The following is a 71183-nucleotide window of genomic DNA, read 5'->3' as shown; positions in this document are numbered from 1 at the left end:
CCTTTTCAAGTGGTCAATTAACAATATTTTGATAGGCTTTAAACTTTTTTAAATCAGCAGATAAATCCTTGAAAAACTCCCTTGAATTAATATGATATTTATCCATAAAAAGTAGCTTTTTAATCATCAAGACACTTTTGTTATACTCTAGTCAATCAAATCTGTTGAATTATTGTTCATATTAATAATGAATCGAAATTAATAAGGAGTTGGTCAATGATGCTCAAACATATACTTGTTTTGAGTGCCTATTTATTTTCTATCGATATTTATGAATCGAAATATGGTTAGGGCCCTTATATGTCTTGAACTTATACTGAATGCGGTTAATATAAATTTTGTAACATTTTTTGATTTTTTTGATAGTCGGCAATTAAAAGGAAATATTTTCTCAATTTTTGTTATAGCTATTGCAGCCGCTGAAGCAGCTATTGGATCATAAAACTTCCATGCTAATCAAACCACCTCAAGGAAGTTGATTGGGAGACTTATTATACAAGTCGACCCATGTTTCTAGTTTTGTCAAATATTTCACATTCAAGTGGACCAAATTCAACTTAACTGAAACTTGTACAAGAACCAACACAAACCTAAGTAGAGAAACAGTTTTGTTATAATAGGATATGGAACAAGCAACAACAACCTTCCCAACAACCTCTCCCTTGGCATTTTTGAAAAAACCCTGCAACAAATAGTTAGCTCACAATCCAAGTAAGTTACATAGCAAGGGAATTAGAATGTCTCCCCTAAGAGGTACCACCATACTTGATTTACACACTCCCCCTGTCAATATGCTTGTTCATCATACAATCAATATCATGCACCAAGGTTATACATATATAATGTAAAATCATCTCTCCTTTTGACAAAGCAAAATGTAGCAATCATAACCAAAAACAAAACATTTTATTTATTGTTACCATTTCTCCCATTTTTAGACAAGATGTCAAAAGTGCAACCATAAGTGAAATCAAAGTAAACAAAATCACCAAATTAACATCATAACTCCCCCTTACTCTATTCACCCCTTACATGTTGTTTAGTGGGGATGAGATCGAATGTTACCTTATCAACAAGAGGAGTTCTAGCTCGTGGAACAACAATAATCTTTTCCACAAAACCTAAACGTCATTTCTCCAATCATCGATATATCTTTAAGATGGTTATCAAGAGTTAAACGAGCATCAATCAAATGTTGATCTTCATTACTTAAATGTGCTCAATCCTTCCTTACCCAAATGTACTTATGTTGCATTCTCGTTGTTTTATTTGCTGGTCGAACATGTTTAGCAACCCAGCTAAACTTCTTCCAATCTTGCATCTTCTTAAAACAGTGGGGTCTAATGTGCCTTCCTTTCCTACAATAATGACGTACAAATTTTCCTTTCTCTTTGTTAGATATATGTTATTGTCTAGGTGTTCTTCCATTAATTATTGCAACATTAGATTAAGTGTTCCTTGTACTTCTCCTTATTTGATCATTCATCAACTTATCAAAATGAAATCCAAGATGCTCGATCTTTCCAAAATAGTAACAAACATATTTTCCATTCTTCTTTTTACCTTTCATTCTTCTTTTTACCTTTCTCGTAGGAAAAAGTAGCAATAATCTCATTAGATTTAACAAAATTTGTAGATGTAGGTTTCTTACCAAGTACAATATAATTAGGTTCAGATCTCCCAACAATTAAGATATCTTCACTTAACCTTCCATATTTTTTTAAGAATAGACTTGACATCATTTAGCTCTTTCTTAGTTGCTTCCAAAGTTACATTAGTTTTAACAATCATCTCATCTTTTCTCTTAATAGTCCCAACAAGCATCTTATTAACCTTTGTAAGATCAATAATCACATTATCTTTCTCTTTAACCCCAATTGTGAACCTTTCTTTTTCTCTTTTGAAAATGATAACTTCTTCCCTCAAGGACTGTTAATTGAACACAGCATTTTCATGTTTTTCAACATATGACTAAACACACATTCATTAATGTCAGTGTTTGAATTTGATACATTAATCATCGAAGATGGGCAAGGGATAGAACGACTTTTTTTCTTGGACTTCATTATTGCAAACCGTAACCTAGGATCTCTTTTGAACAACTCTCAAAGTCCGCTCTAATACCAATTGAAAAAATAATTAATGTGACTATATGATAAATCAACTTGGTTTAACATTTGTTGTAACGGTAATTAAAACAAAAATAGGCGACGTAAAAATAAGAGCAGAAAAAGATCGATACAACCATTTTTTGTTAATGCAATTAGACACAACAGTTTTACATCTGCGAAGCCTTACCCAGGGAATGATTTTATTCAACACTCATCTGGATCACCTATTAGCTTAAGCCCAATCTACCCTTACATAAAGAAGTAACTGCGAGACCAATACCGACCCTAATTGTCACAAATCACTCCCCCAAATACCTCACAATACAATCAATAAACTCTCCATAGAATACCTAAAAGAGTGACAAAATAACCAAAAGAAAATACAACAAAACAATCAACAAAGACGCCCCAAAACTGTTCTTGATGTGCGGCACAAAACAACCTATTTATAGGTCTCTTCAAGTGGTCAATCAATCGTGCTTTGATAGGCTTTAACCTTCTTTAAATCAACAAATAAATCCTTGAAAAACTACATTGAATAAATCTGATATTTATCTCTAAAAAAATAGATCTTTAATCGTCAAGATATAATAAGATTTCCATACTAATCAAATCAACTCATGCTTCTAGTTTTGTCAAACATGTCACAGTCAAGTGGACCAAATTCAGCTTAACCAAAACGTGTACAAGGCCCAACACGATGGCCCAAGCAAAGAAACAGTTTTGTTATAATAGGACATGGAACAAACAGCAACTTTCCCAACAAAAAGTTAAAAATTTCCAAAGCTTCACATTTAAGAAAATTTATGAAATAATAATAGAAAAGCAACATATTGTAACCCTCCCCCCCCCCCCACAATTTTAGAGTAGAAAAAGAGTAGGGAGGTCAAGGCTTTCTTGTTTTTTGAATTGAGCAACAATTAATTTTTGCAATCAATCCACTTCTATATCGATTTGCAAATTAATTAGGACTGAACCCCCAAAAAAACCACCACCATTTTCAAAAACACCAAGCAATAGCAATTAGCATGCATGGTGCATACTTGGACTAATTAATCGATTATCATACAAAATAACCTCATAATTTATGCCCATTACAGCTTCAGAACAAATATCAATTTTAATACAAGCTTTTTTTCCAGTGTTATTTTAAAACTAAAACTAAAAAGCATCAGCATTTTTCTTCTAGTGATAGAAGAAGACTCGAGACGAATAATTAAAGCACTTCACATATCAAAACAAAAGTTAAGCTAATCTCTACAATAACCCCAAAACAAGAAAGTGCAAATAAAGTGATAAGAAAAAGTCAATTAAGACAAAATCAACAATTAAGTGGAGGTTCCACTAAGAACTAATTCATTACCAGTTACCACTTTGTGAGTTGTGACCGAAGAAGACTGCTGGTGCCCCAGCCAAAGATATGGCTACTTTTCTATTATTTTACATGATTTTTTCTTACCATTTTACTTAATTTTTTTATTGATCAAGACAAAGAAGTTGGTGGAAATTTGAGCATATTATCTACATTGCCTTGGTCACACTATTAAGTACGAGCTAAACCATATTTTCTTTTTAATCAATGTAATCATTACTCAAGGAAAATTTAAAGGGAAAAAAGCTTGATAAATAAAATCATATTTCAAAGTTCTAGAAATTTTATTACCTTCTCCTTTTTTGCAATAAAAGAGAATTGAATTGAAAAAGAGCTCCAGCAATGGAGGTGAAGAGGAAGCGGTTAGCTAGATAGCAATGGCTCTTGCAAATACTTTTAAAGTTTTGCGGCTATACTCCACTAATCCGCTAAAACATCAACAGCTTCCCTGCTGATAAAAATTTCAGAATCTGAAAAATTTAAGAGATAAAGGAGAAGAACCTTAATACGACATTTCATGCATGCTTCCGTCGCCCAATTTCTCCATCTCTTCTTGTGAGAGTAAAGTCTTCTTGTCACTGCTACCAGTCTTGTCATATGGTTGAGCCATTTTTTTTAGGAACTGCACTCCCAAGGAAAAAGAAGGCAAAACTTAGGAAACCGATCACAATGATCAGATATGAGAGCCATAGCTCATTAACTTCTAATATGGTAATTCTGATATTTAAATATCAAAAATATTAATACTTTGTATCATCATATATAAACAAAGAAAAACTGATACAAAAATCAACCTTCTCCAGGGTCTATGATCTATACATGATTTCAATCCAAGCACACAAGTCCGTAACAGACAAAATATGCTTTTTAGTATAAAAAGAACAGTCAGAAGGGTCTCAACTTATAATCTTACCACCTCAATGATTCATATAAAAGTAATTTTCTAAGGGAATTCAAATGACTTCAAAAGTCAAAACAACTCCATTTCATTACTATATCCTTGATTTATATATACAACTAACCATTGGAGAAAACCTTGATTATACTTTTGTTTATATATACAACTAATAATGTTATGGTCTAGAAGGCATTTATCTTTTTTATCCCAAGTGTTCAAAAAATTTTCAAGGATAAATGGAAGGACACACCTCTCTTGCTATATGCAGAGCCATGTCAGTGCTCAAATTCAGGTTTGCATCTTGTAAATGAGACAGTATCCAACTTGGCAATTTTGAGCGCTTGTCATGTCGGCTATATCTGCATTAATTAAAAAATCAACTAATAAATCAGAAGTCCAATTGAGCATGAAAATAGGAAAATTTTCAGGACGTGGAATTATTAACAAATAAAAGATAATAAAAGATGAGTAAGATACAGAAAAATCACCATGAACAGTCTAGAAGGCTCAAAATGTCATCTTACAGAACTCTAGCAAAGCTTTCTTATTGACTCCTTACTATACTAGCTAAAAATATGAAAGATGCCAAAAAGAAATAGATTCAATAAAGAAATACCAAACTTTCAGGCCCCATTTTCATAGCCCTTAACAAGCAATTAACAGAATAACAGCTTCCAAAAATTTCAAACATAGGATGTTTATTTCCAGCCATAAAATTAAGACAAACAATAAGAGCCATAAGTTCAAATACTTTGTGCAGGTAACTGAAAAAGGCAATTCTTCTAGCCCAAGGACACAACTTCTAATTTCAATATACAGGAAAAAGAGCAGGGAGATATATAAACCTCTTATCAGCAAATATCATCATCCCATAATCAGCCTTTGAACGGATAACTCGGCCCACACATTGAGCAGCTTGCCTCTGCTTAATAAAGTCCCATGGTCAAGAAAACAGGTGTCACATTTCATGATTACATGTTAAGGAATGCAAGTCTTTTTTTTTTTTGGTGACGAAGATGGATTTAGAATCATACCAAGGCGTCAAAAGTAAGAAAATCTCCTTCCTTTATCTGGAATGTGTCTCGTAAGTACTCCAACCTTGCCAGCAATATCCTGAAAGAAAACCGAAGTTTATTGACATGCAAACATGGAAAGTCTAACTTATGCTACTTCATTAATAGAAAACTATTGTAACTATAGATTGCCTATGCCTACAAAGTGCAATAAGCAAAATGGAAACTGGAAAGGTAATTAAATGATTTGATTTCACTCACTTGCTCAACGTATACTGGAAAGGTAATTAAACGATTCGATTTCACTCACTTGCTCAACGTATACTGGAAAGGAACACCAATCATGATTACTAGTCTGCCATAATGTTGATCAAAATCTATACCTTCAGCAACCTTTCCTCTGCAACATACATGAGAATTCCAAGTAATTTCATTAAGATGTGAAAAGTTACGTCCCCTCTCTTTATACTAGATACACTGCTAGTATGAAGAAATCATGATGAAGACAACCGGTTTTGGCTAAATGGAACCAAAGACAGAAACAAACTTAGAATGGCCTTAACAATCTAGTGACACTAAGCCCATGACCCTGTCTAACTACCAACGTATATGGCACACTCTACTAACAAAGATTAAAATTACACATTTCATTATCAATGGTACCTGGCAACAGAAAAAAATACTGCACCTCTTCCACAGTCACAAGCCCTGCGATAATTGTCCAGAGCCAATGTCGTTTCTACAACATCTTGCGTCTCAATGAAGACAAGCTTATGTTGCATTATTTCCTACAAGAGATGGATTAATAACATTTCATCTGGAAAACGATATATATCTACTTTCAGTACAAATATAAGGTTATTCACAAGAACCAGTCCTATATATAGGAGGCAAGGGAAAAAAATGAAAGAAAATAAAGAAGGGTAGAAGCCAGAAGGGAGTGAAAATTGCCCAAATTCCTTGCACATAAAAGAGAGAAAATATCCTCACCTTCAGAATCCCACTGTCATTCCAAGTGTTAATAATTCCATCCATGTATGAATAACTGACGAAAAAACAGACAATTCCATCAGGGACAACGGAGACCATCTCCAACAATAGCTTCCCATAATTCCTCACGACACCAGGATCACTTCTCATATCAAATTTGGTACTAACAGGAAGTTGATCGCTGCAAGAACAAGCTAAATGGTAATTGACACAATGACTATATTTATGAGGCTTCAATATCTTACAAGTTACAATTTTGTAAGTTTAAGGTAAAGATTAAAATATGCCTACCTTCCTCGTGTGAGAACCATTGGACATATGCAATCTCTAGTCAAGGACATTGTAAAGCTACGACTAACAACTGGATGAAAGTTAAGAAGGCGAGGGTACAGATCAATTGGGCTGAGTGTGCCAGATGTAATAACAACTGATTGGAATCGATCAAAAACAGGCTTTATGGCAAGTGAAGCGTCATGACAGCTAAGCTGGAATGCCAAATCATGAAGTTTAGTAATATTAGATGACTAAATAATATCAGATATTAATAATATTCTAAGTGAAAAAATGTGTAGAATACATTGGAATGCAAGCACTAGGAAAACCATTAAATTAGATTGCAGTGTGAAACAGAGGCATACAATGATGTCAACATGGAAAACGAATCATCTATATGACCACATCTGACAAATAGATGTTATGAAATTAAAGATCCTATACACAAAAACTAATAACAATGAAAATTTATCTTCTTCATTTTCTTCCCCTACAAAACAACACAGAGATGAAGCTTCCAAACGCAGGGTCTCAATAAAAAGGGGATTTTGGAAATTATCACAGGGACATGTTAATGGTAGGAAAAAACCCTTATGTTATTTCCATGGATATGGAAGTTTGCCAACATACTCAAATCACTAATTTAGAAAAGAAGAAGAATAACTAAGACCAACCTGCAAGACAGGATCTGGAATATGTGGCATCCTTTCATCAAAGGGTTCAATAATAGTTGAAAACCCACGACCATAAGTGCCTACAAGAGTTGCAAAGTCACATATTGTTTGGATGTGTAAGAACTCATCTGTGTCAGTTATTTCTAGGGTCAACATGAGTGAATGCAAACGATCATAACAAAATTTCAATGTTTTCTGGTCAATTCCAGCATGACTACTGATAGAGGCAACAAAACCAACAGGGCTTTCTTTCTCAACATTTTCAGTGTCCAGTCTACCACTTAGATACTGAACCAATCTACGTAGAACATGCAAGAAGTGCTCAGCTCGACGGATATTTCCAGGTACAGCTTCCTTTAGAATATCATCCGGTAAGGCAGGATTTGAAAGCCAGTTGTCTGTGACTGCATGGGAAAATAGTAAAATTGATGGTGTGCGACTATCATCAAAGCAAAGAAAAAGTGATGAAGACATTTAGAGAAAAAGAACTTTCCACATACTAGGTAGGTTTCCTCCCAGCACCAAACCCTCCACAAGTCGGTTGTATTCAGCACGAAGTATGCTTGTATCAGTGGCCTTGAACCTTCCTACCATGATCCAATTCAGAAATTGACAACGGTATAATCCCCGAGAACTAATCTAAAAGCTGCGCCAAAATATTTATGGAGAACTACTTGAGGCATAAAGAATCCTACTAAAAGAATACATACCTATCAATCTCTTGACTTATCCTACTAAGATTCCTTGTCGCTCCTTCAAGTGTCTGTCTCCTAACACTAACACTAAGTGCTTCAATACACACATTGTCAATATTATGAGCCTCATCAAAGACCACAACGGACTCTTTCTGCATTTCCTTTGATATGATTCCAGCCACCTTTGGATCAAGCAAATATTGATAACTATAAACAACCACATTTGCAAACTGTACCATATGTCTAGCCAAAAAGTACGGACACCACCCTTTCTCCTTCCCAAAGGCCCTCAACTCCTAAAAGAACAGTGCCAAAAACAGAGATTACAAAAATGTTACATCAGTTGTAACATAATCAGTCCAATATAAAGATAAAATCATTCCTTTTGTCGTTAAAATTTGTGTTCCTTTTACTTTTTAACTTCAAACTAATATTGTAACAAAAACACTTTATTCTTTGCTTTTTAAATTGTTGCGCATTTTGCTTTCTACTTCCGGACGTAAACAACCAAAACGCTACCTAAATAAACTTCAAAACTCGGTTCACAATTGGAAACCGAAACTCAAATTATACACTGGTTATATTAAAATACCTGAAGGGTATAAACTCCGGGTGGCAACACGGCGGCAGAAGCAGCCTTCTCATAACTCTCAAAAAACTCACACGTAGTCACATCGGTATTCTCCTCCGCCAAAGCTCGAACCCAACTCGCTGTCAACTTCCTACACCCAGCATCCACCGAATCACGGTTCTCCGCGGCTACAACCGTTGGGTTGACGCACAAGTTCTTCCTGGAGGAAAGCCCCATAGCAAGAATCCTAGCTTGGGGTCCTAAATGTTTAATCTGGTAATTATGCAAAATCTTTAATTCGGCCAGTGTTTTTTCCATCTCGTGGACAGTGCGCGTACAGTAAATGAGCTTCATGGGGCTTTGAGGTTTGGAGAGAGAGTAGCTGGTGATGAGAGATAGTAACGCGATGGTTTTGCCGGTTCCGGTAGGCATTTCGAGAAGGCAATGTCCTTTGGCATCTAAGGTTCGTTTCAGTTCGATCATGTAAGAGTACTGTTCCGGGTAAATGTGATCATAAGGGAAGTAGACGGTGACGTCTTCGATTTGGAACTTCATGGTTTTCTTTCAAGTATTTTTTATGGATTTATTCGGATTCAAACAAGGTAGATAGTTTAAGGTTCAGAGGGTTGCAGAAAGAACGAAGACTGAGAGTTCATTCACTTCGACCTTCGGCTCCATTGGTCGTTCATCTGTTCTGGTTTGAGTTGAGTTGCTTTACTTCTCAAATAACAGAAAATTACAGTGGACCAATAGCTAGCCCGAGACTTATGCTTCACTTCAGCACTGGGCCCCTGGCCTTTTAACTGCCGAGCCATTAAAACCCCCCCCCCAACCAAAAAAAAAAGTATTTGACTTTGCCCTTTTCCCAACCTAAATTTAAAAGGGTTAATATACGGCCTAAACTTGATAATTGTTTCCATATTTGGGGTTGAATCTTTTTCTTTAAGTTAAGCCCTAAACTTGGAAATTATTCTGACATTGGTATCTATACTTTTTTATTGTTCAAGTTAGTCCCTAAACTTGATAATTATTTCCATATCAAATCAAGGCCTAAACTTTTTTTGTCCAAATTAATCCTTGATATTTCATTAAAAAAGGTTGGACCAAAAAAAATTTTCAAACGTCAATATAGAAACAATTATCAAATTCAAAGACTAACTTGAACAAGAAAAACTATTTAAACCCCAATGTGAAAAGAGTTACCTAATTCAAACCTCAATTTGGTAACAAATGTCAAGTTTAAGAACAAATTTAGATAAAAAAAATGTTCAAGCCCAATGTGAAAAATATTGCCAAATTCATCCCCAAACAGTGTACAAACCCATTTAAAAACCTTTAAAATTTGAGAGTAGATGTTGATTAGGTTTCATTGTCATTGTCTCTCAACATCCTCGTTTCACAAATGTTTCAAATCTTGGTTTTCTATGCTTTAACCTTTGTAACCAAAAGAAATATTTTGGTTATGTATTCGTCAAATAAATTGCCTTTGCATAATTGTATTCAAGTAATGCTTAAACTTTACAGATTCTAGGGAGCTACAAAACGGAGGAGTCAATAAGACAGTATAACATACAAAGTTGAAGTTCAGATTGCAGGTTATAAAGCTGAAGTTGAGTGCAGTAATCGGCCATTTACAACCACAGCCATCAAACTTGCAGCTTTGTCAATCAATTAGTACGAACTCTTACATCTATGCATATAGAAAGTATAACAAGCCTCTTAATGAGACAGGAAGACAGCATTTCATCATGGGTCAATGAACCTCTCATTCTTCTTCTGGTGTCTTGAATGCTATGCCTTTTATTGCATGCCGACACTGAAACCTGTAAAGAATGAAATAGGTTATAAGCAACGTTGGGACAACCTCAATTCATACACTTCTGTGAAATCCTCTAAGATAATTTGATTTAAATATTGAACCATATGTAAAGACTCGCTTTCAAGTTAAGCAACCTTCAACAAGGTAACCAGCTGCTAGGTTTTCTTGTAAATGAGTGCAAGAGAACATCAATACAAATATTGATAGTCACTTAACATCTACCAAAGTGGTGGGGCACCTTAGTTTGCCAATATCATATGTGTGAATCACCTTCTGCATGCTTGAACTAGAAAAGTATAACCTAAACATACAGCTTTAGAGTTGAGAAAGACTATGTTCTCAATGTCAATATGGGGATTTCACAGTCAGCTTGAAACCATTCTTACAATGACATTCATGGCCGTGTACTACAGTCTATTATTACAAAATCAGTCTCTTAGTTTAAACCAGAAGTTCAAAAGATAATTTTGAAGATTGAACCATCTTGACTTTACCTATATTAAACCTTTTCCCTGCTTAAATTTTTTCCAAAAAGGTTTATTACATAGAAGGGGATCTTAATTTTCCATTTGAACCAAAATAGTTGGATCTGAATTCTGAACTACAGCAGTTGACAACAATTATGATACAAAGTAAATAAGTTAGATGCAAAGAAGCCCTGTACCAGATTAGATCATTTGAAGAATCTATCCCTGTTGATCTGCCAGGCAGTGAATTGTGATCCTCATCAATTTTCAAACCTTGGGTTCTGCATCTAAACCGTAACCTGAAAGGCACAATCTGGGAAAGGAAAGATGCATCAACTTACTGCTTACAAACTAAAAGTGGAAATAGCAATGCATATAGCTAACACTAGTGCATAAACAATTTGTTAAATTGTAGTTTATTTTATGATTTCATGGGAGATCTGAGCCCCCGCTTTACCTTTTTACTGTATCTGAAGTCACGTTTTGGAAGAAAATGCAAGGGCAGATTGAGTGAGGTGGGAGCTTTAACCATCAGAAACAACTTTGTAGGGCCTAGAAAACAATGAACAGACAGCCATCAATTTAACTTGCACAGATTCACTTGCATTGACAACAGAAATACTTCAAGGAACTACCTGGATAGGAACTGGAACCTGCATCTTTCGAAATCAATGCCCTAATAGCCTGTTAAACAGAATAACTATTTACATGGCGCAAAAAGTGCGGTTCATAATTGAAGTAGAAACAGCAGCAATAGGTACCTTCCTTGAAAGCCATTCTGCTGTTTTGCCTTTGATGAAATTAGCTTCAGCGGACGGAGCAGGATTTGCATGCGAAAAACACAACTGATAAACATGCTGAGGCCGAATTGGACTTGTACCAAGGACCAAAATAACCTCATGAATGTTAGGGATTTGACTTATTAACAATTGCAACGCACTTTGAAGACTTGAAATTGTACTCATAAACTTTTCCATCTTTCTGATCCCTTGCTTAACCTCTCTCATTCTGCCAATGTGCTTTCGTCGCAAAGATGCCTTTAACTCAGTTTTTGCAAGATCCACCTCCTAAAACTCACAATTCTTAGGGTGCAAAAAAATTATAAAAATGATAAATTTAAGGGTTTTTTTTTTTTAAAGTGCAAATAAATGAACCAACAAAGCTAACATACCAATTCTTTGTATTCAGTATGCATTAAGTCGAATTCAAGAGTGATATCCTGCAAAATGCTGGATATGAAGTATAATTTACTATGTAATTAGTATTATCCTATACAACATTGTTGATTAAAATAAATGTATTTAAAAGGAACGGTTAAAACTTTAGAATTTCTATGATATAAAATAACAAACTGATTAAATATAAGCAAAAGGATGATGGATTCGAAAGGGATCCATTCGTTAAAATTCATAATAAAAAACAGAGAAATTAATTATTCATTTTTTTCTTATGAGGAGTAAAGAAAGCAAGGAACATACGAAGGGATTTGCTGATGCATGTAGAGAATGAAACCGATGGTGTCCTTGACGACATGGAAGATGAGGGAGCCGTCCAAGCACTCGGCCGTCGTCTCGATCTCCGTGAACTGTATCTCCGGCTCTGAGCTTCCTTCTCCTTCCGTCGATTCCATTTTCTTCCCCCACTTTGGATCCTTTGAAAACTTTCTGATTTTATTTCTTTCCTTTTTTTTTTTTTAAATTTGAATACAAGATTAGAGGCGGGATACAGAATCTCCGCGGTCGGAATAGAAGTATAGAACAGGTGAAAACACGTGACCCAGCTCACGTGCTCTGGAAACATTAAAAATTATTCAACGCTTCATATAATCTTTGTTTATGGTCCAATTTGTTACTTCACTTGAACATTTTTTATTAATTTAGTATTTAAATTTTTGTTCGATTCGATATTCAAGTTTAACTGTTTTTTTAATATGAAATCTATTTTTTTTATTTGGTACCTAAAATCTATTTAACAAACTCTTTATGCACATGTGCTAGGTATATGCATTGCTATTTCCAAAACGCTTAGGTAAAATGTTTTATTAAGTCATTATTTAAAGGGTAAATTACATCAACAGTCACTCAATTTTGGGTAGCTAACAAAACAGTCACCTAGATTTCATTTCAGTTACTCAACTTTTGAAAAATAACAAAACAGTCACTAACGTTATAAAAAATTGACAAAATAATTACTGATTAACAGTTTTCGTTAGTGTCTTAATGAGAATACTCATGTGGCCAGTTAACTTGTTGGTTGGATGTCCACAGTGAAAACCCAGCTAATTTAAGAAGAAATTAAAAAAAAAACCTAAAGAAACCCCTTAACAAAGAAGAAGAAGGGACTAAAAAAACAAAGTCTTCTTTGCCTAATTTGGCGGGGTCTGATTCTTTGCCATTGAAACACTATGTCTTTGCTCTTCTTCTTCTTCTTGGCTCTCTTCCTCTGTATCCTTTTGCCATTGTTGGCAGGGTCTTGTGTTTTTTCTAGATTGAGATGTGGTTTATTGTTCGAATCCCACGTCACTAGGAGGCAGCTACAGAAGTGCATTGGGGCACCTTTTCTTCAAGACCAAGGACATGGTTCAGGCTGTTGAAGCTCTTGACTCCGTACGAAACAAAGTCTCCTTTTCTGTTTTTGGGTTTCTTGATGGAGAGGTCTCCTTGAAAGGTAAGGCCACTCCCACCCTATGTTAACCTCACTAGTCATCACTTGATATAATGTCAGCATGTTTATCTTTAACTGGCAGTACCATGTTTCCATATTGTAATTGTATGACTAATAACCAAAATTGACTTATGGGTTGGTTCATGCATTAGCATCTAGAATCCCATTTATTCATCTTTTCTGTGAAACTCAATTAATGTGATGTGAGATTGTGGATGTCATCTCCACTGATACATGTTCCTTCATGCATTGTGCAGGAAAGCTGAAGATCTTGGATCATCAATGGGTTCAAGTCATTTTTGAGCCACCTGAACTCTTTATACTAAACTCTTTCATGCATAATTTGTTGTCCATTGTATCTATTTCAGTACAACCATTGGTATACTTTATGGAAAGAAGGCTCATGCTTCTTTCCTCTGAATTCTCAGTATCGAATCTCAAATATAAGGTACAATGTATCAAGTGGCGAACGTTACCCTGTACCAGACAAATCAGCTCCAGTTTACATCACTGTCGAAGATGGTGGAAATCAAGAAAGTCTAGCTGGAAGGTTAGTTTGATGGCATGTTGCAACACAGACAACAATGATATTTAGCTACTTGTTTACAGTTAATCTATTACAAACTACATACCTTGCTAAATTAAGCAAATGGTTTTTTTATTCTACAGATTTTTAGATCCCCAACCAGAGTATTCTGCATTCCGAGAAGCTAGTTATGGTCATTCGACACTGGAGATCCAAAATAGGACACATGCATTCTACCATTAGAACCGCAATGATGATGGGAAAAAAGTGGCAACTGACTCGTTTGTATTACACAATCAGTACTGGTGAGTACAATCAACCTTAATCTGCATAAGGTTGTATGTTAGCTGAGGAAGCATCAAAGTCTGCAGTGAAACAACTAATGACCATTTCTAATAATTTTGCTGAAATTACCCCATTGCATGAAGCATTTTTAGAGTGTTTGCATGATATTATTAGCAAAATTTTTAGAAGAAAATATGCAGTGAATGGTATATGTTGTAGGAGAATTGATTCACTTGAAGATATGGCTGTGTTTTGTTTCAAGTCGAGCAATCTGAGATGAAGAAAACTAAAGAAGCGTTATTTGAGTAGCGTGCTTAAGCGTATTGCTTCTTATTGAGAAGATGAACTTTTGACTAAAGCATTTCATCTCTGGTACAGATTTGGTTGATTAAATTTTAGTAAGAAGATGAAAATGCCAAAATTAATCAAATCGACTAAGCAAAGATGCAAATTCCTTAGCTTGAAGCTTCCCTTTGGTGTATTTTTTTTTCGAAATCATGCTCTTTTTTAGCTAAACCACAAGACCCTGCCAACAATGGCAGAAGGTTACAGAGGAAGAGAGCCAAGAAGAGAAGAATAAGAGCAAAGCCATGTGTTTCAATGGCAAAGAATCTGACCCTGCCAAATTAGGCAAAGAAGACTTTTTTTTTACAGTCTCTTATTATTATTATTATTATTATTCTCTGTTAGGGGTTTTTTCAGGGGTTTTTTTAATTTCTTCTTAAATTGGGTAGGTTTCCACTATATACATCTAACGTGGCAAGTTAACTGGCCACATCAACACTTAACTTGCCATATCAGCGGTCCCGCTAAGACACTAAAGAAAACTGTTAATCAGTGACTAATTTGTTACTTTTTTATAATGTTTATGACTATTTTGTTATTTTTCAAAAGTTGAGTGATTGTTTTGTTAGCTACCCAAAATTGAGTGACTGTTGGTGTAATTTACTCTTATTTAAACATGTTTTAAATACAAATGATTAATATAGTATTTAAATATTAAAATGTTTTAATCGAGTTTTAAACTGTTATTATCATGTTAATAAGATTCTTTCACTGGACCAATGTAAATTTAGACGTTTAAGATTAGTTCAAATTTGACATGAAATATATTTAAATATATAAATTAAAATTTAAGCACATGTGTAGCTATGTATAAACAACTTGTTTGACATGTAAAAAAATAGATAGTATTATTAAAATTTAGAATGATTTTTTAAAGCATTAGATTTATGTTGTCCATACAACAAGTGCAAAATCTTTTTTGGTGGTTGCTCACTCCATCCCTTAACTATATGGTCGGGAGTTCAATCATCACTTATAGGAGTGGAGTACAATTCATGGCCAGTCGTTTATCTCTTCAAAAAGCACTTGCGACGAGAGGATTAGCCATTGTTGCTAATGATGGATACTCTGGTTATGACAAAAAATAAAATAAAATTTAATCAACATATTTTAAAAATGTTCCACTTCAAATCTAAGCTAACATTTAATACTCAATTTGACAGCTAAAGCTAACAGAATGACTTAATTAATACAAATTTTTTGATAACTCTGTTAGAATTTAAAAATTTTAAAGTTTGCAAACTAATTTAGAATTTAAGTTGTAATTTGAGGATGTGTAGCGGAATTAGCCTAGTTTATACTCTTTATCATGGGTCAATTTAGCCTTAGTTCAATTGGCATGGGTATTATTATCAATGTAGGAGGACGTGAGTACTAGCGCACTGAAACGTATTATCCTCCTATTTATGGGTTGGGGAGGGGCAATAGGTAATTCATATCAAGCAAAATAGTTACATTAGAAAAAATAGCTCCCAAAACACCATCATCACTGCAACCTAAACACAGCGTAAATAAAAGGAAACAAGAGCATCAAAACAACATAAGTGCTCGGGTTGAGAAAAAAATGATAAAAACCGAAAATCAACCTGAATCAAAATATTTGAAAGGTTTATGGAATGCAAGTTGAAAAACTTTAATTACCCGAAACTGAAGCGAATTCTATTTTTTATTTAATATATAATTAATTTTAATATTTTATGATATAAAAATAAATATTTTACATTTAAAATAATGAAAATAATTACAAAGTTATCAAAAATTTATTGTTTTTTTAGAAATATTTATAAAAATTATTTTGAAATTTTGTCAAATAATATTTAAAAATTATAAAAAATCTCATTTTATCAAAATAAGTCTAAAAAATCAAAACAAAAAATAATATATGAAAAAGTGAAAATCAAACCGAATTAAGCCAAATTATGATGAATGGTTCAAAAATTTAAAAAATTTGATTAAACCGAACCAATATAACTCCTAACAAGTAGAAGAAAACACATTTAAACATATTGTTAGTACAAATCTCCGGTGAGAAAAATCTCGAACACACGAACGGAACTCGAACAGAAAAATAAGAAATAGGACAAGGCTCTAATGAGTGTATCAAGCCACTATCTTTAAGGTTATATCCGCCCCTACCTATCTTCGGTGTGCAAATAAGTTCCAAGCAAATTAACCTCGAAGATACAATGAAGTCAATGACTATTTGTGTTTTGCACTGACGAGAATAGTCCACTACGCACTAAGCAATGTATAACAAAAAACTCAATTTCTACAAAGGATTTCTACAGTAATACTTTATAGAATAATCTAATAATATTAGAAAATTAAGGAAAGAAAGACTATTAAAATTTATTGGTGTGATTTCCAAATGAAATCCATTCCTATTTATAGGAATTTTAATGTCTCTTCATAGAGACATCTTTCAATAGGTGTCTTTCTGAATAGTAATGTCTTTAATAATTATTTAAATAGTTATAATTCTTTTTCAAAAAATCAAATAATATAACTTTTGATTAATTACACCCATTCATTTATAGTTATTGGAACACTATAAATATTTGAAAATGTTCCAACAATCTCCCCCCCATTTTCAAAATATTTTAGATTTTGATATTCTTAGAAATCAATTTGCATAAATGAAGGTATCTTATGATTGAGCCTTCACTTAGTGAAAACATGTTAAAGTTAATTGAAATTGAATGGTAAACTAAGCTTTGAATCAACTATACCATTTGATTAACCGAACACATCTTACATAACGATTTCAACATCGATCAATGCATAGTATCCAGGGATACTATTATGGCCATATGTCTGTGTCTTCTTTTCATGAGTGCTGTCAGAGCCAAGCCTTTGAGCTCCTAGAAGCGGCCAGACTTCCACTCACATAGGTAGATCCCATCAAGAGTGTTCCCGTAATTATAACATTCTAACATGTTTATGTTACAGGTCCATTAAGAGTACATTACTCATCCTTCCCTTATCATTACGGGTACCTAGCATTTTAATCTTAGGATGGATTTATTTATAGTGCTGACAGCCACGTACTAATAATGTACTTTGTCTCATTGAACTCAAGACTTGATGTCATACCAAGCGTTGAGTCAAGTTTCCATCATGGGTGACTTTAATTAATGGGCTTGAGTCCCATCCATTTTGAGGTCCTTTTTACTGCATCTCTAGCAAGACTTTTTGTCAAAAGATTCACCAAATTTTCACTTAACCTCACATAATTAATAGTGATCCCTCCATCAAAGATCAATTTTCGGACATAGCTATGTCTTAATCCAATGTGTCTAGACTTTCCATTATATACTTGGCTATATGACTTTGCTAGAATAGCCTCACTATCACAACAGATAGAAATAGGTGAAATTGGCTTCGGCCATAAAGGTACATCATAAAGCAAATTTCTTAACCATTCTGCTTTTTTAGATGTAGTGGCTAATACAATAAATTCAGTAATACATTTTTGTTTCTTGGAACCCCAAGAAATGGCTCCTCCACCAAGAATAAAGATCCATCCACTAGTAGATGCATGATCTTCCAAACTTGTAATCAAACTAGCATCTGAATACCCTTCTAAAATTGGAGGATATCCATTATAACACAATCCATAGTTAATAGTTTTCTTTAAGTACCTAAGTACTCTATTCAAAGCTTGCCAATGCAAACTACTTAGATTACTTGTGTACCTACTCAATTTCCCAACAGCATATGCAATATCTAGTCTTGTACAAGTCATTATGTACATAAGACAACCAATTAGACTTGCATATTTCAATTGATCAATTTTCCTACCAACATTAGATACTAATTTTATTTGAGGATCCATGGGTGTAGATGCTGATATACAATTGAAAAGATCAAATTTTTTAAGCACATTTTCAATATAATGTGATTGTGATAAAGCTATAGTGCTTTCACCTCAGGTTATTTTAATCCCAAGAATAACATTTACTATACCTATATCCTTCATAGAAAAGTTATTTGACAATAATTTCTTTGTGTTTTCTATTTGTTCCAAATCTGTGCCAAAAATGAGTATGTCATCTACATATATAACAAATTTGCCAAAGGAGAAACCCTCTTAATAGAAACAGATACTTCAAGATCTCATACCACAATCCCAAGAATAATACAATGGTATGAAATAAACTTTCCTGATAAGTGGAAACTTGAGGATGCTACAGATCCTGTGGCACCAACTCCTATAAGAAACACTTCATTAAATGAAATCTCTCAACACCAAGATGGCACAGTTGAATTAATATTCAATGGGCCACAAAGAATGCCTCTAAGATATTCCTTCGAAATAAGGAGTACCAGCACAGCTTTTAGGAGGTTAAATTTAGAAGAAGAGTCAAATCCAGAAACACAAACAACAGACTTTAAGACAACTAGAGCCTCTGTCTCTTCTATCCTAACAACATTTACAACCAATTTACAAGAAATAGATAATTCCTCAAATATAGCTCAACCTATCTATGCCAGACAGGAAGAGAGTCCCCAAAATTCATCTCATATGTCACCAACATATTCATTAATGACTAATAATGCAATGCAATGAGAAAATTCAGAAATATTTGTTTTAGAAAAAACTTTTGAGATAAACAAAGAATTGTAGAATGCACTTCTATTCCAACAAAAATAAGCAAAAAATAAAAAATTACTTTAAAAAATATAATGATAAAAAAGAAAGAATTCTTCAAGAATATTATGAATTTATGAATACCCATAAAATCCATATAAAATTCTTTGAATGGTTTGAAGAATATTACTCAGAATCTGTTAATACAATAAAACATAATACTAGGTGGCAGACTAATAAAGGAGAAGTTGAATCTCGACATCCCCCTTTAATAGAAGTTCAATATCTTCACAAAAATACTGGAATAAAAGCAAATCCTTTAAGAATGAGAGCTTCTAATGCAGAAGAACAAATCTCATCAAAAGATGTTAAAATGATAGTATAACAAAACAACTATACAAATATCAGCCTTCATACAATAGGAAAACAATTAGATTATATTGAAAATTTGGTGGAAAGTCAACCGATTAAGAAAGAACCAGTAAAAGAGATAACAGAAAAAAGTTCTAAAAGAACCAATATTCACACCTTATGAGATTCCAAAACCTTTCCAAAAAACCCAAAATGATTTCTTAATAGAAATCCAAAATAGATTTGATGCTTTGGAAAGCTACAAGTCTAAATTAATTGCACCTGATACCCCAATAAAAGCCCAACATTCAGTAAATACACTACATCAATCCTCCCAATCTGACTCTGACCAGTCAAATGAACAACAAATTAACAAGATGGCTTGGAAAGAACCAAAAAGATTATATTATCCAAAAAAACACTGCACTTGATCTTAATATAGAAGAAAAACCTGTTTTCCAGAATAAATACAATGCCAATACTATGAATGGAATATAGATGGAATGTCTGAATACAATATTCTTAGTTTATTACAACAAATGACAATGGTTTCAAATGTTTATAAAACCCAAAACCAAAATGGATTAATCAGTGATCATGCTATAGCTAATCTTTTAGTTGCTGGATTTACTGGTCAATTAAAAGGATGGTGGGATCATGCACTCACTAAAACCCAACAGGAAGAAATTTTAAAAGAAATAGAAAAGGATGATTAAGGAAGAATTATTTTAGATGAACAAGGAAGAGAAATCCAAGATGCAGTAGCAACTTTAATTTTCTCAATCTCTAAACACTTTATAGGAGATCTTTCTCATCTTAAAGATAGGAATTTAGAATTATTATCAAATTTAAAATACAAAAAATTAACCGATTTTAAATGGTATAAAGATGTCTTTATGACTAGAGTTATGCAAAGATCTGATAATCAACAACCATTTTGAAAAGAAAAGTTTCTAGCACGACTTCCCACTTTATTAGGAGAAAAAGTTAGAAATCAAATAAGAGAAAATTACAGAGGCATTATTCCATATGGAAAGCTTACATATGGTGAACTAATTAGTTTCATCCAAAAAGAAGGATTAAAAATTTGTCAAGATTTAAAATTAAAAAAACAACTTAAGAAAAAAAAGATATCAATATAGAAAGGAATTAGGATCATTCTGACACCAATTTGATATTAGAAATGAACCTTCTTCTTCAAAAACATGTTGCCCTATAAAACCAAAAAATAGGAAAAAGAATATTTCAGAATATTATAAAAAACCCAAATATAGAAAATACAGAAAAGGAAAGAAACAACAAAAAACAAAAAACAAAAATGATAAAACAATAAAATGTTATAGATGTGAAAAACCAAGACATATCTCAAAATATTGTAAAATTAAAAGAAAAAATCAATAATTTAAATTTAGATGAAGAAATAGAACAAAAATTAAATGAGATTCTATTAGAAACAACTTCTTCTGAAAATGATACATCTACCGACACAGATGAATTACAAATAGATGAATTACATACAACATCCCAATCTTCTAATAATGAAAATGAACCCTCAATTAATATGTTAACAAAAGACCAAGAATTTATGATAGAAGTTATTGATAAAATTCAAGACCCAGAACTTAAAAGAGAATACCTTTTGAAATTAAAATCTTCATTAAAAGAGAAACTAGAAAAAGAAAAAGAAATTATTTCTAGTCAATCACAAATGTATAATATATAAGATATAATATTTAATAAATATGAAAAAATAAAACCAAGACAAATTACAAATTCTAAATTACAGGTAGAAATAAAACAAATTAAATTAGAACTTTCTCAACTTAAAATAGAACAACAAGAAATGAAAAAACAAATGCAGACCTTAAAACATGAAATCTTAGAAAAAAGTTCATCAGAAACTGAACCTGAACCTGAAGAAAATACGCAAGAATATATGATGGTTCTAACTGAAGTATCTATTCAAAGATATTTAATAAAAATAAATATTGTCATAAACAATGAATTCCAATTAGAAACAATTGCCCTTTTTGATACAGGAGCGGACCAAACCTGCATTAGAGAGGGGATAATCCCAACAAAATATTATGACAAAACATTAGAATCTCTTAAAGCTGCAAATGGTAAAAAACTAAAAATTACTTACAAAATTCCCAATGCAGAAATATCCAATAAAGGTATAAAATATCAAACATGTTTTTTAATGGTAAAAGATATTACTCAAGATGTCATATTAGGAACTTCATTCATGTCTTTACTCAAACCTTATAAAGTAACAAATAATTCTATCTCCACCAAAGTCTTAAACACTAAAGTAGAATTTCCTTTTGTAGAAAAACCAAAAATAAGAAATCTCAACTTATTAAAATCTTTATCCATCCATAATGGGCAAATCAATAATTTAATTAATCATAAACAGAAACAAATCTCTTTTCTAAAAGAAGAAATATGTTCTAAAAAATTGACTGAACAATTAGAAAAAAGAGAATAATAAAAAGGGATAAATCAAATCAAAGAAGAAATAGAATCAACAATTTGTTCTGACATTCCTAATGCTTTTTGGAATAGGAAAAAACACGAAGTAACATTACCATATGAAAATAATTTTGATGAAAGACAAATACCCACAAAAGCAAGACTCATACAAATGAACAAAGAAATGGAAGAATTTTGTAAAAAAGAAATACAAGACATTCTTAATAAAAATTTAATTAGGAAAAGCAGTTCTCCTTGGAGTTGTTCAACATTTTATGTAATAAAAAATGCAGAACTCAAAAGAGGAACCCCAAGGTTAGTAATTAATTACAAACCTCTCAATCAAGCCTTAAAATAGATTAGATACCCAATACCAAATAAGAAAGATTTGCTACAGAAACTTTGTAATACAAATATTTTCTCAAAATTTGACATGAAATCTAGATTTTGGCAAATCCAAATAAAAGAAGAAGAAAGATATAAAACAAAATTTACTATACCATTTGGACAATATGAATGGAATGTAATGCCTTTTGGATTAAAAAATGTTCCATCCGAATTTCAAAGAATAATGAATGATATTTTTTTACCAATATTCTCAATCGACAATAGTATACATCGATGATGTATTAGTGTTTTCAGAAAATTTAGAAAAACACTTCAAACATTTATCCATCTTTATAAAAGTCATAAAAAATAATGGTTTAGTAGCTTCTAAATACAAGATAAGTTTGTTCCAAACCAAAGTAAGGTTTTTAGGTCATTACATTACCCAAGGAACCATTACCCCAATAGAACGGTCCATAGAGTTTGCTAGCAAATTCCTAGACCAAATCCTTGATAAAGTCCAATTATAAAGATCCTTAGGAAGCCTCAATTATGTCATAGATTTTTATCCAGGTCTTAGCAAATCATGTAAACCGTTATATGATAAGCTCAAAAAAAATCTGCAACCTTGGACAAATGACCACACCAATATTATCACCCAAATTAAAAAGCAAATCACAAAGCTTCCTTGTTTATATTTAGCAGATCCAAATGCCCCCAAGATTGTAGAAACATATGCTTCTGAAATAGGATACGATGGAATCCTAAAACAAGTTAAAGGGGGAAAAGAGCAAATAGTTCAGTTTACTTCCAGACATTGGAATCCAACTCAGCAAAATTATAGTACTATTAAAAAGGAAATTTTACCAATTGTTTTGTGCATTTCAAAATTCCAAAGTGATTTATTAAATCAAAAATTTCTTTTGCGAATCGATTGCAAATCAGCAAAAGAAGTTTTACAAAAAGATGTTCAAAATATTGCCTCAAAATAGATTTTTGCAAGATGGCAGACAATTTTGAGCGTATTTGATTTTGATATTTAATACATCAAAGGAGAAACTAATTCTTTGCCTGATTTTCTCACCAGAGAGTTTCTTCAAAAATGCCACCCAAACTCCGAGACAAAGGAAAAGGGAAAATAGGAGAGTCATCCAAAATCCAAATTTCCTCAAAACCAATTAAGTCATGGTATGAAATTTGACATGAAGAAGAAAATGAAAATCATCATCATCATCAAAGTCCTCCAAAAATACAATAGTTCAATATGCACAAGACCCAAATGAAATTGGTTCTCAAATCAATGGATTGAGTCCCTTTCTCAATCCCCCAGAAGTAGCATTGGCCTTTTCACACATGAAAGAGGAAACTCATCTCAAACAAATTGCTGCTGAAGCGGAAAAGATTTGAAAAAATAAAGAGATTGTTTTACATAAACCAAAATCTCTCAAAAATATTTTAAAATAGACATATCCCCAAGATGTTTTTCCAAAAGAAATAGAAATGTCTTCACAGACTGCTACACAAAAATCCTCACAGTATTTTCCAAACAAATATTTTAAAAAAATTCTTGTTATGGAGGAAGAATTTTCAGAAAAACCTCTACATACACTTGCAAAAGAACTTTTCAATGGATGGCATTTCAAACCATTGAATTCTCAAAAGCCCCAACAATATTATGAAAACATACTAGTTCAAACTGGATCAGTACTGTTCAAACACTACACAGACCCAAAAGATCCAAATTTTATTATCCATTCAACAGCCCAAATACTAAAAATTCTTCGACCAAGGGATTGGAGTGAAAACCCAAATTCTATCAAGAAATTCTCAGCCAAATTTACCATCGAAATTGACCATCACCTATATTTTACATATTGGGATTACCAAATGGCATTACCAAATGGCTGAGAATTCTTGGCTCATATATTTCAAATACGGTACCTAATTCAAATTCCCAAACTGGTTCCAAGAATGGTGGAATTGGTATGGACCATCATCCTTTGAGATACTACCAGAAAAAATTCAAAACTTATGGCCCAAATTCTTTGACAAATTTCAGCCTGAATCAGACCAAAAACACATTTACAGGACAATCCATTTTTTCTCAAAACTATGCATTTCTTGGATTTTTTCATGGAATTATTCTTATGAGCAAGATCAATATACTGGAATTTCATTACTAGTTCGAAACTACAGAACTAAATGGTGGGACAAGTTTAATAATGAAAAATATGATTCAAAATATTTGGATAATTTTTTCAACAAGAATCCAAGATTATGTAAGTCTGCAGTCCTAGACCAAACCACAGCAAAATTCCTTCAAGCAAAGTCGACAGCTAGTGCTATGTTAGCTCAATCCAAAACCAATAAGGAATACAAAAAAATCATGGCTGAAATGCTTAGCTCATTGGATTTCGAATCCGAAGATGAGAAATCTTTAGCATATTCAATCAAAACGGTAGAACTTGCGGACGATACCACTTTAGTAACCATCACCAAGACCAAGAAAAGATGATACAAGAAAAGACAAGTGAATAGGAAATATTCTCTGGCGTAAATAGTAAACATTCCTTGCAAGAAAAGACAAGTGAATAGGAAATATTCTCTGGCGTAAACAGTAAATATTCCCTGCAAGAAAGACGCATGAACAGTAAATATTCTCTGTAGTTTGTATTTTTGTAATCAGAGAATATATTCTTTGAAAAGTTTTAATCAAAGTCTCAATTATGTAATGATGGACGGGAAAAATTTCTCGTTTCAAATGATGTAAAGAGATAATAGCCTTCTATAAAAGGTTATCAAATTCAGAATGGAAGGCATGACTCGAAATACCCATTTCAGAAATCAAAACTCATTTCTCCAGAGTTCCAAAGTTTCTCCAAATTTTAAGTTTTCAAAATTTAAGTTTTAAATTATTTTCCTTTTCAAAATTTAATCAATAATCAAATTTTTATTTCTCATTCCAAACCCGATCCTCAGATCCTCGGGACACCTTTTCCATTTTCAAATTTGTTATATATGCACTTATCAGATTTATTTATTTTATAGCTATTAGCTAAAACAACCTTGTCAAACTTTTGGTGCCATTGTTTTGGTGCTTGTTTAAGTCCATATAAAGATTTAACAAGCTTACATACTTTATGCTTGATGGTCACTAAACTAACTATAAATATGAATAAGACAAGCACACCAATCGAACAATAGTATAATTATGTTGAGTAGGGAATATCATATCCAGGAGGACTAAAAGTACTAGTAATTACTGTTTTTCTATTATTTAGCCGACAAATTTGAGTGATTGTTTTTAATCTAAAATTACTAAACTAATCTAACTAAGAACGCAACAGAGAATGAAATAGGAAAATAATCGAAGATAATCAATGAGATAAACAATACCCAAGAAAGAATCCACCTAGACTTCACCTATTATTATGAATCTGAATTAAACAATTTATTCACTTGTGTCTAGACCCGTAGAAATCCCTAAATTATGTTAATATCTCTTTCGAGAGTAAGAACAATTGACTCTAGGTTTATTAATTGAAATCTCTTTCTAATTAAAACCCCTATTGTCTCATTAACTCGATCTATAGATTCCCCTATTAAATTTGACTCTAATCCGATAGATTTATGTCATCCTATTTCTAGGATTGCATGCAACTCCACTCAATTATGCTAGATCTACTCTTAAATAGAGAATTTTGCTCCACTGAAATAAGCACATTAAACTTGAATTAATATCTCAGAAATATTAAAACAAGAAATAAACATACAAAAATAAGAACAAGAATCACGTATTTATCGCGTAAATCAGAAATCAAATAATAAGATTCATCATAGGTTTCATCTTCCCTAGGTATCTAAGGAATTTAGTTCATAATCCTGAATGAAAACATCTCAAAGTCAGAATAACCACAAGACATAAAGAAACTCAATTCCTCTATAAACTCTTAAGCCGTTTCAGGTGTTTTATTGTTCAGAGTACCACCGGCTGCTACATCGATCAATTACCTAGTTGAGGGATTCAAACCGTTGTAGAAGGTTTGCACCTTAGCCATAGAGGTAACCCATGGTGAGGACACTGTCTTAATAAATCCTTATACCTCTCCCATGTATCATATAGGGTCTCTAAGTCGATCTGAACAAAGGAAGAGATATCATTCCTCAACTTGATCATCTTAGCCAGTGGGAAATACTTCAGTAGAAATTTCTCGGTCATTTGATCCCATATAGTGATAGAACCTCATAGCAAAGAATTCAACCACTGTTTAGCTTTGTTCCTCAATGAGAAGGGAAACAACCGTAGGTGAATGGTGTCGTCAGAAACGTTATTTATCTTGAAAGTATCACAAGCTTCTAGAAAATTAGCCAATTGAGTATTTGGATCTCCGTCTTGCAAACCTTCGAACTGAACAAATTGTTCTACCATCTGTGTAACACCCCTAACCGGTGTCTTTTGCCGGGTTAGGGTTAAGAGGTATTATCGATTTAACTTACTATAATCATCAATTCACCTTAGGTTCAAACATTCATTTTCTCAATATTTAAACAACCAACTCATACCTCAGCTACATACCAATCTATCATCTCAATATCATACCAATTGCATCATTTGATCATTAAGACATCCAAACCAAATTGAACAAATTCAAGGGCATCACCTATCATAATAAGCATGCTAAACACTTAACCATAATACGTACACATCAATTACATGATTCATCTCATATCATAATCCCAAAAGCAACTTCATCACATACACCATTTCCAAGCTAACTCACATGGCTAGAATTTACAATTCAAACATACCAAAAGTTCACCAGCCTATACATGCCATATACCATATATACAAAGCTTCAAAAGTACCAACAATATGTTCGATAGTGTGATGACGTTTCTTGACGATCCCCTAGTTCAAGCTAGCTTCGATAATCTATAAACAATGAAAGAATGCACAAAATAAGCTTTGGAAGCTTAGTAAGCCATAAGCAAATAAATCATCTCAATGATATTTATAATTCAATTCAAATAGATTGAATTTAAATAAATTTCAAACACATATACATTCAAGTAACTCATGTAAATTCATACTACCATATTAAGTACTAAACTTACCTCAATATTTCATGAACATATAAACTTCACACATACCTGAACCATTTAGCTCAAAATTCACCTTCGGTCTCGATTTGACATTGCCCGTTGAACCATTCGGAATTGTTAAGGATACTCGGAAATCATGTAAGGTTCGTACAATGCCATATCTCAGATATGGTCTTACATGTTAACACATATTGATGCCACTGTCCCAGACAGGGTCTTATATGAATCATACACGATGCTAATGTCCCAGACATAGTCTTACACGTTTCCTCACTTCGATGCCAATGTCCCAGACATGGTCTTACACGAAATTACACCTCGGAAGTCATAATCTCATGACATCAGTATCCTATACTTTTACTAAGGTTTATTCGGGGCTTTCGACTTCATAATTAAATCAATTCATTCACGAAACCAGTCATCCAATGCTCAAATCAAATCAACAATATATAAATACATATACAATTCAATTCGGCAATAGGTGTATACCATACAATTCAATTCGACAATATAAGTATATATATACAATTCAATTCGGCAATAGGTGTATACCTATACAATTCAATTCGGCAATAGGTGTACACCTATACAATTCAATTCGGCAATAGGTGTATACCTATACAATTCAATTCGGCAATATAAGTATATATATACAATTCAATTCGACAATAGGTGTATACCTATACAATTCAATTCGGCAATATAAGTATATATATACAATTCAATTCGGCAATATATAACCGTATATGAATCAAATTCGGCAATATATAAAACATATATTTACTTATGAGCTTACCTTGTTTTCGGGATAAACGGAATGGATCGACTATTCAATAACCTTTGATTTTCACCAATCTAAATCTAATTTCTTTCGTTCTTGATCTATATACATTCAAAATTAACTCATTTATTCATCAAATCATTCAATTCAGTCCACAAACACATATTTGGGCATTTTTACACTTTATCCCCTAAAGTTCCACATTTGTTCAATTTAGTCCCTATTTCACAAATACACAAACTTCATGCAATTTAATACCTTCCTAAGCTAGCTAAATTTTCCTAGTGCACATATCAGCTCATATTTATCATTTTTTTACACATTTAACCACACATTTTCACATTTTCACATTTTCACAAATAAATCCCTACTTGACATTTTTGTCAAAAATCACTTAACAAAATATGATAATCTATCAACAAATATCCATTTTTCATCATCAAACATTTAAAATCTCAAACATTCATCAATGGCACTTCACAAAACATTAACAACATCAAAAATTAAGGCATGGGCTAGCTAGAATACAAAGCAACGATATAAAAAATGTACAAATCATCAAAAACCGAGCTCAAAACAATTACCAATTAAGCTTCCAATTGACCGAACCCTGAAATGAACTAAATGTTTTCTTCTTCCACCATATTCGGCCAAAAAAAGATGAAATGAAGCTTAATTTTGGTTTTGTTTTAATTTAATTAAACTTAAATCACAAATTACTTAATTAACCTTAATAAAATAACATTAAATATATATAATGGTTGTCCATAAATGTCCACTTACACAACCAATGGTCCAATATCACCATAAGGACCTTTGGTTTAATAAATCATAGCAATTAAACACAATTAACATATAGAATGTCAGTTTTGCATTTTACGCGATTAAGTTTTTTTTCTCAAATTGAGCTATTAAACTATAAAATTAAATCACGAAACTTTCACGCATATATAATCACATGCTGTAAACACAAAAAAATAATATTAAACTAATTTTCTAACCTCAGATTTGTGGTTCCAAAACCACTATTCTGATTTAGCTAAAACCAGGCTATTACAATTTGAATAGTATTCGACTTCAGTTCAAAATTATTTGCATCAATAGTGGGTCTCACAATACTCGATTCAGCCCCAGTTAGACTGGGCTTGGCATAATAATACATAGTACGAGGAGCAGGATTTGGGTTTGTAAGATTTGCAGCAACCGTAGGAGGTAGCTAATTATTCTGATTATTACACATCTTTTCAGTAATAATAATAACATCCTCTTGCTTGTCTACTATACTCTGTCGACTCAGCTTTACTTCTCTACGATTTCTACGAGCTGTACTTTCAATTTCGCAGTTAAACAGTAATGGTCCCAACGGGTTTCTTTTAGTCATAAACTAAAGGAACTTGCCAGAAGCAAATAAAAGAAAAATTAGAAAACAAAAATTAAACTAAAACTAAAACTAAAACTAAAACTAAAACTAAAAATATAATAAAAATAAAAATGGCTAAATTAATAAAAATTGAGTGTTCCTAATATTTTAGCCCCCGGCAATGACGCCAAAAACTTGATGGTCACTAAACTAATTATATATATGACTAAGGCAAGCGCACCTATCGAACAATAGTATAGTTATGGTGAGTAGGGAATATCGTATCCACGAGGACTAAAAGTACTAGTAATTACTGTTTTTCTATTATTTAGCGGACAAATTGGAGTGGTTGTTTATAATCTAAAATTACTAAACTAATCTAACTAAAAACGCAACAGAGAATGAAATAGGAAAATAATCGAAGATAACCAATGAGATAGACAATACCCAGGAAAGAATCCACCTAGACTTCACTTATTATTATGAATCTGAATTAAACGATTTATTGATTCGTAGAAATCCCTAAATTATGTTAATATCTCTTTTGAGAGTAAGAACAACTGACTCTAGGTTGATTAATTGAAATCTCTTTCTAATTAAAACCCCTACTATCGCATTAACTTGATCTATGGATTCCCCTATTAGATTTGACTCAAATCCGGTAGATTTATGTCGTATTATTTCTAGGATTGCATGCAACTCCACTCAATTATGCTAGACCTACTCTTAAATAGGGACTTTTGCTCCACTGAAATAAGTAAATTAAACTTGAATTAATATATCAGACATATTAAAACAAGAAATAAGCATACATAATTGAGAACAAGAATCAAGTATTTATCGCGTAAATCAGAAATCAAATAATAAGATTTATCATAGGTTTCATCTTTCCTAGGTATCTAGGGAATTTAGTTCATAATCCTGAATGAAAACATCTCAAAGTCAGAATAACCACAAGACATAAAGAAACTCAATAAAACTTTGAAAGAAATTAAATGGAGATCTTCGATCTTGAGGGAAATCCACTTCCGAGTTGATTAGGATGGCGTTCTTCGAGTGCTTTTTTTCGATCTTCTTTGAGTGCCCTCTTAGGCCTTCTTCTAATTTGTATTCATAGACTGTAGAATGCTCAAAAAGCCTAAAAATTGGGTTTTTTCGCGTATTTGGGAAGCAGGGTGCAATATCGACACGGGCGTGTGGTCAGCCTGTGTGGAAATGCCCAAGTCGTGTAGATCCTAGAAACATCTCTATTTGTTTGATTTTGGCTCGTTTTTCGCTCCTTTCGCTTCCAAATGCTCTCATAAGTATAGAAACATGAATTTAAAGAATTATGAGCATCAAATTCACTAATTTACATAACTAATCATCCAAAAATGCTTTAAGAATGATATTAAAATATGTTACTTTTACAGCTTATCAATGCTCTTGTCCTGGAACAAAAAATCCTTCCGGTTGTTCCATGTACACTTCCTCTTCCAATTCACCATTTAAAAATGAAGTTTTTACATCCATTTAGTGAACAACCGAATTATATATAGAGGTAAGTGATATTAAGAGTCTAATTGTAACAATTCTTGCTACTAGAGCATAAGTATCAAAGTAACCAATACCTTGCTTTAAATTTATCAATGGTTCCATTGACCTTCATTTTCTTTTTGAAGATCCATTTACAACCTATTGGTTTGGAACCCGGTGGAAGATAAACTAAGATCCATATTTGATTTCCCATTATTGAATCCATCTCATCATTTATTGCTTCTTTCCAAAAAGCAGAGTCTTGAGATTTCACTGCCTCTTCAAATGTAATAGGATCAAATTCGGTATTATAACAATAAGGTATCTTATTGCATATACTTTCACCTTTTCCTTCTACAAGAAACATAATGAAATCTGGTCCAAAACCTTTGACCTTTTTAATCCTCTTACTTCTTCTTAATTCTTGACAAGATTCATCATTATTATCAATTTGTTTCAATGGAATCTCATTCTCATTTGAAGAATGAATCAATTGTTGGGGTTGTAATTGTCTTGATATAGAATTAAATCTATTTTCATCAAAAATAGCATCTCTTGATTCAATAACAGTATTAATTGAAATTGAATCATTTGGTTCAATTACCATGAACCTATATGCCTTGCTATTATGTGCATAACCTATAAATATGCATTCAATTCATCTTTCACCTAACTTTTTACGTTTAGGTGTTGGAACTTTTACAATAGCTCTACAACCCCAAACCTTCAAATAATTAAGGTTTGGTTTCCTTGTCTTCCATTGTTCATAGGGGGTTATTTTAGTTTCCTTATTAGGAACTCTATTCAATATATGACAAGCTGTTAGGACAGCTTCTCCCCAAAACCTTGTCCAAGACCTGAATATGATAACATTGAATTTACCATTTCAGTCAAGACTCTATTTTTCCTTTCAACTACACCATTTTGTTGTGGTATGTAAGGGGCTGAAACGTGATGGACAATTCCAGTTGATTCAAAATAACTTGGATTATAGTATTTTCCACCTCTATCTGATCTTAAGCACTTGATAAATGATTCACACTGAAGTTCAACTTCAGATTTATAAACTTTAAATTTATCAAGTGCTTCATCTTTTGAATGCAATAAATATACATAACAATATTTAGAACAATCATCAATAAAAGTAACAAAATATTTCTTTACACCTAATGTAGGAGTATTATGCATATCACTATGTATCAAATCAAGTAATTTTGTTTTCCTTTTAACCTTAGGGAAAGAGTTTCTTGTAATTTTAGTCAACATACATGTATTGCATTTTTCAATATTATTATTAAAAATAGGGATTAAATCTAACTTACACAGTCATTTAATTTTCTATAATTCAAATGAGCTAATCTATAATGCTATAAACAAAAAGATTCAACCATATAAGCAAAAATAGTATTTTTATTCTTATTAATAATATTGAGTTTGAACATACTCTCAGACATATACCCTTTCCCTACAAAAATTCCTCCCTTAGATAAAATAAACTTATTTGCCTCAAAAACAAGTTTGAAACCAAACTTATTCAACAAACTTTCAGACACTAAATTCTTCCTAACTTTTAGTACATAATATACATCATTTAAGGTTAAAACCTTTCCAGAAGTGAATTGTAGTTCAACAGATCCTTTGCCTTTGATTGCTGCGGTGGAATAATTTCCCATGTACAAGACATTGTCATTTTCACATTGTGTGAACTTTGTGAACATGCTTTTGTCTTTGCACACATGTTTGGTTGCTCCGATATCAATTCACCATGTATTATCATCTTGTGCCATATTAATTTCAGATATTATTGCAACAAACTTTTCATTATTATCAGCCTTAGAAGATGATTACTTCTTTAAAAATCGACATTCATTCTTGAAATGTCCCGGCTTACCACAATGATAGTATGAGCCCTTTTGTTTCTTTTTGAACTTAGGTGCTCTATCAGTCTGTTTGAACTTTCTTTTGAATGGTTTAGTAGTCTGTACTTCCTCCGTAACATGCACTTTGGCATTTTCAGAATTTAGGTTCTGATCTTACTTTCGATATTCTTCTTCAATACAAAGATAATTTGCCAAAGCCTCAAGAGATATTTCCTCTTTCTTATGTTTTATACAACAATCATTTCATCCATTTTCATATCATATTGCTTGAATTGATTCAGTATCTTTTCAATATCACAGAATTGTTCCATAACAGAACGACCATCAACCGTTTGATAATTATTGAAACGACTGACAATAAATTTCTTACTTGTAACATATTCAATCATGTATCTTATCTCCAATTTGTCCCATAATTCTTTAGCGATAACCTCGTTTTGGTAGGTGTTGAACAAACCATCAAATAAACCATTCAATATATGACTCGTGCACATGTAATCAACATTGTCCCTTTTTTGCTTTTCTCGTGTTGCAACAACAGATTCATTTTCATTCTCTTCAGGTCTTGGAGTATCTAAAACATAAGCAATCTTCAATGTTGATAATAAGAAGTGCATTTTTTTTGCCATCGTCAAAAATTGCCAACATCAAATCGATCAAGTTTGACAAAGTTAGAAGCCAACTCCCTTAGTGTTCCACTTTCATGTGTTGTGGTAGTCATCATGAAGTATAACCTTAAAATTGTTAGTACATATCTCCATTGAGGAAAATCTTGAACACATGAACGGAACTCAAACAGAAAAATAAGAAATAGGACAAGGCTCCAAGGCGTGTATCAAGCCACTACCTTTAAGGTTATATTCGCCCCCACCTATATTCGGTATTCAAATGAGTTCCAAGCAAATTAACCTCGAGGATACAATGAAGCCAATGACTATTTGCGTTTTGCACTAACAAGAATAGTCCACTACGCACTGAGCAATGTATAATAAGAAATTCAATTTCTACAAAGGATTTCTAGTAATACTTTATATAATAATCTAATAATATTAGAAAATGAAGGAAGGAAAGAAAGAATATTAGAATTTATTGGTGTGATTTCTAAATGAAATCTCATTCCTATTTATAGGAATTTTCATGTCTCTTCATAGAGACATCTTTCAATAGGTGTCTTTCTGAATAATAATGTCTTTAAAATAAACACATAATTATTCATTTAGTTATAATTCTTTTTCAAAAAAACAAATAATATAACTTTTGATTAATTACACCCATTTATTTATAGTTATTGGAACACTATAAATATTTGAAAATGTTCCAACATATGTTAACTCCTACCTTAACAAGCTTGTTAATATCTCCATTACTTTCCCTATAGACAAAAGAAATTCCTTGTCTAGCTGTATCATTTCCTTCCTAATCATTTTAGGGGTATTGGAAGAGTCCTTCCAATTTTCGAAAGCACTCTCAATTACCAATTTATGAGAGTCCTATCTAAAGGAAGCATATATAAACGACCAAAATCTCAACCAACTTTGTTAGAGTTTTGTGACCTAAATTTTTGTTTAAAAAATAAAACACAGTGATAAAATAAAGGGATTTGTACGGTATAGGCTGCTTCTATTTGATATTTATTAGAATAAAGTTTTTCAATCTATAAATAGATGTAGTCGAAACTCCTCTTATATCATTCGAATTTGACATTAGTGCATTTTATTTTTCTCTGCTCATGATTTTTCTCCAAAAAATTTTCAAGTAAAATTGATGTGTTTTTTTTCTTATTATTTTACGATCGATCTATTACCATTATCGATATTAATTTTTACAAACTTCATATTAGCAATTCTCACACATGGAAAAGCCACTAGAATCATGCTGTTTCCGTCCCTCAATAGCCAAGGATTCCCCGTAGTTGAGGCATCAATATTGAATTTCAAAGTCCTAAGCGGTGGAGTGACCCATAGCCTTCCTCTTCGGAATATCTAAGAACATCTCTACACTTAGCGTGAACCTGCTATATAATGACAGGAAGTGATACACAATTAGATAATGTCTCATTATCTATTTCACTTATAAAATTGATCAATTTTAGAAATATCTCAACAACTCATACGGGTCAGCAAGAACCGAGGAGAGGTAAATTTACGCCAAAGGATGCCATCTAGAGGATAATTGATTTTGTGATAGGCACCAGACATTGCAGAGAAACGCTTATATGAAGAATAAGCAAAAAGGTTAGCTATGAATAATCTGAGTTGTAATCTTTCAATTCTCTCATCCCCTTCTATTTTCTTTTTCTCTCATCCTTTCTGATTTTCTGTACTTTATTTTCCTTTGCTGCAATTCCCTTTTCTTAGAAATTACAGTAATAATAAAATTCCTTCATTATATTTTTGCTATTTCATTAAGGTTATTGTTTGAGTTTATATCACTGGTGCTCTTGTGTCTTGGGTGAGAATGTTAAAGTGATTCAAGAGTCCCATTCCTCACTCCATTAAGATATGGATGCCTTTCGTTGACGATTGGAAGAAGATGCTTTTGGAAGTTCTCAGTCAGTTATCGGCTTTGTCAACTTGGAAACAACTAGCGGAAACAGTAAAGTCTGCACTGGGAGCATCCTCTGGTTCGAGTTCTCTTAGGTGGCTTAAACCTTCCTCAGTTCAAATGGTTCGTTTCGCAAGCATTAATCTAGATCATTGGGTTTTTCAAGGAAGAAGATAGATTGACAATTTCTTCCTTCTACCTTGACGATGATGTTGTTGAGTGGTATGATTGGATGCATCACAATCAACAGCTTGTCGACTAGTTTTCCTTCACTAAAGACATTATCAAACGCTTTTGGCCACGACAACTTGAGGGCCCAAATGATTGCTTTCTGAATATCACTTTAGTTTCAAGGTGATTACAAACTGTGTTGCACACAAGTTTCACGTAAATATTTATTTAAATCACAAGATAAGATGAAACTAGAACAATATATATTAAATATGAGAAATAAAAAAATGGATTAAAATGTTATACTCGTAGGTAAATAGGAAAAAACTGACCGATAGTTGAGACTTGTTTTCACAGTTTCTTTAAGATAGATTCGGCTGCTCCTTTGGTGCTGGAGAAACATTAGTCGTCTGTCTTTCAAGATATAGCAATGAGATCAGCAGACAGTAGCACAGTTACAATGATCAACAAACTGTAGTCTTACTTTCGTCTATCACTAAAAACAGTTTAAAAAATATTCAAGGAAAATATCTCTCGAAATTTTAAAAAATTCAGTGCCTCTTTTCCTGCATATTATCTTGTTTTAAATAAAATTCAAATGAAAAACTTTTAACTAATGAACATTTCAAGGGAGATGTCTTTCTCCCTTATCTTCAAAAGTTTATGTTGGTTTTCTTTAATGATATCTCAGTGTATAGCTCCACTTAGACGCTTATGTGGAACACGTTTGGGTGTTTCTTCAATTGTTATGTGATCATTACTTAGTAGCCAAGTGGTTCAAATTCATTTTTGGGTTGGTTTTGGTCGGGTATTTAGGCAAAGGCGATTCTAGGGGGTTGGCATGGGTCCCGGCCCCATTAAAATGAAAAATTACCATTTAGGTCTTCTAATTTTTTTTAAAATTTTCAATTAGTAAAGGTAAAATTGTACTTTAGCACCCTAAAATTATAAAATTTTGATTTAATCCTTTAAAAATTATAAAGATATAGACTATAAAAATTAAAATTTCATTCAGCCCTCTAAAAAATTGTTCTAGCCTCGCCCTTGTATTTAGGCCATATATTTAAAGCAGTTATGCTAATAAAATATATGCTATTCAATGGCATCCTCTAAGTGCCAAAGATGTTTGGAGTTTTCTAGGATTGGTAGGGATAGTTGATAGTCATTTTGCTTCCATTGAAGGGCCATTGATTGTTTGCTTAAAAAGGAAGGATTAATTCATTGGATAGACATCTCCACTTAAACCTTGGAAAAACTGAAATATTATTGAGTTTAACCTCCATCTTTCAACTTTTCGATTTCTCCAAACCATTCATAGTTAAGACGAATGCATCAAAGATGGTGTTATTCTTTTGCTAAATAAGCTCCTAAATTGCTTTCTTTATCTAGTAGCTCAGTGACCCAATACAACATGCTTTGACTTACCTTAGGGAAATGTATGTTATTACCCATGCTGGTGCTAAATGGCATCAGTACTTATTAGCAATCTCTCAAGAATCTCATTAAGTAATCCAAACACTGGAGTAGCAAAAATGGCTTGGAAAATTAGTGGGCTATGGTTTTGATGTTATATATCATCTAGGAAAACACAATGTGGCTGCAAATGCTTTATTAAGGGTATCACATTTTCAGTTTTTTTACTCTCTCATGTTGCATTCATTGTTGTGGAAGAGAATATTCGAACAACTAATACAGAGCATCCTAAATTTACTTGAGTTGCAACAACATTGGTTAAAGGGACCCTCAGTCCTTACCTGACCATGTTTTCAAAGATGGGCTTCTACTATTTCAAGGGCACCTTATCACTCCATATAAAGCTTTTATTTGAGTTCTACTCTTCTCCTGTAAATGGACATGTAGGCATTGCTTGAACTTTCCATCACCTTTATTCAAAGTGGTTTTCTCATCCATTGCCCATTCCTAACTTGGTGTTAGAAGGCATATCCATGGATCAAGTTACCAGCTTCCAAAGGAAAATTTGTCATCATGGTAGTTGTTGACAATTTATCTAAATATGGACTTTCATCTATTTACCATCCAATTTCACCAACTATCTGCAGCTATTGCTTTTGTGATTGAAATCATTTGTCTTCATGAAATTTTGACTGATCGTGAAGTTCGATTTTTTTAGTCCATTTTGGCGCAAAATTCATTATTTACAAGGCACCACATTAGCTATTAGCACACCATACCATCCTCAAACTGATGGTCAAACCAAGGACTTCAACAAGTGTCTAGAAATGTATTTATGATGTTATGTGGCGGATTATCCCAAAACTTGGATGCATATGTTACCATGCATGGCCAAAATATTGGTATAATACATCTTACCAAACTTCTACTCGAATGACCCCTTTTGAGGTTTTGTATGGTTTTCCTCCACCAACAATTAGTCGTTATATTTATGATGCCATAGGGAATTCCTTAGTTGAGGATTATATGCTCGAATGAAATCATTCGCTAATCAACACTGATGTGTAGTTTACTTTGACGAAGGAGATTGGGTATATGTTTAAACTTTAATGCCATTCCATTACAAATTAGAAAGTAGATACTTTGGACCTTACAAAGTACTCAAACGTATTGGTGATGTGGCCTGATTCTGTTGGAATATTTTCAAATATTTATAGTATCCCAATAACTATAAATGAATGGGTGTAATTAATCAAAAGATAAAACTTTTGATCATTGGTCAAAAGTTATATCATTTGATTTTTTTAAAAAAAAATTATAACTATTCAAAAAATATTATTTGAATAGTTACAAAATTAAATGAATAATTATTATTATTTATTTATTCATAAAGACACCTATTGAAAGATGTCTCTATGAAGAGACATGAAAATTCCTATAAATAGGAATGAGATTTCATTTGGAAATATATCAACAAATTCTAATACTCTTTCTTTCCTTCCTTCATTTTCTAATATTATTAGATTATTCTATAAAGTATTACTGCAGAAATCCTTTGTAGAAATTGAGTTTTTTGTTATACATTGCTTAGTGCATAGTGGACTATTCTCGTCAGTGCAAAACGCAAATAGTCATTGGCTTCATTGTATCCTTAAGGTTAATTTGCTTGGAACTCATTTTCACACCGAAGGTAGGTGGGGGCGAATATAACCTTAAAGATAGTGGCTTGATACACGCCTTGGAGCCTGTCCTATTTCTTATTCTTTTGTTCAAGTTTCGATCGTGTGTTCGAGATTTACCTTACCGGAGTTTTGAACGAACAATTTTAAGGTTATATTACATGATGACTACCACAACATATGAAAGTGGAACTCTAAGGGAGTTGGCTTCCAACTTTGTTAAACTTGATCGATTTGATGGTGGAAATTTTCGACGATGGCAGAAAAAGATGCACTTCTTATTATCAACTTTGAAGATTGCTTATGTTTTGGATACTCCAAGACCTGAAGAGAATGAAAATGAATCTGTTGCTGCAACCTGAGAAAGACAAAAATGGGACAATGCTGACTACATGTGCATGGGCCATATATTGAATGGTTTATCTGATGGTTTGTTTGACACCTACCAAAACGAGGTCACTGCTAAAGAATTATGGGACAAATTGGAGGCAAGATACATGACCGAAGATGTTACAAGTAAGAAATTTCTTGTCAGTCGTTTTAATAATTATCAAAATGGTTGATGGTCGTTTTGTAATGGAACAATTTCGTGATATTGAAAAGATGCTGAATCAATTTAAGCAATATGATATGAAAATGGATGAAATGATTGTGGTATCCTCCATAATAGACAAACTTCCTTCATATTAGAAAGACTTTAAAAGAAGTCTAAAACATAAGAAAGAGGAAATATCTCTTGAGGCTTTGGCAAATCATCTTCATATTGAAGAAGAGTATCGAAAACAAGATCAGAACCTAAATTCTGAAAATACAAAAGTACATGTTACAGAGGAAGTACAGACTACTAAACCATTCAAGAGAAAGTTCAATCAGACTGATAGAGCACCTAAGTTCAAAAAGAAACAAAAGGGCTCATGCTATCATTGTGGAAAGCCGGGACATTTCAAGAATGAATGTCAATTTTTAAAGAAGAAATCATCTTCTAAGGCTGATAATAACGAAAAGTTCATTGTAATGATATCTGAAATTAATATGGCACAAGATGATAATACATGGTGGATTGATACCGGAGCAACCAAACATGTGTGCAAAGAGAAAAGCATGTTCACAAAGTTCACACAATGTGAAAATAACAATGTCTTGTACATGAGAAATTCTTCCACCGCAGCAATTAAAGACAAAGGGTCTGTTGAACTACAATTCACTTCTGGAAAGGTTTTAACCTTAAATGATGTATATTATGTACCAGAAGTTAGGAAAAATTTAGTGTCTGGAAGTCTGTTGAATAAGTTTGGTTTCAAACTTGTTTTTGAGGCAGATAAGTCTATTTTGTCTAAGGGAGGAATTTTTGTGGGAAAATGGTATATGTATGAAAGCATGTTCAAACTTAATATTATTAATAAGAATAAAAATACTATTTCTGCTTATATGGTTGAATCTTTTTGTTTGTGGCATTATAGATTAGGTCATTTGAATTATAGAAAATTGAATGACATGTATAAATTAGATCTAATTCCTATTTTTAATAATAATATTGAAAAATGCAGTACATGTATGTTGACTAAAATTACAAGAAACCTTTTCCCTAAGGTTAAAAGGAAAGCAAAATTGCTTGATTTGATACATAGTGATTTATGTGACATGCATAATACTCCTACATTAGGTGGAAAGAAATATTTTGTTACTTTTATTGATGATTATTCTAGATATTGTTATGTATATTTATTGCATTCAAAAGATGAAGCGCTTGATAAATTTAAAGTTTATAAATCTGAAGTTGAACTTCAGTGTGAATCATTTATCAAGTGCTTAAGATCGGATAGAGGTGGAGAATACTATAATCCAAGTTTTTTTTGAACTCACTGGAATTGTCCATCAAGTTTCAGCCCCTTACACACCACAAAAAAATGGAGTAGCTGAAAGAAAAAATAGAGTCTTAACTGAAATGGTAAATTCAATGTTATCATATTCAGGTCTTGGACAAGGTTTTTGGGGAGAAGTTGTTCTAACAGCTTGTCATATATTGAATAGAGTTCCTAATAAGGAAACTAAAATAACCCCCTATGAACAATGGAAGACAAGGAAACCAAACCTTAATTATTTGAAGGTTTAGGGTTGTAGAGCTATTGTAAAAGTTCCAACACCTAAACGTAAAAAGTTAGGTGAAAGAGGAATTGAATGCATATTTATAGGTTATGCACATAATAGCAAGGCATATAGGTTCATGGTAATTGAACCAAATGATTCAATTTCAATTAATACTGTTATTGAATCAAGAGATGCTATTTTTGATGAAAATAGATTTAATTCTATATCAAGACAATTACAACCCCAACAATTGATTCATTCTTCAAATGAGAATGAGATTCCATTGAAACAAATTGATAATAATGATGAATCTTGTCAAGAATTAAGAAGAAGTAAGAGGATTAAAAAGGTCAAAGATTTTGGACCAGATTTCATTATGTTTCTTGTAGAAGGAAAATGTGAAAGTATATGCAATAAGATACCTTATTGTTATAATACCGAATCTAATCCTATTACATTTGAAGAGGCAGTGAAATCTCAAGACTCTGCTTTTTGGAAAGAAGCAATAAATGATGAGATGGATTCAATAATGGGAAATCAAACTTGGATCTTAGTTGATCTTCCACCAGGTTCCAAACCAATAGGTTGTAAATGGATCTTCAAAAAGAAAATGAAGGTCGATGGAACCATTGATAAATTTAAAGCAAGGTTGGTAGCAAAATGTTTTACACAAAGACAATGTATTGATTACTTTGATACCTATGCTCCAGTAGCAAGAATTGCTACAATTAGACTATTAATATCACTTACCTCTATATATAATTTGGTTGTTCACCAAATGGAGGTTAAAACTGCATTTTTAAATGGTGAATTGGAAGAGGAAGTGTACATGGAGCAACCGGAAGGATTTGTTGTTCCAGGACAAGAGCATAAGGTATGTAAGCTTGTTAAATCTTTATATGGGCTTAAACAAGCACCAAAACAATGGCACCAAAAGTTTGACAAGGTTGTTTTAGCTAAAGGCTATAAAATAAATGATTCCGATAAGTGCATATATAGCAAATTTGATAATGGAAAGGGTGTCATAATTTGCTTATATGTAGATGACATGCTCATTTTTGGCACGAATTTGGAACAAATAGAAAACACAAAGAAATTCTTGTCAAACAACTTTGCTATGAAGGGTATGGGTGTAGCAGATGTTATTCTTGGGATTAAAATAACCCGAGATGAAAGCACTATAGCTTTATCACAATCACATTACATTGAAAATGTGCTTAAAAAGTTTGATCTTTTCAACTATATAACAACATCTACACCCATGGATCCTCAATTAAAATTAGTATCTAATGTTGGTAGGAAAATTGATCAATTGAAATATGCAAGTCTAATTGGTTGTCTTATGTATATAATGACTTGTACAAGACCAGATATTGCATATGCTGTTGGAAAATTGAGTAGGTACACAAGTAATCCAAGTAGTTTGCATTAGCAAGCTTTGAATAGAGTACTTAGGTACTTAAAGAAAACTATTAACTATGAATTGTGTTATAATGGATATCCTCCAGTTTTAGAAGGGTATTCGGATGCTAGTTGGATTACAAGTTTGGAAGATCATGCATCTACTAGTGGGTGGATCTTCATTCTTGGTGGAGGAGTCATTTCTTGGGGTTCCAAGAAACAAACATGTATTACTGATTCCACCATGACAGTAGAATTTATTGTATTAGCCGCTACATCTAAAGAAGCAGAATGGTTAAGAAATTTACTTTATGATGTACCTTTATGGCCTAAGCCAATTTCACCTATTTCTATCCGTTGTGATAGTGAGACTGCTCTAGCAAAGGCATATAGCCAAGTATATAATGGAAAGTCTAGACACATTGGATTAAGACATAGTTATGTTCGACAATTAATCTCTGATGGAGTGATCACTATTAATTATGTGAGGTCAAGTGAAAATTTGACAGATCCTTTGACAAAAAGTCTTGCTAGAGATGCAGTAAAAAGGACCTCAAAAGGGATGGGACTCAAGCCTATTAATTAGAGTCACCCATGATGGAAACTCGACTCAACGCTTGGTATAACGTCAAGTCTTGAGTTCAATTAGACAAAGTACATCATTAGTATGTGACTGTTAGCACTATAAATAAATCCATCCTAAGATTAAAGTGCTAGGTACCCGTAATGATAAGGGAAGGATGAGTAATGTACTCTTAATGGACCCATAACATAAATATGTTAGAGTGTTATAATTACGGGAACACTTTTGATGGGATCTACCTATGTGAGTGGAAGTGTGGCCGCTTCTAGGAGCTTAAGGGCTTGGCTCTGACAGCACTCATGAAAAGAAGACATAGACACATGGCTATAATAGTGTCCCTAGATACTATGCATTGACTGATGTTAAAATCATTGTGTGAGATGTGTTCAGTTAATCAAATGGAATAGTTGGTTCAAAGCTTAGTCTACCATGCAATTTCGATTAACTTTAACATGTTTTCACTAAGTGAAGGTTCAATCGTAAGACACCTTTATTTATGCAAATTGATTTCCAAGAATATCAAAATCTAAATATTTTGAAAATGGGGGGAGATTGTTGGAATATTTTCAAATATTTATAGTATCCCAATAACTATAAATGAATGAGTGTAATTAATCAAAAGATAAAACTTTTGGTCATTGGTCAAAAGTTATATCATTTGATTTTTAAAAAAGAATTATAACTATTCAAAAAATATTATTTGAATAGTTACAAAATTAAATGAATAATTATTATTATTTATTTATTCATAAAGACACCTATTGAAAGATGTCTCTATGAAGAGACATGAAAATTCCTATAAATAGGAATGAGATTTCATTTGGAAATATATCAACAAATTCTAATACTCTTTCTTTCCTTCCTTCATTTTCTAATATTATTAGATTATTCTATAAAGTATTACTGCAGAAATCCTTTGTAGAAATTGAGTTTTTGTTATACATTGCTTAGTGCATGGTGGACTATTCTCGTCAGTGCAAAACGCAAATAGTCATTGGCTTCATTGTATCCTCGAGGTTAATTTGCTTGGAGCTCATTTGCACACCGAAGGTAGGTGGGGGCGAATATAACCTTAAAGATAGTGGCTTGATACACGCCTTGGAGCCTGTCCTATTTCTTCTTCTTTTGTTCGAGTTTCGATCGTGTGTTCGAGATTTACCTTACCGGAGTTTTGAACTAACAGATTCTGCCAACATTCATCTTGTTTTTCATATATCACTATTTTGCAAATGTGTAGGCACCTCTACGTGTTGCTTGATAAACGTGTAATATCGCACTTTAGCCACTTGTGGAGCAATGGCTTTGTTTTTCGAGATGGTTTTTCTGCTACTTGGGAGAATAAAGATAAAGCTTCCCTAATTGGAACCTTGCAAACAATTGTGATTAATTTTGAGAATACCTCAACAACTCATACGGGTCAGCAAGAACCATTGCGAGGTTTACGCTAAAGGACGCCTTCTAGAAGATATATTGATTTTGTGATGGAGCCACATCACTAGAGGCCTAATCGTTTAGCACGAGACCTTGCAGAATTCCTTCAGTATCTTCCTAGAATTTCATTGCGTTTACATCAATACATTAACTGAATTCAATCAAGATATGAAGATTTCATTTTTATTTCTTTAAAATATAAAATGAAGGTTGGGAAATTTTAATAACAATAATTATTTTATTACATATGTTCTGATTAAACATGGTACATGTCATAATAACATGTAATGGTTTAAATGTTATATATCAAGGTCAAGGACATATCATGTACAAAAACCACATGAAACTTTCTTTTTCATCATTATTATTTCAACGTATACTTTTGTACCCAAAAGAAAAAAAAAACAATTATTGTATCACGTACAACATAGTCAATGATATTAACATGTCCAATAATCTTGTTGGGGGGGGGGGTGGGGTTGGAAATATAGGTTAATCTTGGCCTTGTTTTTGATATAGGGCTAGTAAGTCCATTCCCTAGGAAGAAATATATCCGCCGAAAAAGTTTCGGTTTGGGAAACCACACAACGTTTTGTTGATGCATGATCCTTTCCATTTTTATTACCATTATTACTATTATTATTCAACTCTCCACGTCTACTTGTATTGTTTCTGGGATCTGCATGAAAATGAATGTAACTACGTGTATCAGAAACGAAGATCAATATATACACACACAAAGTAGAATATATATACATATAGGTTAAGAGGTAAACCACGGCGAGGAGAGATTTGGAGGCCCAATTCATGAACGTTGAGGTTGAGAGCTTGAACAACCCGAGAAGGGAGAAGAACTGGAGAACAAGCTGGGAAAAGAGATTAATGTAGACTTTTAACACAAGTAACTATTTGATTCTTTAAATAAAACAATGTTAAATACCTGGTCTTCTGCTTGAATGAGAAATGGTGCCAGCTCTCTGGGGAAGGAAAACACCAGTGCCGCATGATTTTTGGCCTGAATCTAGGAAGAATGCCTGCATTCCAGGTCCTCCGGATGCTCCCCCGTTGCCACAATATCTTGGTGTCTGATGCCGTCTCCAGCTCCCCTTCCACTGTTTTAAACAAACAAACAAGTCAAAGCAAAATATCAAATCAGATTCATTCAGCAAATCTATGAGATATATACAAGATTTATTTAGATGAAAATTGATTTTTGAAAAATGCTGTATAAAAAAGAGTTATTGAAAAATTTGATAATATTTATCATTCTGTTCAAAAAATATTTTTAAAAAGATAAAATGATAATTTTATTCATAATATTGTATAGTAGAATACTTAAATACAGATAAAAAAAGTAATTTTATTGAAAATCACGTTTTCAAAAGATTACGTTAAAATCTCAATTTAAAATTAAATTTTAATTTGAAAATTAAATTATTTAGGTCAATTTATTAATTAAAATTAGGGATTTAATTAGTATAATATTACTTTGTTATTAGTTTTTTTATATAATACTTATACTCCTACCACAACCCTTAAATGGTAACAATATCAATACAATTCAAACTAAAATTTAATCGACTTCGTTCAAACTATGTTAATTTTTCTATGTTTAATGTTTTTTAAATTATTCAATCAAACAACTTCATCCCATAAAATACTTGCATATAGGAAAGAGACCAAAACCAGAATTTACTCATTACAGGAAATTGTAGAATATATATTCATTCAAAATAAATTAATTCCTGGCTTTTTGAAAATTTTCTCGTAAAACCCAAAATCTTCCTCCACTTGTTTCACAATTAGCAGCAATACAAACAAGAAAAAAAAAAGAGGAATACCGGTTGAAAAAAAGGCTGAGCAGGCAACTTGGAACGATGGCGATGATAATTGTACTTCACATCATCCTGTAAGTAAACACCAAACAAATCGGCAACTGGGAAAAAAGAAGAAAAGAATGGTTAAATAATAAGGATGAAGAAGACGGACCTTTTTTATCTTGGTTTGCCAAATAGCCTCGTCGAGAACATGAGAAGGCAGCCATGACATAGCTTCTTCGAACCCAACCTCAGTATCCTCGACGCTAGCTGCACCCATTGTTGAACTTGAAATTTGCTTTTCAGTTTTCATTCTTTGGGAGAAAAAAAGGGGAGGCTTTTGAGCTTTCAACTTCTTCTAACCTGCAGCTCAACTGGCATCCATTTTAGATAATATATAGGGCTTGTCTTTTGAGGCCTGATGGAAAGGAGAGTATATATAATAATTTATTCACTTTCATGAAAAGGCGCGTGCATCCCAGTTTCGGCTTACAGGATGGTGAACCAAGTCGTTTCTGAATTCCAACATGTGCGGGAAACGAGAATTGTGATTGTAGATTGACCTTGGTTTACGACTATAATTACGCATCTAACCACGTAAATTTCATTTGTAATTTCTTTGGTGTCTTTTTCCCTTATCATTAACGGGGTTCTGTAAAAGCTAGCAAATAGCTGCCACCAAATTTAATTCATCATCATTAATGGGTTCCGTAAAAGCTTTTTCATCAAATATTTTTAAAAGTCTAATTCTTAGTTTCATTTTAGAAATTATTATTATTATTTTAATTTATCAGAATTTAACAATAATTTATAAAAATTAAAAGTTGATCTGTTAGCAAACACATTAATTTGAACTGTTAATAATTGTTATTTTTTTTATATAAATTACTAAATTGCTAATTCTAAGCTAGTAATTTATGATGAAGGTTTCCAAGTGTTATTAAATTTTCATTTTTCTTATGGTACAAGGATCAAATTCTAATAAATTAAAACAAATATACAAATTTTTACAATTTTCACATAATTAAACCATTTTAAAAGCAAAATTCTAGATTAAATCCAAAAGAGAATCTCTTTGACCACGTAATAGAAAAATATATATTTAACGCCGTAATATGTTTATGGTCATCTGATTGTTTTTTGTTGTTAAAACCAAAATGAGTTTGCTCCAAAAAAAAAAAAAAAAACCAAAATGAGTCGTCTTATTGTAAATAGAATATCACCGTTGTAAGAAAATGAGTGGAGGGTATCCAAGTAATTTCATGTAAGCCAAGCCAGTGTTACTATGTACGTGGATTGGATTGGCTTCGGTAACCCACTTCCAATTCCATTTTTCCTCATCGCCTTCTGTTTTCTTCAGTTTCTTTAATTTAATTAAAAAATGCGTTTAAGGGTACAAATAATGGCCTCACACATCTCTGTAAAGCTATATGCTAATAGCTTTTGAGCCAAATGTTCATAACCACTGCACCAACTCTGACATTTCAACCCATATATTGAAAAAAAAAACCTGTTTGGTTTAGGAAAGTCGGTCCGCTTCTCTAGCTGACAAAAAGGGTAAACAAAACCTTAAACAAATATAATGATGATGATGTTGGTGAACTACTCACTGCTTGTTGGCAGAGGTGACTTATGATTTTGTCTGAATGTAAAGGTCAATAATGATAAGATACACGGTTCACTAAAGGTTCATCTAATTATCCAAAACTTTGGCACTTGTCGAAGTGATGTGAAATTTTTTTTTCTTTTGGGGTGGGGGGGGTGGGGAGGGGTTGGCAAATTCAGGTGAGATTTTTTTGTTCAGTTTTTATAGGTAAACAACTGGAAGCATGCAATGGTTTTGGCTTTCAGATACAGCTAACTGAAATCATATATAATGAAGCAGTAAGGTGTAGTTCTTGATTTCAATCAAGTAAAAGGAAAAAGTGTCATCCTTCAATACTTTCTGAGCAATGTACATTTAAGCTCATAGCAATTAACATAGAACTTTCTGTATTCAATAATAGCAGTTAATAGACCGATCAGAAATGGAGCTTCAGACGGATTGTTCTGTCATTTGTAACACTATCTGCAGCCTATTTAGCATCGAACTATGCAAGCTGAGAGTCACCCAATCTGGCTCTGCCATGTATCTATCATTTAGAACACTTTCTGCAACCGATTTGCATTGAATTATGCAGGCTGAGAGTCACCAACAGTGTAATGCACCTTTTGTCATCAAAATGACTTGGAATTTATCCCAAAGGAAATCTTACTCTTCCACACACAACATCAAAAACTGCTCGAAACTTCAGTCACACGCATTTTACTTGTTAATTTTATGAGTTTATGTGTTTCCTCATCCAGTCGTACATTATCCTTCTGCATCCGCTCAGCAACTATAAGTGGCATTTTACCAGCTTTTGCATATACACGAAGAAGTGAATTATATACCTTAGTACTGACATGGCCAGCATCCCGGAGAATAACTAACAATTTCTCCGCGTCTTCAGTATCACCTAGGTCCTCAAGTTTGTTAAACACTTCTCTGACCAACTTCTCATTTGGATTCCATTTTTTTACACTGCAGACAGCTTGCTTAAAACAATCCAACACTTTTTCCATTTGTTGCTTCTTTAAATAGCCCCATGTAAGAAGTTCCCAAGTAGTATAACAAGGGGAAATGCCTTTCTGAGCAATTTGCTGATAGAAGTTCTCAGCAACATCCATCTTGTCTCCATTGATGTAAGTCGCAAGCAGTATGTTTGGAACTCTAGCATCCCCGCTTCCAGAAACAGACTCCCACTCATTGTAGAGTTTCTCAGCCTCTTCAAAATCCCCAAGTTTCACAAGTGACGATATCATACATGTATACTCTGCATCATTCATTTTGCGGAAGCATGATTTCATCTTCTTCCAGATTTGCTGAACCCCATCTTTATCCCCCATGTTTGTATGCAAACTGATAAGGGAGGGATAAACAACTCGATTTTTCCGAGAAGCCTTCTTTTCCATTTCCTTCAAAGTAGATGCGGCCTTCTCAAATTGTTTTCCTTTTATGTACAGATTGGTCAATGCACTATATGTTACCCAATCGGGCTCTATTTTTGCTTTCTTAAGCTCATCAAAGATTTTTCCAGCAGATTCAACCTTATTTTGGGAGGCACAAACAGATAACAGCAGATTAAAAGTAACGATATCTGGCGAAGTGTTTTTCTTTAATTCCTTCACTATTGCAGGAACCTTCTCTAATTCCCCTTGTGAGATGCATAGAGAGATCATGTGATTGTAAGGAAGTGGGTTCTTGACGAAACCACATTCAGACATTTTCTCCATTAAAGCCTCAGCTTTAGCAGACAACTTGTTCTGGACATACGTGTGGAGAAGAGCTGTGCAAGTGGCTTGACCTCTCATCTTCTCGGGAAGGTCTTCAAAGAACTTTTCCGCACTAGTTAATCCGCGGACTTTTGCAATCAAGTCCAAGTGAACGGCATAGTCACCAGGCAAAAGCTTGATATCTTGCTGCAATCTCATCCATTCACATATCTACCACAATAAAATAACCACGGTGATAGGTATAAGGCCAACTATCAAATACAAACATTTCATTGCAATTCTTCATACCCAGTTTCAATAGGCAACCATTATTCGATAAATGGGATTCATCTCACAATGGGGAAAACGTGAAGAACAAAATACAACTTTAGAAAACAATCTATTCTGGTTAACTAGAATACGAGCAGCAATTCACAATCAAGCCTAGTTCCCAATTGAAATTAAGACTTTATTGCAACATCCCAATGCTATTAACTTCATAATTGTAGACAAATGGAGGGATTAATAAGAAAGTAAGAATGATACCTCGAGGGCGTGCTTATACCGCTTGAGCTTGCGAAGCTCCCGGACGATCCTATTGAGCTCGTACTTACGGACCGTATGTCCTTCCTCTAGCCATTTCCGTATCGTAACCACGGCGCTGCGTTTGGGATACACGAGCCCTATAAGCCTCCATCCCAGCGTCTCTCGTCCAACTCCACCGCCGCCACCGGTTTTCGCAGCGCTTTTAGTAGTTGTTACTGCTTTCTCCGCCGCCGCCGCTTCAGTCGAGAAAAAACGCGCGGCAAAGAGGGACGCCCGAACGTAGCGCCTCAACATTGTCAGAAATTTTTTTTATTAAGTGGAGAGGCTAACGATCAGGGTTTAGGGTTTATGAGAGAAGAATTAAGGAACAAATTAAACCGGGTTACTTTTACTAGAGGCCCCTAAGCTATGGGCCAGATTCTAAATTAGTCCCTAAGCTTTAAAACATTCTAATTGAGTACTAACGTATCAATTAAGTCCTTTTGTAAGCTTTTGTATTAACTCGGACCTTAAAGTCCATGTCAAATTTTGTTCTTAACTGACATTTTAAGCTGAAAACTAGGATAAGGGATGAAATTAGACTGCTTTTGGGTACAGAAAAGCCCAGTAGGCTTAAAACATACCCAATAAAGAGGAGACAATTGTCCGTGAGAGAAGGCGAGTTTTAGTACACGCAAAACCGGCCCTACACTTGCTTCACACACCATGAATAGAAATCTCCTTCGCTAATAATCGCCAATAGGTAGCCCCCCCACTCTAACTACTGTCCTACTATTCTCTCGCCTGTCTGCTTTGAATCCTTCTACGCACCCACCCAATAGGGAAAAAAAGAGGACGAACACAAATTCCTTTTTACCAACAGCGTTCCAATGCCTAGTAGATCAGCAGCTGGTGTACGAACCGGCGTGAGAGTCGTCGTTGCCGGCGATCGTGGCACCGGTAAATCCAGCCTCATCTCAGCTGCAGCTTCCGATGCTTTCCCCGAATATGTTCCGGCGGTTCTTCCCCCAACTCGACTCCCCTCTGACTTCTATCCCGATGGCGTCCCCGTTACCATTGTTGACACTTCCTCAAGGTATTGGTTTGGAACTTTCTCGAATATCTATGTACGCCTATATTAGTTAATTGTTTTTGTTGATCCGGCTATTCCAGATTTTACTTTTTCTTTTTTTAAATTAATTCTGGTTTACCATTTTTTAGAACGTATTGATCTTCTATATTTTTCTAGAATGATAAAAGAACTGTAATGTAAGAATTGCTATTTTGTTTAAGTAACGATTACATACTAGAAAGGCAAGTAGCTAATGATAATTTAATGGCTTTAGAAGTTTTATGAGTTGTGGCTGGATGCTGAATTGCTAATACTTTGCCGTTGTTATTGACCTTTAGCATGGAGAGCAGAATAAAGCTTATTGATGAGTTGAAGCGAGCTGATGCCGTGGTTTTAACATATGCTTGTGATCAGCCTATGACACTCAGTCGTCTGAGTAGCTTCTGGCTTCCCGAGCTTCGTAAATTAGAGGTTTGCATTGACATAATCCATTTGCATAATATATATTTTCTTGCTTACTCATACAATGACATACTTTCATTATTTTTATATGTTATATCTGAATAGATCAAGGCGCCAGTGATTGTTGTTGGGTGTAAACTTGATTTACGAGATGAACGTCAGCCCATGAACTTGGAACAGGTCATGGCACCCATCATGCAGCAGTTCAGGGAGATCGAGACCTGTATAGAATGTTCCTCTGCTACTCTAATTCAGGTTTCTTTTTTTTTTTTTATTGTTCATATTTTTTAGGTTAACTTTACAATCATTTTTAAGTTGCTACTCTATCTATTTTTATGATGTTCTGGCATTAGCATTAGCGGTTCAACTTTTAACTGGTGGCTGTAGACTCTAGTGGGTATCGTGATTCAAGCCTCCACCATTCTTTTTTTCCTGTTGGAAAGTGTTTCCTATTTGATTATAATTTTGAGCAATTGGTAAATGTTATCTTTATGTTTGTTAAATCTCTTTACCATTTGTGTGTTTTAGTAACTACAGATTTGAGGGCCGAAATATAAGTTCTTTTTTTTTTTTTTTCTTTTTTAAATCTCCAGGTCCCTGATGTATTCTATTATGCTCAAAAGGCAGTTTTGCATCCAACAGCTCCACTATTTGATCAAGAGAAACAAACTCTGAAACCTCGATGTATTAGGGCTTTGAAACGGATATTTATGCTTTGTGACCATGATATGGATGGAGCCCTTAGTGATGCAGAGTTGAATGAGTTTCAGGTTTTTTTTTTTGTCCTTACCATGGCTCTCTTAAAAAGTTGGATAGTTTGACATGCTGTGCAATTATGAACAGGTTAAATGTTTTAATGCTCCATTACAACCTGCTGAGATTGTGGGTGTAAAGAGGGTGGTTCAAGAGAGGATAAGAGGAGGAGTAAGCGACCTTGGTCTAACTCTTGAAGGGTTCCTTTTTCTTCATGCTCTTTTTATAGAAAAAGGGCGTCTTGAGACAACTTGGGCTGTCTTGAGGAAGTTTGGATATAATGACGAGTTAAAGCTCAGGGATGATATTCTTCCAGTTCCAACCAAGCATGCCCCTGATCAGGTAGCTCTTAGTTTTGATAGTAGACATGTCACATAACTAGTATTTGTTCCAAATTGGCATTCAAGTTTATTGGTCTGCTTCTCCTTGTATATGTATTGGTTAAATTCCTAAGCACTTGATTAATCATATATACAGTAATTGTTGTTTGGTTCTTTGTGGTTGTGAATAATGACTTGGTGATTGTTCTTCATCTGACATATTAACACTTGGTCCTAGTCCTGATTTAGCTTAATGATTTATTCTAAAGTATTAATCAGCTCTGTCATGCTTAACGGATCTCAGTATGAAGGAATTATGGAGCTTTAATGTTGCATGTATCACTAGTTCTGAAGTTTTAGCTACTTTACTGCATCATTGATGAATTCCCCACCCCACCTGCCTTCCCTTTTCTGTATGTCCCAGTAACAAATTCTTTACTTGTTGAATAGTTGTACTTCCTATAATTTTATTATTCCTTTCATGACAACTTTTATGAGGATAGCAATATACTTACTCTTAAACATCCTGTAGACTGTGGAGCTGACAAATGAAGCTATCGACTTTTTGCGTGGGATCTTCCGATTGTATGACAGTGATAATGTATGTGTTAAATCTTCCAAATCCTTATCACTTTTACAGAAATAAGAAGAAACAAATGTTTATGACAATTCCTTTTCATATTTAGAGTTTTATATAATGCAAATTTATGGACAGTCACTGTATTTCTGCTTCTTTTTTGAGCTTATCAGGATGGATCTTTGCAACCTTCTGAGTTTGATGATATCTTTGTAACTGCACCAGAAAGGTGAATTTAGTTACTGGATCTATCTTCATTTATAGACATGTTAGAGTTAACAGCGTTTCTGTAGCACAGTTCTATTGCTCCATTTATCAATGCAGTAAAACACTTGAAGCCTTGACAATCTACTTCTACTGCTTTAATCTACTGATCTTCGTTTTCTTGTATGGCAAGTTAACTTTTAGACTTAGCCTCTGTTGCTGTTTATCAATTTTCTAGTCGATTCTATTCGATTTTGAGGAATATATTTCCATTAACATATGTGTTGTCTCTAATTCAGTCCATGGACTGTGGATCCTTATGTGGACGCTGCAGAGAGAACACCTCAAGGAAATTTAACTATTAATGGGTTTTTGTCTGAGGTTTGTTGTGCCTACTACTCATTCCTTGATTTCTTACTCTTGTTATAAGGGGTGATGGCATCTTAGTAGCTATCTTGGCCATTTATCCCTGTTATGAGTTCTGTTTATATCCTAAACTTTCTGCATTATTGGCCTGACTGCACAGTGTCTTAAGGATCCTATTGTTTAAAGATTTTACAAGTTTTTTGTGCATTTTTCTAATTTGCATATGTAAACCATAACTCAATAAGAATTGACCACTAGGATGCTGTTGCCGTGAAGCTCCACTTATTTACAGTACATAGTATGATTAAATGGCTAATATTGCTAGATACTTCCATACATTCTTTCACAGATTTCTCAATGGAAGTACATACTTTACCATTTCACTACTTCTATGGTTAATTAAACATTGATGTCATACTGGTGCTTTGATCTACATGTGTAGAAAAATATGATTGCCTCCTGTGAATATTTTGCATTTATCTGTTCTCTCTTCTCTTGGCTCTTTTAGCTGGAAACTTCAATTCATGGTTCCAAGACCAGATTTATTTCTTGTATTTGTTAAAAAAATACTAGACACAGGGTTTCTCTTTTCCTCTGTATTAATTGTTATTTGTACCTTTTTAATCTTGTCAATCTAGTTCTTAACTGTAACTCTCATCATATTTGTGTTTTGCAGTGGGCCTTGATGACAACTCTGGATCCTTCATATTGTTTGGCTAACTTGATTTGCATTGGATATGGAGGTGATCCAACTTCAGCCCTTCGTGTTACTAGGAGAAGATCTGTAGATCGTAAGAAGAAGCAGACAGAAAAAAATGTTTTCCACTGCTTTGTTTTTGGTCCTAAAAAATCTGGGAAGTCTGCTTTGTTGAATTCATTTATAGGAAGGTGTTGACTCTATACCTTCGTAATCAGCTGATTGATCTTGCTAGTTCTATAGCTTCTTTGGTTATCTGATAAAAGTATACCATTGTTTTTGTCTTTAGATTTTTGATACTATGACTTCATTCATGAGAATAATATTTGAACTGCAGGACTTTCTCAAGCAACTACACTCCAACAAATGATGTACGTTATGTAGCTAATGCTGTTGAACAGATTGGGGTGAGTGATAGCCATAGATGCCCTATGTCCTGGTATTATTGTGCAACTTCCTAGTATCCTCTTTCTTTTCTTACCACCCCATTTTTTCACTGTGAGATCCTTGACCATGAATGTGGGGTGTAAAATTTTGTTCAAAAGAGGAGGTGATCATAATGAGAAGTTTCACATGGCTGTTCATTTCTGATGAAATTTTCACATTTGATGTGGCAATCTTTGTGACTCTGTTGACTTTACAGGGTTCTCAGAAGACCCTTATTTTGCAAGAGATACCAGAAGATGGAGTTAAGAAATTGCTGTCCAATAAGGAATGTTTGGCTGCCTGTGATGTAGCTGTGTTTTTGTATGACAGGTAAAGTTAAATATTTTATTTGTCTGAAGCTGCAAGATGAGAATATCATGGTGCTATAGCATACTTATAGAGCAGTGGTTATGAACCTCTGTAAATTAATAATTTAGTGGTTTTGAATATCCTTTACTAACTAATCCTACTTTTTCCCTTTGTCTGCTTCTATGTTGTGCTAAATCTGCTAGCCTGTGGGTGGAAGTTGAAGAATAACCAGCACCTCAAAGGGCTGTAGAAATCTGTTGATATGTCTGTAAATAGTCTCTTATCTTACATGATAGTGTATTCCTATTGCCAGTTCAGATGAATATTCATGGAAAAGATCTAGAGAATTGCTTCTGGATGTTGCTAGGCGAGGAGAGGAAAGTGGTTATGGAGTGCCTTGCCTACTCATTGCAGCAAAGGATGACTTGGACCCCTTTCCGATGTCTCTGCAAAACTCGGCTAGAGTATATATCTTATCATTGGCTGCTTTGTTACCCAATAAAACCATGGCAATATTTGAATATGGTGTGAATTTCTAATTTGTTTCAGGTTACTCAGCAGTTGGGAATGGAAGCTCCAATTCCTGTAGGTGTGAAATTAAGAGATTCCAAAAGTGTATTTTCTAGAATCGTAAGTGCAGCAGAACACCCTCATCTGAGCATTCCTGAGACCGAGAAAGGGAAGAAAAGAAAGCGATATCGCCGGCTTGTTAATAGCTCACTTATGTTTGTTTCAGGTTAATATTATTATGTCATTTCTTAATGCATCTCTCTCCTTTCGACGGAAATAAACAATATAATAGTTGCTGTTATAGTTTGCTTGTTAATAACCGGGTTTGTGATTAAGTTACAGTGGGGGCTGCTGTTGCTGTGGTCGGACTAGCAGCTTATCGTGCCTATGCTGCAAGGAAGAATACTTGAAAGATAGTCTAATTGACAGCTATTTCTTTTGTCTGCATTTGCAACTCAAATAAATGGTCAGTACATGTATCCTTGTTTGGATTTTCAAGCTGATACCTGTAAATAATTTTTGACAATTATTTCAGCAAGGCAGGAGGTAATCTTTTCTACTTTCACTTATATCGAATCAAATAATTTACCTTTTATTTAAAGTTTCTTGTTTATTCCCCTTGTCTACTGAAATATGTTATATGTAAACTACATGCAATTTTGTATCAATTTCATGGTGCCATTTCATGCCAATTGTCTATCATGACAGGATCTGTGAACCTTGGAATAAAGTATTATTGTTCATATTGCCTTGTGGACAGCTCCCAAGCTTAGAAAAAAAAATGAACTAGTTAGTTGGCTTAGATTCATTATGAGTAGCAGGCAGGTATATAGGCAATTCTTGTTGGGAAGGAGCAATGTTGCCCCCTTAGTCCTTAGATGGTTGTTTGTTTCCCCCTTACATGCATGATCTGTTGGTGATATTACCTAGCTATGGTTATACAAAAATAGCAGTTTTGAAGAAATGAACTTTAAAATGGTAGGATTAGAATTGAAATAGTAGGATACTACATTCTTTCACTATATTTTTATGATCTTTTCATGGACATGGTAGAATAATACATGGGTAATGACTAATGACCTATGACAAAAAAGCCTAGTGAACGAAATTTCTTCTTGTGAAGACGGGCTGCTTGGCTATGCGCCCAAATGCTGTTTACTTCAAATGGACTTAGGCCTAGACTTTCTCATGAGTCGGGTCGGGCCATCCTTTGTTACAAATTTGCTTGTTCAAGATCTAGCTTGACTTGAGATGCCTTGAAATGCCCGAATGATTGTTCAAATAATATCTATTATTCTTGTAATATAATATTTAATAAAGTTATTATTACTCTTATGGGGTCAAGTGAGTTTGGATGTGAAAAGCTAGGGTCGGTTTTATCTGAGTTGAGTTAGACCTGTATGTTATTTGGATAGATCTATTCAGGATACAAAAACTATGCTTTTAATTTAATTTAGATTAAGTTTGGAAACTAATTTAAATTATTTTAGATAAGACTAATATAAAATTTGTAAACTAGTATATTTGTTCAAATAAGTTCTGGTTTTTTTTTTAAAAAAAAAAACTAAATAAGCTCGTATTCTTTTACTTTTGCAAATTTTATTTTAGCTAAAAATTTTAAAAAAAATGGGTGTGTTTGGTTCAAGGAATGCAACATTCTCGGGTAATGTGGGACTTCAATGTAAAATTTTAATGTATGAAGTTTAATGTGAGATTTCAGTGTAAAATTTTAACGTTTGAAGTTTAAACATTATCTTGAGTCGGTAATATCACATTCTCAATAGTGTCAAGATTTTTGACCTCTTTAGGAATTCTAATATTCCCTTAGTAATGTGATATTTTTGCAAATTTACTCTTACTTTTTAATGACAGTGATTCATATTGTTAAAAATGAAATAATAATAAAACTAATGAATTCTCTAATTCTTTAATATATTCTTCAAGTAATGTTACAACTATATTTATTTGTTATTATAGGTTGAGAAAAATTAATATTTAATCTATTATATTGCATTTTGCTCAAAATATTACTTTGACAACAATTTACCATTCTTATTTTTATCATTTTGGTCAAATTGGCCTTTAAACCATTTATTACATATCTAAATAAAAAAAATATATATTTTTCTTCATTTTTTTGGTCTCTTGGATCAAAGCAGAATCCTAGCTGCCTGTTGAAGATAAGGAATTAATGCCTTAGAGAAATTTATTCATTTATAAATAAAATAAAATTTTATGAGAACAATTTAATAAAATATACTTTTAAAATTTTTTAAATAATTTTACATTTCATCAACCAAACAATAAAATTTTACTTTCTAGCCAATTGAATCAAATAGAGTAATATATCAATGTTAAGTAATTTTACATTTTGATAATCTCATTATTTAAACAAGTTTTTGGAATGTTATGGTATGAATGTTCAATTTTAACTATTTAGTTTAATTTTAATAGGTTACAATTATTGGAATCATATAGTCAAGTATTTAGATTAAATATTTTATAACCTTGTAAAGTTTATCAAACTAAAATAATAATAAATGTTTTTTAATATGTTTGTTGAAATTAGTGAAGTTTGGTTACATCGTTGTCACATTTGTATTTTAGTACGAAATGTTAACTAATATTTTAAAATATAATTTTGTTTTTTAATTAAAATAAAGTGCTTCTATTTCATGAACAAAAGAAAAGAATAAAACTTATTTGCTTAAAATAAATAAATAATAATAGGTTATTTATGGGGTTTTATTAGAGTAAGAATGTGATAGCAAAGAGTTATAAGGTCCTACAAAATCAATTTAAAAGTTCAAAATCCATTGATAAAATAATAATAAATTACACCGACAGTCATTCAACTTTTGAATAGTTAACAAAATAATCACTCAAATTTTAATTCAATCCTTCAACTTTCGAAAAATAATAAAATAATCACCACTAATCTTTTTCTTTTACAGACATAATAGAGCTATCATTTTTTATTACAAACTTAATGGAGCTGCCATTTTCCATCCCTCTATCACTGCTTTCCCATCCCTCTCCCTCTTCTCCACCATCCCCCCTACTCTGATTTTCTCTCCCTCCCCCCCTCTTCCCCACCGTGTTTCACCAAACTCAGGAACCACATTTTCACATTTGGTTAGCACAAAATCAAGCCTAGCAAGTTTGGGTGTTACATGTTGTTCACCTTCTTAATTCCCATCACAAACCCAAATTCGAATAAAATGTCAAATTAGTCTCCCATAATTCTCCAAATTTCATGGGTGCATATTTAGTTTTTATCTGAACTTTTTAATTCATTCCCTTATCCCCCTTTGGAGGAAACGTAATCTACAAAAAATCTCTTAAGTATGAACATTCTTTCTTAGTCATTTTTCTTGTAACTCCACAATGGAGCTTTGGACTCTAACACAGGCATAATTTCATTCTATTCCTATGGCACATCCCCGGCTCATAAATTTTCATTTGAACTTTGCAACTATAATCTCCAAGACCAAGTTCAAGTTCTAACCACCATTTGGATTCAAGGTAGATTTTCTTCCCTTTACTAGTATCCAGAAGCTATCATATCGTTAAATTTTGTAACTTTGATTTAAACCCATAATCCTAATCCTTCATAGGCTTATATGAATTCAAACATGAATCATTTTAGGCATCAACACAACAAAACTGAATAATGAAAAAAAAAGGCAAAGATACCACGAAAACGATGCCAAAAGCCAACAAATATTGAACAAGGAAACCGAGAACATTCCACTTGGGACCTGCCCATAAATTTGGTTGAAAGCCCAAAAATTCGGGAACAACTTACCATCAACCAAAATCTAAGACGAACTCCCACCAACGTCCTCTAATTCAACTCCAACAACAATGTTTGATTCTTCAATCTTCGCCATCCTTTCGGGCTCCTATTCCTCATCTTGTTCTTTTGTGGTGAGATTGCTCCTCCGATTCTTGCTGTCGAAGCATCCGGTTTGAAAAGAGAACTTTTTGATAGCGGAGGTCAAGTGGATGGTGGGAAAGAGGGAGAGGGATGGGAGAGCAGTGATAGGGGATGGAAAATGGTAGCTCAACGGAAAACGGTAGCTCTGTTGTGTCTAACGAAAAATGGATAGTGGCGACTGTTTTGTTATTTTTCGAAAGTTGAGTGACTAAATTGAAATTTGAGTGATTATTTTATTAACTATCCAAAATTGAGTAACTATTGGTGTAATTAAAAAAAAGAAAAAGGAGTTGCAAATCCAAAAGCGCAGATTCAGTAGATTGTTGAATATGTTTGCACTTTCCAGTCAGTCCACCGCCACGTTTCGGCTTGGAGAAGAAAACAAGCAAAACGACGAAAAATAAATCATATAGGCCCTTCAGAAAATCTATGGTAAATAGAAAAAATATCATTATAGAGAGTCGCCCAAATCCATTTGGTCAAAATTATAATAATAGAAGAAGAAAGTAGGGGGAGGGGGGGAATCTGGTAGGAGATGCGCTCTCTTTGATTTTCTGTAAAAATGTCAAGGAAATAAATAATTGATCATTGATGTGAAATGGGAGGATTCTGTAAAAAGAAAGGAAAATGAAGCAGAAAAAAAAAAAGAAGGAAGATTTTTGATTCATTGATTGCCAATGCCATCAATCTGGGTGGGTGGGTATATTCCCAGCCATAGGCAGAGGCAGAGAGCCCCATAGGAGGCGTCATATCTTACCTATTATGCCTGCAATTAATGCTGGAAATACAAAAAAGAGCCGCTCAGACTAGACTCTATATTTTCTGCCGCGTGCTTCTCGACAGTAATTTTCTTTTTCCAACCATCACTTGCTTTGTTTTATACAAAACATAATAATAATTTGATTGATAGCATGTTTGAAACTGTAATTATATTTCATTATTTTACAACTCTTAATTTGCCAAATAGAGAAATGTTTTGGGTAATGTAGGTAGTGGCTAATTAAATCCGTTGTTTTTAATCATTTAGAAGGATTTATGAAATAATTGTGGTTATGAAATTAAGGACACATTGTTAAGCAGGTAGGGAACATGAGGACTTGTGATTCAATGATGCAATTATATATAATTGATAGTTAACATTTATAGTAGTGAGCCCTGTCCTACCTAATACCAAAAGTGAAACACATCATATATACTACTAGATATTGCATAGGGTGAAAACCAAAAAGGGAAAATGAAAAATATTTTGAGTTAAATTTTATTATTAGCCCCTATGCTATATATATATTTCAGATTTAGTCTCTATACTCTAATTTGGTATTTTTAATTTTTGTACTTTTCAAACTTTAAAATTTTAGTCTTCACCTAATAGTAGCAATTAAATTCATTAAGGTAGTATTTAGGAACTTGGTTTACATGATAAGCATAATTCAAATTTCAAATTTCAAATTCATGTTCTAAACGGGAGCGTAAGATAAATTATGTTATTTTTAAAATCTTATATCAAATATATTATCACGTGTTATGTTATTTTTAAAATCTTATACTCAAATATATTATCACGTGTAGTGCGATTTCAACATATTGTTTTCACATGATATTCATTAAAAAACTTGTGCTATGTTAGATAATAGATTTAAGGGCTACCATTTGAGTAGACCTATTCAAGGGCGAGGCTTGTTGACTAAACTTGAATGCCAAAATATAAGGAAGGTTTGAACAAATAAAAAATAGATTTAGACAAAAAAATTAGACTCGTTAAAATATATGGGTTAGGCTTAAGCTCCAATATTCAAGGTTTGAGCTCGACCTGACTTATTTTTTACTTTGTAATATATTGTTTTAATTTATTTTATCTATTATGTAATTTACATCATATGAAATTAAGTATATTGAAATATATAATTATAATAAATCTTAAAATAACACATAAACTTTGGTTTTTTTTTTAAGATAAGTGATGAATTTTATTATCCAAAAAGAAGCAGAATTCTGCTACAATATCCTTTACATGTTGCAATGTAACTTGCTCATTGGTACTAAAATTCTGCATAATTTGGTAAAAGAGAATTCAAAGAAAGGATATTTTACTCTCAATTTTAGTCCCCATCCCTCTTTTAATAAGACTATCTTTAGTTGGGAGTCTATCCATGCAATCAAGGAATGCCTAAGAATGTGCAAATCTATGCCAACTATCTCTATCTCTACTCCACCCAAGAGAAAAACAGCTCAAAAAAGAAAAGAAAAACTAAAATCAATTAAATTAAAATACAAAGACTAAATCTATAATTTACACATAATATATGTACTAATAGCATAATTTGACCAATATTTTAAGGTAATACTTTTTTTATGGATATTTATTTTTGAAAAAGGAAGTTTCAGATAAAAACAAAAAAGAAAGTTATCTTCAAAAAGATTTTCTTTCGAAGTATTTTAGAAAAAGGGTAAACTATAGCACAAGTCATCCTGAAATAGTGTTGTTCCTATTTTAATCACTTTAATTTTTTTTGTCAATTTAGTTATTCTAATTAAGAAAATTATTCAAATTATTCGTTATTAAAAATTCTAATAATCTACTAAAAAATTAATAATGTGATACATTAATTAATTTGTTAGATGTTATTTTGAATAACTTGAGTATAGTCAAATGTTGTTTAGGTGTATCTGATTAGTTCCTATTTTCTAGGGATTTAGTATTAGCTTAGTTGCTATTTTCTTATGATTTTCAGTTGTACTTCAGCCTATATAAAGGATTGATTAATCGTTGAATAAATATGATTTTTTACCTTGTTATTCCTTAACAGTGGTATCAAGAGCCAGGTTAGCAAAAGCTTGAGTGTGAGTGAAAGTAAAAAGTTGAGAGTTTAAAACAGCTAGTTTGCAGTAGCAGCAATGGCCACGGATAATTTTGTTCAACCAGCAATCCCACGCTTTGATGGTCATTACGATCATTGGAGCATGTTGATGGGGAACTTCCTAAGGTCCAAAGAATATTGGGATGTTGTTACTTCCGGCATCGTTGAACCGGAAGGAGCAACTCTGACACCAGCGCAACGGTCAACTCATGAAGCGGCAAAGCTGAAGGATCTTAAAGCAAAGAACTACCTATTTCAAGCAATAGACGGGTCTATCATGGAGACAATCCTTTGAAAGGACACTTCCAAACAAATTTGGGATTCTATGGAGAGGAAGTATTAAGGGTCTACAAGAGCAAAGAGGCAGCAGCTACAAGCTCTTCGTACGGAATTCGAACTGCTACAAATGAATTCAGGGGAGTCAGTCACAAATTATTTTTCAAGAATGATGGCAATCATCAATAAGATGCGGATCTATGGTGACAAGACGGAGGACACCGCTATTGTTGAAAAAATTCTTCGATCCTTGACGCCAAAATTCAATTATGTTGTCTGCGCCATAGAAGAAGCTAATGTCATTGAAGAACTCTCAATTGATGAGTTGCAAGGTTCGTTATTGGTTCATGAGTAGAAACTCCAACATCAAGACCAAGAGGAACAAGCATTGAAGCTATCAACCAATCTAAAAAACCATGAACGTGGTAGAGGGAGAGGACGAGGATTCCACCAATGCAACAATTCCAACGATCAGAAAATAGAAGGCTCTTCCTCTAATTATGCGAGAAGTAGAGGCCGAGGACGACGTTCAACAGGTTTCAGGCCAACCGACAAGTCTAAAGTTGAATGCTTTAGATGTCACAAGTATGGGCACTACAAATTTGAGTGTAGAACCAATCTTGGACGACATGTGGAGACCAGGGATTTAAATTGCGGTCGCGGTCGCGTTTTCGGTCGCGTCGCGTTTGTCGCGGTCGCGGACATAACGGACGCTATTGCGGTCACTGCGGGTATCGAGGTCGTGAATTTTTTTCAAATTCGCACAACTTACTGTAAAACATAGTAATTATAATTATAATTATAAAAAGTCACTTTTAATGATTTTTAGAGTGTTTTCTAACACTTATGAACCTTTATTAATATGACATGAGAACACAACTTTTATAATCATTAATTATTCTTATATTTATTTACGAATTTTCTAAGAATGTTATATTAACTAATAACAAAGTAAAAAAAAAGAAATATTAAACATTTATCATATTTAATAAGTTTGAAAGTTTTTATAAATAAAAGAATTGAGAATTCATACATGAGAGATGTCTTCAATATTTCTTGACAGCTTTGAAGATAGTGAAGATATAAATACGCTGCAAAAGGAAAAAAGGAATAGATAAATTAATGAATAGATTCTCATTAATTATTCCTATTTCCTACCACTTATTCTCATCTCATTCTACTTTCATATATAATTTAACATGCTTCGATTCTTCATTATCTTTTCATAAAATATACTTCATTCATTTATCTAAAGATATATATTATTTTAAATGTTTTAATATCATCAAAATTAAGAACAATAACAGAGGATTTCTTTAAAAAAAACATACCTTACAAATAATGATAGTGGCACGATTTAGTTTTCACCAATTAGTGGAATGACGAGGAAGATCAAATCCTTCACCTTCACTTTGGGAGCGTTCTTGACTTGATTCTCTTGGCCTTTGTCCAAAAATATATCCAAAAAAAGTAACATTTTCACATTGGTTTTCATTCAATTGATATGGAGGATATATTTGAGGAGGAGGATACATGAAAGGTGGAGGTGGGTGATACATTGGTGGAGGAGGATACATTTGAGGCTGGTATGGCACACCATAATTAGGAAATGGTGGATAATAACCATATGGTTGTGGATAACCATGTGAAGGTTGTTCTGGTGGATAAAAACCTTGAGTGCTAGTAGATGAATCACTATACCCAAGGTTACTAGAACTCGATCTCCTACCACTACCAGATGAAGAGCCTATAGAAGTATGCTTCTTGCCTTTTCCCTTTGATGGAGCTCTAGGTTCACTTCTATCTCTCCTAGGTTCAGGAAACATATTTCCATCAAACTCTGATCTGTCACGAAAATGTCCACCAGTGGTACCACCCCCATATTCTCCTCCATACTGACTAGAAGACCTAATTTCACCTCTATCACCACTATATCCGTCATCCTCATCAATTGGACTTAAACCATCACCATCGGGTCCATCGCCACTCTGACTTGGAGTTGAACTAGAACTTGAATGAGACAAAATTTGTTGTTGCGATTGATCAACATCCATTTCATCATCAGAGGTATCCACAGGCAACACACCGGCATTTTCACCATCTAACAATGGATTCTCTTTCTCATAAAGCCATTCTGATAGTGGATCAACATCTTCAAAGATATAATCAAGGCTGATAGGATTAAAACTAACATTTATATCATCAATGCTCATTCTTTGTTGATGCCTCATCTTAAGCCTCATATTATAATAGGTAAACACTAGTTTTTCAAGTTTTTTATACTTTAACCTATTTCTTGCCTTGGTGTGAATATAACTAAATGTGCTCCAATTTCGTTCGCAATTTGATGCTGAAGTTGTTTGACTAAGCACTTTAATTGCTAATTTTTGTAATTCGGGAACACATGTGCCATATATCATCCACCACTCAGCTGCATAATATTATTTAAATTTCAAAATAACTTTAAAATGTACAATATAATTAAATAATATAAATTAAATAAAATAATTTAATTAACTGTTTACCCGGATTCATTTGCTTCCAAGCTCTTTGTGCTTGTGGAGTACCGAATGTCTCATGTTTATCTCTAAATAATAACAACTGCATAAATAAAAGATAGAGTAAAAATAAAAATAAAAATTCTATTTCAAATTATTTAACTAAGTTACAAATAATAGTAGTTGAATCTAACCAGATTAACCATTCTGACTTGAGTATCCATAGAAGGTTCTAATCTTTCAATTACTGATCGTGTACCTTCTAATGTTTCTATTAATACATTCTCAGAATGCTCCACCCCAAATTGAAATTGAGGGTTGAGAAAATAACCTAAGTATAATTTATAAGAATATCATCAAATAATAATAATCTAAAGCTTAAAATAATAAAATATAAAAATAGTTCTTAATTATATGAAATATTTTATCTTACCAGCTGAATGCAAGTCGGAATGCATAAAATTCCATCTATTGTCAATAATCTTTTCATACTCTGTGAAATATCGACAATTTTGTTGAATTGCTCGTTTAGCCCTATCAATAGCCTCATAAATAAAGCCCATCGTTGGTTTTTCATCGCTATCCACAAGTCTCAATACTCTTACTAAGGGCTCATAAACTTTTATGAGGTCATTGGCTTTTTTCCAAAAATCTTTTCCCAAAACAATTTTTTGGCTTCATAAGCAGGCCCTGACTTTTGCTTTCCCCATTTTGATTCTTTAAATTCCTATATATTCATAAGAAAAATTTTAAAATAATATAATTTAAATTATTTGGAACTAATAAAATCACTAAAGGTTACTATATTTAAGTAATTATATTAACTAATTATAAAATACTGACCTTTGAATTAAACATTTCTCTCAAACCTTGCTTTTGTCTTGTTATCTCTTCAAGTTGAATGAAATGAGTTGCAAATCGAGTAAGAGCGGGTCGAAGTATTTGTTTCCCTTGTGTATACTTCTTCATCAAATCAACAGTCCAAATGTGATTGTATATAAAGCAAGTCACTTTCTTTGCCTCATCTAACACTTTTGCTACACTGGGCTTTTTCCCAATATCTTCAAGGCATAAATCTAAACAGTGAGCTGCACATGAGGTCCAATATAGATGTTGTCTTTTCAACATTAACTTTTTTCTAGCAGCTTTCATTGCTGCCTCATTATCAGTCACTATTTGGACAATGTAATTTTCTCCAATTTCTTCTACAACTGAATCTAACAAACGGTAGTAGAATTCAACATCTCTACTACGGACACTTGAGACATCTATCGATTTCCAAAAAATGGTTCCTTTACTGCAATAAACAAGGAAATTAATGATGTGCATTTGATTCAAACTGTTGGTCCAACCATCACACATTAGAGTTGCACCCAATTCTTTCCAATGAGTCTTTAGTACATTTACCCAATCATGAACTCGTTGATACTCTGACTTCAAATACACATTTGAAACCTCATAAGGTGTTGGGAGCTTTACACCTTGTCCACCTTCTGTTGCCACTTGAATTAAGTTATACAACCATGGAGAGCTTGCTAATTGAAAAGGAAGTCTTTCATATATTATAAATTTAGATACCGCTTCACCTATCTTCCTTCGAAAACTCTTTAAAAAAGAGTCATTGACCTTTGGTTGCTTTGAGCTTTTGCTTCTAACCAATTCAGGTATAGCTCCCCTTAAGGTAAACTCAGACTCACCTGGAATAGATTTACTTGTTCTTTCTCTATTATGTTCTCTAGCTGATCCATGAGAAGATCGCCCTTCTTCATAAATGTTATCCCAACCACCAGTACTTCGTCTGAATTCTTCCCTTCTATGCCACTCGTGTTGTGATTGGATACTTTCTCGAGTTGCTTGCCTTATAGCAGAAACCTCATCAATGAATCCCTCATGCTCATCCTCCTCTTCTGTTAATTGAGATAAGAATTCATCTTTTCTCCTCTTTTTTGTCTATTTTCTTTGTGTTGCTTTCTTTTAGTACATTCATCATACTTTCTCTAATGACACCTGTTAATAAAATAAAAATAATTCACACTTTATATTATTATCAATTATATATAATCTTTATTGATAAATTTACAATAACATTTAATAATAATAATAAAGTATCACATACCAGTAACATTAGGGCATGGTGCAACATTGCCGGTTTTATGAGCAATGTGCTCTTTAAATCGTGTTATTCCTCCTTTCACAACTTTACCACAAAGTTTACATACGATACTTCCTCTCGCATTTGGCACTAGAGTTCCAAAGTGCCAACCTATATCATTACTTGGTGCACCCTCCAATCCTTTAGTCTGGAACTCTTCACGTGGTGGCATGCTTTATTTTTATTTATATAAGAAACATAAAATTATATTTAGAAATATAAGCAACTCATTACTTATATAGTTATATTATCAACAATATAATACCAAAAAAGTAAACAAAATTTAAAGCTAAAGTAAAGACCTAATATTATAGAAATAAATAAATAAATATTGTGTAAAAAAATTTAATAATAATAATAATGGTAATAAATAATAATAATAATAATAATAATAATAATCATGATGATGATGATGATGATGATGGTATTAATAATAATAATAACAATAATAAAAATCTTAAAATTAAAAATTATATGAAAGGATATACTATATAGATAAATAAAATGATATAATAAAATAAATGTATTTAAAATATTTAGGTAAATAAATATGAAAAGAAATATAATTGAAATAATAATGCAAAACTAATTAAATTTTAATAATATGGTAATAATAACAAGTAAATAAATAATAAAATAAAAAAGGAAAAATAATAATAGTAATAGTAATATTAAATTAATTAATTTAATAATAAAATAGCAAAAATAACAAAAAGGGACTAAATCGAACTTAAAACATAAATTTGCGGCAAATCCGAAATAAATAAAAGAAAAAGGACCAAATTGAATGCACAAATAACAAAAATGGATCAAATGGGAAATAATCCCCATCCTTCAAAACGCAGAGCTTCAAGGTGGACCAAATTGAAATACGAAATAAATTATAGGACAAAATTAAAAAAGAAATAAGCTTGATTGTAAATAATAAAAAATAGGAAGGGCTAAAAGCGCAATTAACCCTTCTGTTAAAAACATGCAGATCCTAGGAAATGGGTCGGGTAAGTGCGCGGGTTAGGCCGAAACGGCGTCGTTTTGGTGCCAGAGTGGCCTGCCCAAAACGGCGTCGTTTTGAAGGCCTATTTAAATGAAAAAATTTTCAGAATCTTCATTTCAGCCATTCTTCAAATAATTTTTTTGCCTTTTTCTCTCAATTATCTTTCTTCTCTGCCGTTGCCCAGAATCCGGCCATCGGCCACCGTGGCAGCCGCCGATCACCGGCGACGGCGTCGCCGTGCACGGTGGTCGGAAATCGTCGAAAACATTTTAACCCCCCCTTTTTTTGTGTAGAATATAGATCTAGGGATAAAAATATCAAAAAATCACTCTATGTTGCAGATTCAAGACATGCAAGTACTTTACTGGGTTAGTTTTCTCTACTTACTTGATCTATTGCTTTGCTTGCTGCCTGTGCCCTGTGGCTGTGTTTTTTGCCTTGCCGAAATATGGAGAATGAAGAAATATATTTTGCCTTTTCGTTTGCTTGTGATTCTGTGAAATGTGAGTTTGTGAGTCTGGCTTACTGAGTACTGACTTGTATTGTGTGAGTGAGTTTTGATTTTTTTAATCGACTTTCAGTCTTTTACTTTACTTTGTTTTGATTGCAGGTTGGGAGGGAATATATTCCCTTGTCTTTTGTTTTATTATGAAGTACAATTATTCAGTCTTTCTTCTCATTTTTCACTATTCACTTCAATATTTCATTCACCAAAATCACCATCCATGTCCATCTACAGCACTTGATTTTTTTTTTAATTTACGGAAACGAAAAATAACGGGAATAGCGGCCCGTTATTGCCGCAATTGTCCGTTATCCGTTAAATTGCGGCCGCTATCCACCGTTGCTTCCCTCCGTTATTTTCAGCAATAGCGGTTTCGGTCGGCGGCGCTACCGCTATATAACGGCCGTTATTCTAAAAACGTTCCGTTATTTGAATCCCTGGTGGAGACAACGAATTTTACTGTAGAAAAGGAAGGAGAGATACTCCTAATGACATGTCAAGAGAAAGAGGCATCTTAGCCAACTTTATGGTACCTTGACACTGGTTGTAGCAACCATATGTGTGGCAACAAGGAGGCGTTTTCTTTAATTGATGAATCCCATTATACCCAAGTGAAGCTTAGAGATGCCTTTACTATTACAGTCATTGGAAAAGAAACTATCCAAGTTTCTTCAGAGGGTAAAACGCAGACCATTAATGATGTTTTTTATGTTCCTGAATTGAAATCAAACCTCTTGAGTGCTAGCCAATTACTTGAGAAGGGGTATGAAATTATATTTAAAAGTGGAGCTTGCAAGATTTATGACCAGCAGTAGAATTTTCTTGTTCAAGTTGATATGACATCGAACAGAATGTTTCTTCTCTTTCTTCATGATTCTGTTCATACTTGCTACACAGTAAAATTAAAGGAGGAAGCATGGATTTGGCATTTCAGATATGGGAATCTTAATTTCGGTGGCTTACGGACACTACACCAAAAAAAGATGGTGGAGGGGCTTCCTCGAATTACAATCCCATCAGGAGTTTGCGAAGATTGTGTTGTTAGCAAACAACACCGAGCTCAATTTCCACAAGGCAAAGCATGGAGAGCAAAGAAGCAACTTGAGCTAGTCCATTTAGATTTTTGCGGTCCAATCACACCGATTTTAAACGGAGATAAACGATATCTGATCACATTCATTGATGATTTTAGTCGAAAGGTGTGGGTATACTTCTTAAAGGAAAAGGCTGAAGCTTTCGAAACATTTAAGAATTTTAAAAGTCTTGTTGAAAGGGAGAGTGTCAATCTTATTAAAGTTCTTTGTACGGATTGTAAAGGTGAGTACATGTCTCTTGAATTTAATGATTTTTGCACGAAGCATAGAATCCGTAAGCAACTTACAGTAGCCTATACACCACAACAAAATGGTGTATGTGAGAAGAAAAATCAAACTATTCTTAACATGGTTCGTAGTCTACTGCGAAGAAGCACCATTCTAAAGAATTTTTGGCTAGAGGTAGTAAATTGGAGTATCCATCTATTGAACAGAAGCCCCACACTAGCTGTTTTGAATATGACTCCTGAAGAAGCTTGGAGTGGACAGAGGCCAACGATTGATTACTTCAGAATTTTTGGGTGTATAACATATGCCTATGTTCCAGATCAAAAGAGGAAAAAGCTTGAAGACAAGGGGGAAAAGTGTGTTTTTCTTGGAGCAAGTGATCAAACAAAAGCTTACAAACTCTATGATCTCGTAACCAAGAAAATTATAATTAGTCGTGATGTAGTATTCGGTGAAAAAAGGTTTTGGCCTTGGAATGATCAAGCTCAGGGTGCAGCACCAATAACGGTTGATTTTGAAGAAATTGAGGAGAAACACCAATATTAGAATTTAATCAATAACAAAATTGATCCTGTTGAAGCGGTGATGCATCAGCCTGATTCTGAAACAGCTACAACACCTGGTGGACGCCCTCATCGCCATCGACAAAGGTCAGCTTGGATGCAAGATTATCAAGTGTCTATAATCGACCGAAGGAAAGATCCATTAATCCATCTTGCCTTGTTCATGGATGGTGATTCAATTACTTTTGATGAGGCAGTTAAGCATAAAATGTGGAGAGAAGCAATGAATGATAAAATTGAAGCAATTGAGAAAAATAACACTTGGGAATTAACAAATCTTCCCAAAGGCCAAAAAACTATTGTTGTTAAATGGGTCTACAAGACTAAGCTGAACAAGGATGGCGGCG

The 71183-nt window shown here is 33.2% G+C and overlaps 6 protein-coding genes, 1 long non-coding RNA gene, 1 other non-coding gene and 1 pseudogene across 14 annotated transcripts; 2 read left to right on the top strand and 7 right to left on the bottom strand.

The window, feature by feature from the left end:
- Positions 1 to 2235: 2235 nt before the first annotated feature.
- On the bottom strand, positions 2236 to 9307 carry LOC107914545 (general transcription and DNA repair factor IIH helicase subunit XPD). The gene is made up of 12 exons (XM_016843489.2): positions 8619 to 9307; positions 8042 to 8322; positions 7832 to 7914; positions 7332 to 7735; positions 6676 to 6869; positions 6385 to 6565; positions 6058 to 6182; positions 5705 to 5794; positions 5416 to 5494; positions 5227 to 5303; positions 4632 to 4740; positions 2236 to 4105 (listed from the first exon to the last, which is right to left on the bottom strand). Exons 1-12 carry the CDS (start codon positions 9150 to 9152, stop codon positions 3986 to 3988), a joined length of 2277 nt encoding a protein of 758 aa, XP_016698978.2. The 5' UTR covers positions 9153 to 9307; the 3' UTR covers positions 2236 to 3985.
- Positions 9308 to 10068: 761 nt separating this feature from the next.
- LOC107914555 (uncharacterized) lies at positions 10069 to 12663 on the bottom strand. Of its 2 annotated transcripts, none has more exons than XM_016843499.2 (7): positions 12362 to 12663; positions 12055 to 12112; positions 11645 to 11950; positions 11519 to 11567; positions 11341 to 11435; positions 11081 to 11196; positions 10069 to 10420 (listed from the first exon to the last, which is right to left on the bottom strand). In XM_016843499.2, exons 1-7 carry the CDS (start codon positions 12511 to 12513, stop codon positions 10363 to 10365), a joined length of 834 nt encoding a protein of 277 aa, XP_016698988.1. In that variant the 5' UTR covers positions 12514 to 12663; the 3' UTR covers positions 10069 to 10362. The 2 variants fall into 2 exon arrangements, with proteins under 2 accessions (XP_016698988.1, XP_040955758.1); XM_041099824.1 differs by having other exon boundaries at positions 12055 to 12102; positions 12362 to 12556.
- A 13848-nt stretch (positions 12664 to 26511) lies between these two features.
- Positions 26512 to 26618, top strand: LOC121220416 (small nucleolar RNA R71). Its single transcript, XR_005917618.1, has one exon. It is a non-coding gene; the product is annotated as a small nucleolar RNA R71 (small nucleolar RNA).
- An 18106-nt stretch (positions 26619 to 44724) lies between these two features.
- Positions 44725 to 46633, bottom strand: LOC107918687 (uncharacterized). Of its 2 annotated transcripts, none has more exons than XM_016848274.2 (5): positions 46386 to 46633; positions 46238 to 46303; positions 45337 to 45508; positions 45173 to 45262; positions 44725 to 45075 (listed from the first exon to the last, which is right to left on the bottom strand). In XM_016848274.2, the coding sequence occupies exons 1-5, from the start codon at positions 46524 to 46526 to the stop codon at positions 44918 to 44920; spliced, it is 627 nt and encodes a 208-aa protein (XP_016703763.2). In that variant the 5' UTR covers positions 46527 to 46633; the 3' UTR covers positions 44725 to 44917. The 2 variants fall into 2 exon arrangements, with proteins under 2 accessions (XP_016703763.2, XP_016703769.2); XM_016848280.2 differs by having other exon boundaries at positions 45173 to 45250.
- A 1493-nt stretch (positions 46634 to 48126) lies between these two features.
- Positions 48127 to 50463, bottom strand: LOC107914593 (pentatricopeptide repeat-containing protein At4g02820, mitochondrial). Its single transcript, XM_016843539.2, has 2 exons — positions 50054 to 50463; positions 48127 to 49738 (listed from the first exon to the last, which is right to left on the bottom strand). Exons 1-2 carry the CDS (start codon positions 50345 to 50347, stop codon positions 48485 to 48487), a joined length of 1548 nt encoding a protein of 515 aa, XP_016699028.1. The 5' UTR covers positions 50348 to 50463; the 3' UTR covers positions 48127 to 48484.
- Positions 50464 to 50717: 254 nt separating this feature from the next.
- On the top strand, positions 50718 to 56329 carry LOC107914565 (mitochondrial Rho GTPase 2). 5 transcript variants are annotated; one of them, XM_016843509.2, is made up of 15 exons: positions 50771 to 51128; positions 51443 to 51575; positions 51672 to 51821; positions 52160 to 52336; positions 52410 to 52661; positions 53172 to 53240; positions 53390 to 53445; positions 53541 to 53603; positions 53720 to 53801; positions 54463 to 54674; positions 54821 to 54890; positions 55127 to 55239; positions 55532 to 55682; positions 55768 to 55954; positions 56065 to 56329. In XM_016843509.2, exons 1-15 carry the CDS (start codon positions 50923 to 50925, stop codon positions 56136 to 56138), a joined length of 1995 nt encoding a protein of 664 aa, XP_016698998.2. In that variant the 5' UTR covers positions 50771 to 50922; the 3' UTR covers positions 56139 to 56329. The 5 variants fall into 5 exon arrangements, with proteins under 5 accessions (XP_016699017.2, XP_016699011.2, XP_016698998.2 ...); XM_016843515.2 differs by having other exon boundaries at positions 50772 to 51128; positions 56071 to 56329; XM_016843528.2 differs by lacking the exon at positions 53541 to 53603 and having other exon boundaries at positions 50718 to 51128; positions 56071 to 56329.
- A 2192-nt stretch (positions 56330 to 58521) lies between these two features.
- LOC121220298 (uncharacterized) lies at positions 58522 to 60418 on the bottom strand (annotated as a pseudogene).
- Positions 60419 to 63764: 3346 nt separating this feature from the next.
- LOC121220297 (cyclin-dependent kinase 12-like) lies at positions 63765 to 65015 on the bottom strand. Its single transcript, XM_041099971.1, has 2 exons — positions 64134 to 65015; positions 63765 to 63893 (listed from the first exon to the last, which is right to left on the bottom strand). The coding sequence occupies exon 1, from the start codon at positions 65013 to 65015 to the stop codon at positions 64167 to 64169; it is 849 nt and encodes a 282-aa protein (XP_040955905.1). The 3' UTR covers positions 63765 to 63893; positions 64134 to 64166.
- A 487-nt stretch (positions 65016 to 65502) lies between these two features.
- Positions 65503 to 66433, bottom strand: LOC121220266 (uncharacterized). The gene is made up of 3 exons (XR_005917499.1): positions 66144 to 66433; positions 65734 to 66027; positions 65503 to 65631 (listed from the first exon to the last, which is right to left on the bottom strand). It is a non-coding gene; the product is annotated as an uncharacterized lncRNA (long non-coding RNA).
- Between the last annotated feature and the right edge of the window lie 4750 nt (positions 66434 to 71183).

Source organism: Gossypium hirsutum, chromosome D08 (genome assembly GCF_007990345.1).
Source record: "Gossypium hirsutum isolate 1008001.06 chromosome D08, Gossypium_hirsutum_v2.1, whole genome shotgun sequence".
NCBI lineage: Eukaryota > Viridiplantae > Streptophyta > Magnoliopsida > Malvales > Malvaceae > Gossypium > Gossypium hirsutum.
This window is presented reverse-complemented; position numbering and strand designations above follow the sequence as displayed.

Coding starts and splice junctions, on each gene's coding strand:
- LOC121220297 (XM_041099971.1), bottom strand. CDS start 65,015: ATGAGCATTGATGATATAAATGTTAGTTTTAATCCTATCAGCCTTGAT.
- LOC107914555 (XM_016843499.2), bottom strand. CDS start 12,513: ATGGAATCGACGGAAGGAGAAGGAAGCTCAGAGCCGGAGATACAGTTC. Junction 11,436..11,518: donor AGGTTCCAGTTCCTATCCAG/GTAGTTCCTTGA, acceptor ATTGTTTTCTAG/GCCCTACAAAGTTGTTTCTG. Junction 10,421..11,080: donor TCTTCAAATGATCTAATCTG/GTACAGGGCTTC, acceptor CATTCTTTACAG/GTTTCAGTGTCGGCATGCAA.
- LOC107918687 (XM_016848274.2), bottom strand. CDS start 46,526: ATGAAAACTGAAAAGCAAATTTCAAGTTCAACAATGGGTGCAGCTAGC. Junction 46,304..46,385: donor GGCAAACCAAGATAAAAAAG/GTCCGTCTTCTT, acceptor GTTTACTTACAG/GATGATGTGAAGTACAATTA. Junction 45,076..45,172: donor CCAAATCTCTCCTCGCCGTG/GTTTACCTCTTA, acceptor ATTTTCATGCAG/ATCCCAGAAACAATACAAGT.
- LOC107914565 (XM_016843509.2), top strand. CDS start 50,923: ATGCCTAGTAGATCAGCAGCTGGTGTACGAACCGGCGTGAGAGTCGTC. Junction 52,337..52,409: donor CAGAGTTGAATGAGTTTCAG/GTTTTTTTTTTT, acceptor AATTATGAACAG/GTTAAATGTTTTAATGCTCC. Junction 53,241..53,389: donor GATTGTATGACAGTGATAAT/GTATGTGTTAAA, acceptor TGAGCTTATCAG/GATGGATCTTTGCAACCTTC.
- LOC107914593 (XM_016843539.2), bottom strand. CDS start 50,347: ATGTTGAGGCGCTACGTTCGGGCGTCCCTCTTTGCCGCGCGTTTTTTC. Junction 49,739..50,053: donor GGTATAAGCACGCCCTCGAG/GTATCATTCTTA, acceptor TTATTGTGGTAG/ATATGTGAATGGATGAGATT.
- LOC107914545 (XM_016843489.2), bottom strand. CDS start 9,152: ATGAAGTTCCAAATCGAAGACGTCACCGTCTACTTCCCTTATGATCAC. Junction 6,870..7,331: donor TTCCAGATCCTGTCTTGCAG/GTTGGTCTTAGT, acceptor TTGGCATTCCAG/CTTAGCTGTCATGACGCTTC. Junction 4,106..4,631: donor CTCTGCATATAGCAAGAGAG/GTGTGTCCTTCC, acceptor TTGGGAGTGCAG/TTCCTAAAAAAAATGGCTCA.